Genomic DNA, 58,212 nt, shown 5'->3' with positions numbered 1-58,212 from the left:
GTAAGAGGGAAAACAGATTTATAAGTTATGATCCTAGGCTGGAATGCTCAAAATTATCACCCGTTTTGCTTTAAAATAAAAACAATTATGCATGGTAATTGTGTACCATGTGTAGGTATTTGTCACTCTCACAATATTACATTTACTCAAGTCCATAACAAAGTTTTTAACCCCATTCAACACAGAGAAAAAAGCCCCTTCTCTTGGATTCAAGTATAAGGCAGAGGGGAGGGGCAGGCAGCCTGAGTCAGAGCTACAGCAGCCATCCCTTCCCTCCCCTCCAACCTGGTCTCTGCAGCCTCTGCCCCTTCCCCTTCGGCACACCTCTAGCTTTGGCTAGATTCCTTCCCAGGACAAAGGACTTGCAAGCTCTGTTCCCTGCCCAGCGAGTCAGCCATGGCACAGTTCAAGGCTCCAGGCGCCACTTCACGGTCAGGCAGACTCCATGCTTCCACGTGCTCCATGACTCAGGAGGGAATGAAACTGGAGCTCCAGCTGCCAGTAAAGAGGGGTAGGAGGAGGGGTAGAGACTCTGAGGAGTGGGGAGGTAAAAGAGGAGAGACCCTGTGGAGAGCAGCGGGGGGACAAAGGTTGCAGGGGGAAGAAGTGGTTGGGGACAGAGGCCAACAGGGCCACTTTTTTCCCCTGGCACTGCTTTCTGTACTGCAGGGGGTATGTGTGTGCACGTGTGGGTAGGGGCGTGGGTGTGGAAGGGATGATGGGGGGGGGGGGGGCACAAGAAAATAGATTTAAGACTACCCCCGATAATTAGATTCCATGCCTGGCAAATTGACATATTTATGCATTTTCCATATATAGAATCTAACTACTGGGGGGTCATCTTGGCTTAAGGTAAATATGGTACCTTAGTAAAAATCGCTTTAAGTATACTTGCTCCGTCTGATGTGGGTACAGCAAAAGAATGTTTAAGTTTGATGTTTAAAAGACTGGTATTTCATCTACCTGTGAAATGAATCCTGAGACAAGTTTCTTTTTGCTAACACTTGACAGACATCCATTAAAATGTCTTAAACATGTCTGTGAAGTTCTCTGTAACCAACACACTATATTAAAAAGTAATGTGTCTCTACACTAGCATACATCAGTTTGGAGAAAGAAATAAGGCTTGACTAATTTAAACAGAAAAAGAAGTTAGAAAAGCAGGCAGCCAACTGATACTGAAGTCTGTGCATTTAACTGAAATTTGTTTAAAATCATAACGTTCTTATTTCAGAGTAAAGACAGATGAAGATAAGGAAACCTTCAGGTTCCTGTATATATCCAAACAACATTTTATCACGATGATCTGAGCCTCCGCTGGCCCAACATTACCAAGGAGACAGGGTAGAGATGCACCTTTATCAACTAACTAATATCTATTTTATATATATTACGTTATATAGCTTTAAAGCCTAACTTTAGAAAAAGAGGCAACAAGTGATGGAGAAGGGGAAGAACTCGTACACAAACAGATGTTGCCTCACCTTTAAGCATTATGGAAGAATTAAGCCTTTAAAGAAATAGAAATAAATTAAGTCATATTTTGCAGCTGGAGTTTGGAGGGCATTTTGAACCCAGGGATACTGAAAACACGATACACTATGAGCGCTTTAAACTATAGCTGCCCTTGGAGCCACTTTAATTAAACACCCTTGGTTCCCACCTTTGGAGCACATGTAAAAAACACTCTAACCATGCAACTGACTTACCTTCCCTTACACCTCTCATCATTACTTGGATCCAGATCATTAGTGTTTGCTAGTAAAGGAGAATTAAAAAAACCCTCAGAACTGCAACACTAGAGACAGATACTGGATTTACCAAAGTTAATTTGTGGATAATTTTTTTCCCCTCAGTGACAATAAGCTTTAGTGCTGTAAGCTCAATACTCCTGCCTCCATTGGTACTGAATTAGTGACTGAAAACTGCAGTTTCTATACAAAACCATATATGGAAACAGTCATTTGGAAACAATGAACCCTTTCCCTAAGGCAATACAGAGGAGATATCATACTGCTTTAGATGTAGGAGGAAGACAAGCCCCTTCACAACAATTAGGTGCTATTTTATAGAAATGACTGGAGGTTTCACATGACCACAAAATAATCTATGTATAAATACCAAACACGAGCAATGAGCAGTTTCAGTCTCTCCTGACACTTCCAAGAGTTAGGTTGCAACTGTGGCCCTTTCAGAGCAGTTGTATATACAGTCACAAATATAACTTTGTTAGACAAGTAAAATCTGCTCAAGTATTTCCTCACAATGCAAGTTTTTTATTTTGCCTTGCATCAAGTACTCGCATTAAACTCAAACTGCAGTTCTGTAGCATTATATGCAGCACATATCAAGAATCTTTATATTAGCTATACTACTTACAGGTTCTATGATTATACGTATTACAATAAGACAGACAATACATTTGCACAGGTATTTTATTTTTCCTGTGGATGTTGACAGTGCTTATGGATTGTAATTTAAAACATTCAGAAAGCACAGATCATATCAATCTCACATACTTTACATCACAATTCAACAATGTTTACACCTCTGTATCTACTAAATCAAGTGAACAAAATGGCATAAATGTTTACGCTATCTTTCTCTGTAAACAAGGCTTTTTATGAACAATGGTAAATGGAATTAATACAGATCACCATACGAAAGAGGAATGACCCTTTTCTTTAAATAAATGCCTCTGTTTATATAAATACTTTGATTCTCTCAATATACATTTACAGCCCTGATCAATTAAAAGCAATACCTACACTTTTCTTTAAAAGAAAATGTCAAGAGATGGACCACTATAGGAAATATTCATCTAAGTAAAGGGAGAATGAAGCAAGCATAGGATTAAGAGAGTTAGAAGTATCCTTGTACTTCAATCTCACTTCTGTTTACACCAACACTATGGACAGAATTGTCAGGGTATGGAACCGTTTACTTGAATTCCAACAAATTGCAATCGATCTTGTAGTACACGTATGGGTAGTATTCCTGTTGACTGAGGTTTAAGCCTGGAATATCCATAGTTGCCTGTGGAATATATTTAAAAAAGGGGGAGAGGGAGAGATTACTAAACTTTTACAATATAACTGGTCAGCTTCTCAGAAGATGACATGTTCAAACAAACATTTAAGATGCATTAATCTCATGCAATACCTCAAAATTTTATTCAGGCCTATTTGAATTTTAAAACCTTTGATGAAGTTTAGAGCTAGAAAGCAAAAGGGGGAAAAAGTAATTCAGTTATCATATCAAAGCTTCCTAAAATGGAAAGTCAGCAGGAAAAAAAAATCTCCCTTGGAAATGATGGTAAGTTTGCAAGTAAAGAATACACTATTTCATATGAAGTAACTGTTGTTACCATAATATCACCCGAGGCAAAAACTGCAGTTATTTCCTTTCTCTCTCTGCTGTAGCATTTAAATAATTTCCATGCATTAATACCTACACAATTCTGTACTGAACTATTTTCCCTAAGCTAAAAATATTTAAGCAATACATTTTTTCTTAAATATTTTCAAGTGTTGAAATCTAAAGGAGAATCTGAAAAGGTAGCACAGGAAAGTAAGTAAATGAACAAATCTAACCTTCATTTATTCGACTAAGCTGTTATAGTTTTAAATTTGTGGGAACTTGAAATTGTACTCTGAGGAAAAATTCAACTGTTTCAAAATGCTGGAAGTTTGTTGGAAGATACAGGCTGAGTAAGAAGTATTTTTAACAATTCTACCAGGGATGGGACCATGTTATTGGAGAAGAGCAATTTTTGTCATTTATATGGGGAATAAAGTGATCCTGGAAACAAATGATTTGTTAATCAGACATGAACTGAACAGCATGCAAAAGTTAAGAAAAGGATAAAGACCTAGAGATAGAAAACAAAATGCAATATAAGTTTACCAAAGGTAGATCATGCCACACTAACCCAATAACTTATCAAAGTTTTTTCAGGACAAGGGAAATGTGGTAGATCTCATCCTTTTGAACTTCAATAAAGTACTGAATATGCTGCACGAAAAGTTAGCAGCAGACCTGGAGAAAACGGGGATTGATACAACTGTGAAGTAAGAAACTGGCTAAAAGAAAGCATTGGGTTCCTTAAGGATGTGCATTGGGATCAATCCTGCTCAAGACTTCCATTAATAGTATCAGTACAAACAAAATGTGGATATTATGATATAGTTAACAGATAACCCAACATTGGGAAGCACTGTCAATACAGAGAAAAATCAGGATATCACACAAAGATAACTGGATCACTTAGAAGTGTAGAAGTGGGACAAAATTCAATAGTGCAAGGTCATGCACTTGGGAAACAATAAAAGGAATTTCTGCTATGAACTGGGAGCACGCAGCAGTTGGAAGTGACAGAGTACCAAAAAGCCCTATATAAACTTAATCATCCAGCGATTAATTAATAACCACCAACATAATGCATCTGTCAAATAGCACAGGTGATCCCAAGGGGCATCTGGAAAGATGGAAAGCATTTATGCTAGTGATTCTGAACCAGGGTGCTAGGGCACCTTGAGGTGCTCTGAGATTCTTTGAGACATTTACAAAATAAATCCAGCATATTAAATCAAGGGTTTTTCAGGATCCTGCACATATTAGCACTGTTAGATGGGTAAACACTATTCACAAGATAAATCCAGAGATTTCATGTAGCAATTCATAGTGTTAAAAACTTTCTGCCCTGTTGTGTTCCAAGTTTTTTATAACAAGAATTTCTCCACTATTTTTCTGAAGTCAAACAATGGGTGAATATCAAGAGCTGGCAAACAAAGTTCTTTGAGTAAATGTGATGTCTTTTATTAGACCAACGAAATAGTTGGAAAAGTTGTTCTTTGCAAGCTTTTGGGAACAAAAACCCTTCTTCAGCCACAGGGAAGAGTCTGCTGTTGTGTGTTCTCTACACCCCCAACCAAGAGCTGGCATTTTGTCTAAAGTCTAAAAAAGTTGAGAACCACCAATTTATGCCATTATACAAGGCACTAGTGAGGATACTATGCATACTTCAAAGCATCTATGTTCAAAATGAACTGCAACAGGTGCTAAGAAGGGCTACTAGGATAATCAGAGGACTGGAAAGTCTCTCATGGAGGGGAAACTAAAATGCCTTAACTTAAATTAAGCCTAGCAAAACTCCTTAGCAGTAATATAACTGCTCTCCAGAAAAAGAGCAGAGAAGAAGCAGGAAGAAGAGGTCAAATACTAAGAAAGGGAAAAATCTGTTAAAAAAATAATAATTAAAACACAGCTTAAGGACAATGTTACCATCAAAGCAAATAGGTATAAAATAGCCATGAATAAACTTCATCTTGAAGTTAAACAAAGGTTTGTAACCAAAGGAGTTAAAGTTGTGCAGAGTTTTCCCATGGGTTGTTTGCCTCCAGTACTCCCAAGATGGAACATGCCAGTTTTTATGAAAGGGATGATGTGACATGGTTGCTTACAAGAGCAAGGACTGGATTCTGACCGAAGAGGTTCACTACAGTCCCATTCACCTAATCTGTAGGACTAAATAGGATGTTCTCATCCTGACTGGGTTTTGCTCCCCCACAAAGTTCCTTATTACTGGCAGGACTGCATTTCACTTATGTTTTGCCTCGTAAGACATTTGTTTATTTTCAACTGTTTGTCACAAGCAACAGAGGACAAGACAGAATAAGTTCAATATAGACAGCATCAATGAACGTCTCCCTGCCAAAATACTTCAAGTGTGGCATTTAAGAACCTCCAAAGACAGTGGAAGGGTAATTATAAGCACATCCATCCCACCCATAATTGCAGAAGGGTTTTTGTTTTGTTTTTAACAAAAAGCAATCCCTCAGAGATAGCAAATCCTGCATCTTCTTTTTTTTCCTCAAAAAGTACAAAATGAACAACTAGGAAATTTTAGCTTAAAATTAAGCTAAGGCACTCTTCTACTGACCTGCTGGATTTGGCAAAACATTTCTGCAACTGCTTCCTACTGTGTCATTCTGTAATAGCCCTGAGCAGTTGCTTCACAAACTGTACAAAGTGTATTGGGCCCACAGTACCCCCCAGGTATTGAGCGAGAGCACCCCAGTTGATGTCCTCCTTTGCAAAAACCTAGTCAAAGTGCCTGAAGAATTCCCCTGTACCATGGCTGTCCAACTGGTGGCCTGTAGGCCACATGTGACCTGTGCAGAGTTAAGTTGTGGCCCCTGGGCTCTGCTGCAGTTGGAGTCTCCAGGTTCCCCCACTGTCCTCCAGCTTTTGCCGCTTGCTCCACAGGATGGGGCAGTGCACTAGGGCATGCCTAGTAGAGCCAAAAGTGAACTCAGGGCTATGGGGCTGTGCAGTACAATGCTGGGGTGGGGAAGAGCAGATGTGAAGTACACCAGGGGTAGAAAAGCAAGCGTTCTGTACACTAGTGGAGGGGGCCTTCTTACATGGAGCAGCAAAAGCAGGTGGGACAGGGGCATAACAGGACTCATACAGTGAGGCAAGATGGGAGGGAGGTGTGCATACAGCCCAGGGCGATCCCATGGTTCTCTCTGATGCAGCCTGTGGGTGTGCCGCCTCTGGGGTGTTCAGGTGCTTAGGTGGACAGTCCTGCTCTGCATTAATGCTGTATGACTAAATGGTTCTCTTCCCTGAAGAGCAAAGGAGAGTGGGAGAGTTTAAGAATCTGGCTCTTGCAACAACTTTTATTACTACTCCGAGGAAGCCTCTGGATCCTATTTCATGTGAGGCAGTAGTCAAAAAAAGCCTAGAAATCTCCATTTCCTTAGGGACATTCTAGAGGATTAAACATGTATCCTGTGATAATTACTGTCCTCCCTTGGTTTAAATAAAAAAAGTTTAAGTAACATTAGACTAAATGCGAGTGGCAGATGAACACTGTAAGCACCAGTTACAGAAATACTTACATCAATGATTGCTGCTGCACTGCTATCAAGGTGTTTGTACAAGTCATACAACACCTCTCTCAGTTTCTTCATTGTTTTCTTATTGGGTTGAAGGAGCATTGCCTGGAAATTAACTGGTAAACCATACCTGAGAGATCAAGCAGAAAAAAAAAAAATGCCATAAGGCACAATTAGACTTTAAACTGGCGTAACAGTTTATTCAATCTTAATATGGAAAGTGCATTCCAACAGCCCTCTTGCTGGAGAGCCTCATTGCTAGGAGCTTCTAGTTCCTTAACAAAGCACCCATTCACTTTTAATTTTAAGAAGATGAAATTGCTTCTACTTTTTTCGTCCTTCCAAGCACATTTTTCACTTAAGTCACCTCTCACTGGTCATGCCAGCTAGTCTTCCAATTCAATGGCTACACTTACTGCTCTGGCAGCAAGAAGCTGCACACAAACACATTATAGCAGTTTTGCTCAGAGTTCAGAGGACACTCTGGGAAGACATTACAATGGACAATGGCAGCTGACTGAAAACTGGATAGGTGTCTTCATATGCTTTCAGCAAAATGTCCTGCAACACCAGAAACCTTCCTCCTTTCTGCAGAGGTGGAATAACATTGCTAGCAGAGAGGAGAGTTCCACCATCCCAGAGACACTTTCAGTATGCAGGCATTGGAGTTGTGTCAGTCAAGCCACAGTGTAGACTAGGCCTAAAATAAGAAGTCTGCAGCACCTGTGACGAAGTTCACATTATTTTCTGATTCTGGACTCATTTTGCAGTAAAAACAGTACTAAGACACCTAAAAAAAAATGTTTCTGGAATAAAAGTGGTCAGTCAGAAGACTCCCTCTGCAAATCAAAATGTTTCTACAGTATATTACAAAGTATTCCAGTTTCTTTGCAGAATTTAAAAAAAAAATAAAAAAAAAATCAATCTATAACTAGCTATTTCTTGCCTCCTTCTGATTAAAAGGAAAGCATGATACAAGGAGAAACTGCAGCCACTTGGAAGGGGAAATTAAAAAAAAAAAAAAAGAGAGAGAGAGAGAAAAATGCTGTAAAGTAGGGGTGCACCGATATATCGGCTGCCTATTTGATCAACACTGATAAAAGGAGAAATAATATTATTGGCTACTGGCTTTTCTTGGTTGTTCTAGCTGATAATCACAGCCACGTGCCCGGAGTACCCTGGTCCAATCCCCATGCCCAGCCGCCAGCCTAAGCCCACACCAGACTACAGGTTCTGGCGAGAAGCAGAAGACAGAGGGGGCACTGGGGAGTGGTCACAGGGCACTGCACTCAGCAACAAAGGGGCATTAGCTGCTGCTGCTGCTGTCCCTGCCACGGCAACATCACATGCGCAGCAGGGTAAGAGGTTGCTGCAGAGACACTGGGCTGTGCACAGGCAGGGCAGGTAAAAGTACTGTGCAAGGACATTCTGCTCAGCTGAGCAATGGGTGCCTTTGCAAAAGGGGCTTGTGTCCCTGGCAGCCATGGGAGCTTGGCTGCACAGCACCTCCCAGCGCTGAGGCAGTGGCGTGCTCTGGGGTTCCAAACGTGCCTGGCGTTGCTCCCTGAACGAGGATCCAACCTGCCTGCCCAGGACAGTAGCATGGGCTGCATGGGGAGTGGAATTACAGATAGGAGCCATAGGTGAGGGGATAATGTGCATGGGAATAAGGCGGTCACTGCCTTCCTTATCGAGGCCAGGAGCAGGCAGGAGGCAGGCATGTGTGCATCTGTGAGATAAATGCAAAACAAACAAAAAAGGTTTATGTCAGTGGTTTAAAATGCCTTGCCTTATTACTAGACATCAGTTATTGAATCAGCATCAGGTGATATGGTTGGTTAATCACTGGCTATTGCTATCGGCCAAGAAAATCTTTATTGCTGCACCCCAACACCAATAAAGAAAAGAAGTTCTAGTGGAGCAGGTCGAAAGTCTTGGATTGCACCTCCCAAAATTGAAACAGGTTTTACTACCAAATGAGCCAAGTTCAATGTATCAAACATTAATTTCCTTCTATCTTAAAAAATAAAATATAAATTTTTACTGTTTGCATGGAAGCAGGAATGTCAAACTCATCTGGCCCTGTGCGCTGAATGAGTTGTTGGGCCAGACCAGGGCTGAACCCCCTGTGCAACATCTGTGGCACCAAGTCCAAACTGTGCATTGCATGGAGCCCACCTCAGCCCCAGGGCTTACTGTGCACACAGCACATGGGGCATGCGTAGTCTATGGTGTGTGGGCTGGACCCAGTGCTGCAGGGAACACAGGGGGCAGTCCAGGAGTGCCACATGTAGTCTGTACCCAGATCCCATACTATGTGGTGCTGCTGCATTCAGCTGCAGGCAGTGCATGCACTGCATGCTATACACACCACTACGTGCATCACTAGCCCCTGGACCAATGCATGCTGCACACAGCATGCAGCCCTAAACTAGCTGCATGTGCTGCTCACAGAACAAAGGCCAAACATAGAGCATGTGCTGCATGTCACATCCCACCAGACTGGCCCTTCACATTGGTTTCAACATGGCCCAATCTGAACTGGCCCCAGGGCCAATGCACAAGGCCAGTTCAATGGGGCACTGCATACCTCAGGCTGACTCATGTTACATGTAGGGTGCTTGATGCTGGGTCCAGCCCACATACTACATGCATGTGGGGCTATGTGCTGGATTCTGCCTGTAGACCACAAGTTTGATACCCCTGAATATAAGAATCTTTTGCAAGCCAGCAAGAGTCAGCTAGATACCCTAGATACAGTAGGATGTGGGGAGTGGGGTCCTGCAGGGCTTGGTCCTTGGACTGACACTCTTCAATGTCTTCATAAGCAACTTGGACGAGGGAGTGAAGCGTACTCTGTCCAAGTCTGTGGATGATACAAAACTGTGGGGAGAAGTGGACACACCGGAGGGCAGGGAACGGCTACAGGCAGACATGGACAGGTTGGGCAAATGTGCAGAAAACAATAGAATGCAATTTAACAAGGAGAAATGCAAGGTGCTGCACCTAGGGAGGAAAAAAATGTCCAGCACACCTACTGCCTAGGAAATGACCTGCTCAGTAGCATGGAACCAGAAAGGGATCTCAGAGTCCTAGTGGACTCCAAGATGAACACGAGTCATCAGCATGACAAAAGTCATCAGAAAAGCTAACTGCACTTTATCATGCATCAGCAGGTGCATGACAAACAGAACTACGGAGGTGATGCTTCCCCTCTATTGGGCACTGGTCAGATCGCAGTTGGAATACTGCGTCCAGTTTTGGGTGCCACACTTAAAGAGGGATGTGGATAACCTGGAGAGGGTCCAGAGAAGGGCCACGCATATGGTTAAGGGCTTGCAGGCCAAGCCCTATGAGGAGAGACTAGGGCACCCGGACCACTTCAGCCTCCGCAAGAGAAGGTTGAGAGGCAATCTTGTGGCTGCCTATAAATTCATCATGGTGGTGCAGAAGGGAATTGGTGAAGCTCTGCTCACCAAGGTGTCACAAGAAATAATGGCCATAAGCTAGCAGAGAGCAGGTTTACACTAGACATTAGGAGGAACTTCTTCACAGTTAGAGTGGCCAAAATCTGGAATAGGCTCCCAAGGGAGGTGGTGGTCTCCCCTACCCTGGGGGTCTTCAAGAGGAGGTTAGATAGGCATCTGGCTGGGGTCATCTGAACTGGGCACTCTTTCCTGCCTATGCAGGGGGTCAGACTTTATGATCTACTGAGGTCCCTTCCGACCCCAACATCTATGAATCTATGAGAAACCTACAATTCTTAAAGCACTGGGGAAAGAAAACATCCACAGCTGCTGCAGAATGAGATAAATCACAAGTAAACAGAGTAAAATGCTCCACTGTCTACATGCTGCATCTAGATGTATAAAACCTTGGCAGAACTGCAGGTTTCTTTACCTTAAAACAGATTCAACAAAAACTCTTAATGCTTTCACATGAATCCATGCAATAAAGGCTTCACTGAAATTAACTTTCAGCCACCGAACTAGAGGCCCCTGCAGAGGGAAGGATTGAGAAGAGACAGTTATTCATCATAAGCCTTCAAAAAGAGAGATTCAGCTTTATTAAATTTAAGAAGATATTGTTCTATAATTTTCATTAGGTGTTTAAACAACTTGCCAGTGAACTGAGAAAAAGTCAAACAAGTTCCTCATGATCATTTGATCAGTTCCAATTTCAAGACAATGATGACTATTTGCACTGATATAAGTTTTCCAGAGCAACTTTTCAGCAGTTGTAAATCCAGATAACCTCACATTTCATATGCAAAGCAGCTACATTCACCATGACTCCACATGACCAAGAATACAAAGCATCTAAAAAGAAATTCAGGCTTACTGCATTGTCAGTCTACAGAAAATCACTTAACACTGAAAATTATAGCAGCAATCCTCAGTCACCCCTCATCTACTTCATTTTGCTCCCCTTGAATGAAACAGCCCTAAACTAAACCAATTGCACCTTTAAAGGTGATTCTCTTTGCATGGGAGATTCCTGGGTAGATGGAGATCAGCCAGAGTAGCTTCTGCTGTTTTCCTTCTAGCTGTTGGCGTAGCTGAGATGGTAACAGAATCGCGGTCCTTCAATAACCTCTAACTACTAGGACGGTTCCCTTGGTTTGCTGGAAGCAGCCACAGTTCAGACTGGCCCACCACAGAGGAGCTTCAAAAACACACACCAGGGAGGCACAGCACCCATCTTAACATCTCTTCCACCCTCGTGTCTCAAATACAGCTAAGGATCAGGCCCAGTAGGCAGCATAACTAGGCAAAGGAGAATGGAGCAGGAGCTTCAGATGCCAAATTAGAGGGGGCACCATCAGCATCCCATACACTTATCACCCCAACCCCCCCACTCTCTAGCACTTGTTTTGACAAAAAAAAAAAAAAAAGTTACAGCAACTAATTTTACTTAACAGCCCTAATTCACTATATTTCTTGGATGAGTAGTGAAACAGCTATTAGAGTCCTTTTGGTCTGACATATCATTTTGCTTATTTTATTCAACTTCAACACATTTAATAGTCTACAGGTAATTAAAGTAGATCCTTGCTTTCAACAACTGTTATTGACTATGTTGAATATCAAAATTAGGCTACTGTTAACTCTGTGAACCTTCCTGTTTTACTTCCTTGTCTGAAGAGGAACCCAGTAGTGACCTATCCGGCTAAGTACAGACATTTGGGGGCTATAGGGGGAGGTTAAAGCTATTCAAAATGGCTGCCGAAAAGCAGTTAAGTCAGGATGGGGTGCTAGCCAGGGAGCTGTGGTGCAGGGGCAATGTCCAGCAAGCTTGAGGGAATCAGGTGTCTGCCAGGAAGTCACGACCTATAGGCAGGGTGGGGTTGCCCACAGTGAACCTACAGCCCCATTTCTCCTGCCCTTCCCCCCCACCAGGGGTTGCCTGCTCAGCTCTGGCAGCAGTGGATGCTGATAGAAGTGGCTGCAGCCAGAGCGGCTTGTGGCATGGGGGTTGAGAGGGTTGGCCGGTCAGGGGCCAGGAGGACAAGAGGTGGACAAAAAATAGACCAGTGCAAGGGGAGGCGGGAGTGAAAAGAGCAGCCCTGGGGCTGGGGCCAGTGGACAGAAGTTCCGTGCACTGGTTTGACTTAAATGGATTAAGTCTGATACTACATAGATCCAGGTTTATCTGAAACCAGGTTCTGCAATTTTTAGACTGGTTTGGAATTTTTGTACAGTTACAGGTTTAGACAGACTGCTGGTCACTGAAACCAGGTCTGTGAGAATAAGGTTAGCACTGGGTTATCCAAGTTTAAATCAGGAGGCCATTTTGAACCCAAGTTAACCTCCCCAAATGTCTGTACTTACCCTTGGTGCTTAAATGCTCAGTTCTAGCCATTCCAAAGGAAAATATTTAGTGTATGTAAACTTACAAACTGTTTTTTCTTGTCAGTAGACAGCCTGTTCATTTCTTCTTTGTCTGCTTTCATCTCTTCTTCATTATACTGGAAATCACGGACCATAAACCTACATTTGAAGAGTAAAAATGTCCAGCAACTGTCTAGATGGCTTTTAAAATACAAAAAGCAAGCTAGAGAAAAAAACCCAAACAAACTCTTACTTGCTTTCCCTTGCTTTGTGTTTAAATTCATCCATTGCCTTCTTGAACAAAGTGACATTGCAGAGGTAGCTATCTTGGTCCTCAAACAAAACACTGGATAAAGGGGGGTGGGGTGGGAAAGAAGTGTTAAGCAGTCACAGCTTTGAACCATTATCTCTCTGAAGTACTGTAGTCAAAATTTTCATCTGTGGTTACTTAACTAACAAGATCAAGTTCACTGTCTATTAATAGGTGCAATAATGTTGTTCTGTGGCTAGAGCTTTTAGCATACCAATTTTAGAAACACTTTCATTATCTTTTATCAATAAATGATCTGTTTGCAGTTCACATATTCAACAAATGCTTTCTTGAGTAAACCTAATCTTCTACAATTTAAAACTGTATGTGTTCGCAGATAGTAAACCAGCATTAATTTAACTTTAATTTGTGAAACAAATGCAGCTTTTAGCATCCTCATTTATATTGCCAGTGAAAGGAAATAAATGCTGAAGCACAGGAGTTGCAGAGAGATCAGTGGACTAGGAATATAGTCTTATCTGTGCCAGCAAAGAGCACGCTAAAGCAGTGGTTTTCAAACTTCTGGAAGTCACGAAACCCTTCAACATCACTTCTTCTGCCATGGAATCTCTAGCTGTAGCCTAAAAATTGAAGCAGTGGCAGCACACTGCCTCCCAGCCTGCTCCACCATTGCACACAATCTCTTTGCGGAACCCCAGGGTCCAGTGGAACACAGTTTGAATACCACTGCTCTAAAAGGAGCTCAGTGAGCATCCCAATACAATACGACTTCAGGAGTTAACCGTCTAGCAGCATAAGCATTAAAATGTCTCCAAGCAAGCACTGGTGATTTAGGCTTTTTGCACTGGCCATGTAATCTGTCAGGCAAATGGCTGATTTATGCCACCCTTCCAACTCAAAGCTATGCTTCTAGAATGCGCGAGAATATATGCAGACGTTAGATTAAACAAGTCATAAAAAAGCTACTTACTTGCTGGATCTTGGGACTATCATGTCTGTTAGTGTTTCATATTGCTTAACCCAGTCACTGTAATTTAACCTACACAAAACAAGTTAGAACTCAATTTTGCTGCTGCTACTTAAATTCAAGATAGACATTGAATGGATCATACACACAGAATCGACAAAGAGCATTCACAACTCTGTCTTCCAACAGGAAGGTAGAAGAAATCAAAAGTACATATAGCATAAGGGTATGTAACACCCTCATCCTATTGAGGTAAGAGATTGTGAATGAAATAGAACTAACTTGGTGACATTAAGGATAAATAGTAGCTCGTCTTCAAACACACGATTTGAGATTTTTCTTGAAAGACACAAACATTATCTTTCTCTTTCAATTAAGAGCTATACAGTCAGGTTAATAATTTAAACACCTTTGAGTTATCTGATCGATTGAGGCTTACTAAATCACAGTACAAGACTATACTTCTCTGTAAGAGTGGAGTAAATGAAAAAAATTAAGAATAAGCTTTTGAAGCAGTTTTACACAACTCATAAATGAAAAGGATAGGACTTGTGGAGTCATTGCTCTTTTTAGAGAGCGGTTAGAGTCCATCCCTAAAAAGCAACAAAGCCAAGGTCCAAACAACTCAAATGAAGAAATTTAAATCCAGAAGTCCTTAACTCCTAAATCCCTTGTTACGGCTAATAGATTATATTGCCTTTACTGTGGTTTTCACACTTTTCTCACTTCATAAGGAACACTATTTACTGCAGGAAAATTAGCTGCTATTCATTCATATTGTAAATCAGAAGGTCACCAGCTTCTTTTAAGCTCTACAAAAATTACCTTAGTAATAAAAAAGCAATATAACTAAATATCAGAACAGCAGGGCTGTGGGGCACCTTAGACATTACAGAACTAGCCATATGCATGACTGATGGTTCACACCTTATGGGAAGGAGTGGGGAGCAGAGCAGTTGAGGAAAACTTAAGTGAACAAATTGGATTAATATTAGATTTTACCAATGGAATTACCCTTGGTACCTCAACAGGGAGTTCTTAAATTAAAACAGTATTTGTTTCCTTGCATTCCTGTATCTTACGATGCAGGTGGCCACCATTTGCAACATATTAAAGGGGACCACCACCTGCAGCTATGCAACATGAAATGCCCAATTCAAGTTTTCTCTAGTAGAATTTAGGGCCACGCAGTACCCTTTTTGGGAAGCTGAGTAATAGCTCCCAGTATCCCCAAGGAAAGTAATTTTTGCCTCTTATAGAGATTCAAAAGTTGGTACCAGCTCATCTACAAGTTAAACACTAAACACCTTTCCTCTCAGCAGATTTATACGTTAAATAAAACAAAACAATATTTGGTTGCAGAAAAATGTCTTACTTGGGTACAACCACTAACAATGTGATCAAGTATTCTGAATCAAGTACAAAGTCCTCTTTCTTCACAATATCAGCTAAACTTCTAGTTAGTAAGCTTCCTCTGTAAGGAAACAAAAAGTCAGCCATTGTAAGTGCAGTTTAAATCTTAAACGCAGTCCTGATAAATTTTAGGGCTTGGTTAACATGTTTCAGAAAGAAACCCTAAAGAACAAGTGGCAATTATACAGAAAGCACTTACTCCCTTCTGTAACTATAGTTTTAACATGCATATTGTTTATAAGACATCTTACCAGCATCTTTATTGTCAGTATTAGCTGAAGATCCTGCTCAGTCTGTGTTAGGATGAAAGGTACAATTTTCAAAAGCACCTTGGTGACTAGGGTTCAAAAATGATTTAGGGAAGAAAGGTTAAAAATGGGGGTGGGGGGAAGGGGCAGGGAGATAGACTGAAAAAGATGCTCACCCCATACTATAGACTCTTGCAAAAGACCTCTAGTGCTATTGAATATTCTCCACACAAGCAACTGTACATTGCAAGCTGAAGTCACTGTCTAATAATGTTTTACAATCCTACAACTTTGTATGGATTCAGGTACCATGCATGGGGTCCTGCCTATTCTTACCACAGTATTGTGTGGAAATTTCACAATTATTTTATCTCAGGCTAATGTAGCCTACATGATTACTAGTATGACTTAGACCTTCTCTACATATTACAGCTATTGCACAATTAAACTGAGAACAGCTGCATATGGAAAGAACCTATCACACCATGAAGAGGTCTAGCCTGCTATAAAGTTAGACCTTCAAAAGGCATGCTAGCTTTATAGCTGGCTGCTATCTAGCTTTGATTTTCATGTGTAATAGGGCTAGGAGCCCTATCAGCTGACTGGGCTCCCAGCTGCAGGGATGCACCATGCCCAGCCAGGGCTGGCAGTCCTGTAGCACAGGGGACACTCAGCCCCCACAGTGCCTGTTAGCTGCAGGACTCTGGTTCCTAACAGGTATGAGGTGTGACTGCAGTCTCCCAGACCAGGGGTACATGGCTTGCCCCATGGCTGGGAGACCACAGTCACTACAATCTCCCAACTATAAGAAGCAGTGTGCCCGCATAGCTGGGAGGCCCTTCAGCTGAAGGGGCTGCTAGCCACCAGACCTTGCTTCTTGCCAGTGCAGGGGGAACCTGGGGCTTGCAACAAGATGTGACAGGATCCAATGTATGATCCCACAATCATGCCTCTTGCCATGCACATGTGCAACTGTGTGGGATTGTGCATTAGATTCCATCATGTTTTTACCTGCATGTGTAGAGGAGACCTTAGATGTGTTCGTGTACAACCATGTGCCTACATGTGTAGGGTCCTATATTGTCTTCTAACTCTACAAAGCCATGCAGCAACTATTATTTTAACATTTTCTTGATTGCCGATGAGACTTTGAAGCCTAATTATCCAAGTAGCTTCTGTCTTTAGTCTTATATCCAGATCTATGAACCATAGCTATAGGCCTACATTCCCAAGCACTCTGAAGGAAGGGTTGCATCAGCCTCAAGAGAAAGGGAAGAATGTCACCTTTGCTTAAAGTAAGCATCTCCTTGTTGGCATTAAGAGTTTTATCCCCACCCATCCAAATAGTTGTTTATGCCAGTGATTCCCAAATGGCATGCTGTGATATACCTGGGTGAGGAGGTAAATGCCCCCGCTGCCTGCACCAGCTACTCCAACAGCACCTGCACTTACTCCCTTGGAAACTGCTGCCATTATTGTTGCTTTTCTCCACCACCCCTATGCTAGCCCCACACCCAAGCTCCCAGCTCTGTACGCTGTTGCAAGAGAGTGGGCAAGTAGACATGCTAGTAGAGCCAGGCTTTGCAGCCTAGTTCATCCCCCTCTACTTCTCCACACTCCTGAGGCTGGCAAGAGAGGCCATGGAGATGCTCACCAATTTGTGAGACTCTGTAGGAGCAGCCTCAGCAGTAGGGCCTGCTCTTCCCCACAAGGTATAGAACTAGGGATCAGGAAGAGGTAGACAGTGGAAAGAGCAGAACACACTTGCCCCCACTACCCTTAAGTGGCACCAGCTAGATCACCAATTCTCAATTTTTTTTTTTTTTTTTTTTTTTTAAACCTCAAGGACCCCCTCAATATCTTTTTCTGAATTCAGATCTAAAATCTCAGTGATTTTTAGCTGGGGTACTATGAAGTTCAGAAAAAGTATGAAGGGGCAACTTAAGGCTGAAAAGGTTGAGAACCACTGGTATGGAGACTAAACCTTAGCTAAAAGAAAGATGTATTTGGTGTCTCTTTTTTTTTTTTTTAATAATACATCTCAGCGCACTGGCAGAGGAATGGAATATATGTTTCGGAAGAAAAATATGAATTATACATATACACATACACCTTGCTGGGTGAAAGAGTGAAGTGTGCCACCATTTTTAAACCAGAAAAGGACAGGTATTAAAAGTTTGGGAAACACTGTTTTATGCCTTGCTCAACTCATTTGATTTGCTTGGGCTGGGGGAAGAAGGATACAACAACTTCTCAACATATCATATTAATTACTTCATCACATAATAAAGCAGAAACTTCCTTGAAAAAAGAGGTACTTCAGTTTTAAGAAAACAAATATTTTGATCACAGTATCATGCAACTAGTAGCATAACTAAATTAAGGTGGCTTACGCATTCTTTCTTTCCAAGTTCTGAAGGTTGCCTTTCAGATTATTGTACGCTGAAGCTCTTGCTTTCAGGTCATTGTCAATTTGGGTTACTCCCTTTAAAAAACAAGATGCAAAATAAAAAAAAAAAAACAAACAAAAAAACTTCAATATGCCAGAAATGTTAAATCAGTGATGAGACGTCTTGCTTCACCAAGCCATCCCTCTCATCCACATCTTCGATTAAACTAGTCAAAACTGCTATTGATTATTTCCAGCTAGTGCCAGCTATAACCTGGAGAAACAAATTCTACCAAAGCAGCAATGACCAGGACCTGAACTAGCGATCATATTTCTATAGTCTTATAATCTATATTTTCACTGTTAAGTTGACTGATTTTAAAAAGGTTTTACTTATACAGGTACCTCAAAAGACTTGCTATATAGTAACACTCAGGCTTTGTAAAGCAGTTTAGTCCCTCTCTCTCTACTGCTTCAAAGCAACTCACAGCTGAATTATTTGTTGCACAGATAGTGTTTTTATTTGCCCCAGTTTGCCATCAGTGGGTTTTGCTGTACCCAACAGAATACTAATTCTCAACCAGGGTGTTGGGGTACCCTGGGGTGCCACGAAATCTTTCGAAGGGTGGTGTGAGGATAAGAACAGGCTCAGACGCCTCTACCTGGTTACTGTCCTGCCCCCACTGCCCAGCCCCTCTGCAAAGAGGTAAGAACTGTAATAAATAAGTCAGTCTTGGAAATGGGGTACTGGTCAATTAAAAAAGTTATGGAGGGGTGCCAAATCAGATAGGGTTGAAAACCACTGATATAGAAGTCAGCCTTTAAAAAACACCACTGCATAGATGTAAAAAATTAGCAGTACCCAGCACACACAAAAATATCACCTGCAATTTTAATGCAATAGATTTCTCTTAAGGTATGAAACCAAAACTAAATCCCAGTTGTCTTAGTACAAGATTAATAACTTACTTCTTACCCAAACAGCAATATATCAGCTGCTTGGATAATATAATGTATATTCTTACACATGAAAGAGGCAAAAAGTCATATTTTTTTTTTTTTTTTTAGCCAAAAGGCAAGAAGTCAGAATTTTTAAAATGATAAATATCTGCAATAAATAATGACCTGAGAGACGAGGCTTTAAAATATGAAAATGAAATACCATTTTAACAGACCTAATGCATCTATATTAGTATTTAGAGAAACAAACAAAAATGTGTGTACAGTAGGACCCTATCTTGGAGAATAATGTTTAAGCACTAGCAAGCAATGACTTTTGCTAAGGGGAACAGTCATTAGAAGTAAATCACAGAAAGGCCATGGACAAGCATTAGACTTGTGCTGGGAGAAAAGACTTTTTCCTGGCACAAAATGAGAGCATAGAGCTATTCAAGGGATTTCTTCTCTAGAAATATTCCTGACTGACAGTAGAAGAGATGTTCTCCTGCAGTGGGAACCATCCCAGAGCCCCAGGACAGACAACTGTTGCTAGGGAGAATAGCCTCTCCTACCCCCCACACTCTGCCAGTTTGAACAGGAGAAAGGTGGGGGAGGCGGCAGCCACACTGCAGCATGGCTGGGGAAAGGTAGAACTGGGATTCCAGAAGCTGGACTGCAGAGGCAGTGATTTAAAGCTGGGTTATGGGGTAGTGGGGTGGGGACAGCTTCCCCAAGCCTAGAGCCTTACCTCTGCCAGCTTTTAAAAGTCACAGCCTATGCAGCCCTGTTCAACAGCTCAGCTGGCTGCGTAGGTAGCAATTTAAAACCAAGCATGGAAGCTCTTGGCTCTGCTTTCCTGTGCCCCCCACTGTAAAACTACTTATTGACAGTTTGTTCCCTTCCCAAGCCGGGAAAGAGCAGGCTGTTAAATCAGTAAGCAACCCTAAGGACTCTGGTGATCTAAGCAGCAGCCTTTTAGTGTCCCCTGGCTGGAGAGCTCACCTGTGAAGCTCTCCAGCCAGGAAAGTTGGATGCTTCAACCTCCAGCTTATCTTTCTAGCAGTAGAAATTCCACAGACATGCTCACCAATAGAAGCGAACACCTGTCCATGGGCAGAAATTTAGCAGATCTAGGAAAAATGCAAATGTGCTAAAATTTTCTAGTAAATATAAATCCTTTCCTTTACTCTACACACTCCTTGCGCTTTAATAAAAATAAAAAACCCCACCCACAAACAACAACAAAGAATATATGGCTAAGCATGCATCATTTAAAGAAAAAAGTCTGAAAGAAAGGAAAAAACTAACAGATACCAAACCTGCCTTTTGTTAGTTATGCCAGTTTAATGAAATTTTAGAATTCTAAAACTTCATACCAACAAAGTAAACTCTGACCGATCTGCCACTCCAAGAGGAATGTAAATAATGGAAAATTATCCACTACTGATGATGTATCTACATGTGCAATTTACCATGTAGATGACGAATTAGCTCTGCAGTAAAGTGTCACCATCTACACGTGCCCATATTAGGGTGCAGTAAATTAACTAGCTTCGCTGTAGGATAATACAGTCCAGGACAAGTATTATCCTACAGTGGAGTAGTTACATGCACTGAAATGCATGTGTAGACAGTGACCGAGGCTGGCCTGGGCATGAGGGTGCTACAGTGCAAGGGATTCCTGCCAGCTAGCCCTGCACTGCAGCACCATCCTGCCCCAGCAGGCCACTCCACAGCATGTTGAACTGGGGTGTAGCAGCCCTGGGCTGTGAGGCTGACCCCCCCAGGCTCTCTGCCAGCTGCAGCTGCTCCACCCCAGTTCAATGTGTCACGGTCCCAGGTATACATATAAATGCTGTGCCTGGGAGCAATACACTATGGTATGAACTGCACCAGAGTTTATTACTACATACTAATTGCACATGTAGATGTATTAGGAGTTGATAATTGGGGACAGGATGATATAGAATCAGAATAGAAGCAATTTAAACAATGGTGATGAATTTTCCCACAGGCAAGTTAACCAACATTTACTGTGTAATCATCTCTCTGTGGGTGCTTTGTATGTGCAAAGACTCCAAACAATACTGCATTTAGGGTTTTGTCAATTGCCATCTAGAATTTACAGAAGTGACTAACAATTTTCATTCTAGTTAAAAGTATTATAAAAATATTACCGAAATTGCAAACACTGGCCTTTCAAGCTACAGTTTTTAAATAAAAAAAGGCATGCATAAATAAGTCTCAAGTTAAATCCTAACACTGGTGTGAAAATCTTATTTGATGGATAGGTAACTTCCAGATAACAAAACAGAGTCATGAGATAATGGTCATCCATTTTTACATAAAGGTAGAGGAAGACTCCCAATATTTCTGGAAGATACTGATCTTGTAATAGTTATATTAATATGGCTCTATTTCCAAAGAGCACAGAAATAATGCTGTTAGTATAAGAGAACGCAAGTCGCATCTGACAACCTGCTTGGGACCTACTGCATCTTAAATGGATCAAACACTAGACTTTAGGTTGCCATGGCTACAATTAGTTTGACAGACATATCAACAGTGGCAATCTACTGGCACGCGTGCCTATTTTATGCCAAATATAGAGTGTATAGATTGAAATGGCTGCTACCACCTTGCAGCTGGCATGTTAGTAAAGCTGTGACTCAGTGGGAACTAAGCTCAAAATCTCTTCAGTATTTACACCCGATTTGTGCTGCAACTTCTGGAAGTCAGAAAGCGACAGCCAGTAGTTCACTCCCCTGAGTTCCATGAGCTCAGTCGCATGTCCAGCACCCCACTTATTTATTCTACAAACTCTCCACAACAATTGGGCTTAGTCCTTCCAAGGCAACTGTATTGTTTTTTGTGAAATATTAGAATCAAATTCAGCACTTGGATGCCACGGTGACAAAGATAAAATATCGACGTGCACAATGAGAGAATTTTCCTTCTTATTTGGCAAACCTTATAAATCATCTGACATCTAACAAGAAAAGGACTAAAAGCTATGAACTCTCTTAATTTCTTGAATATCAAGTCAGTCACACCTGAGCAGCAAGAGATGTTACTTAGGTTCAGGGTCTTATCCACCCTATACTGTTCTCTAGGTGGACTACTTCATCAGTCTACGTTTCTGACTCAATGGAGTTTTTCTGTTCCCTGTCTGTGGGCTAGCTCCAGCTTTTGCCTCAAGTCTGATACCCGACCCCATGAAGAACAGCAGGGCTTGCACCAGTTGAACTAAATTTCTATTATGGGGAAAGCTTTACAGCTATACAAGATGCTTATATGCTTAACTACTAAATCCTCAATATTCTGTTAATGTTAAAAAAAAATAAAAAAGTTCTCAGAGGAACATAAACCTTGAAGCTTGAGGTTCTTAAATTAATCTAATGACGGAGTAGTACGAGACCCTCTTATGAGAAAGATTATCTTCCTACCTCCCCATTTGCTTACTGAGGGGGTTTCCTGACACTTTCCTCAAAAATACATAGTGCTGGCACAGAGATGGGATAATGACTAAATGAACTGGGCATCTAGCCCAGATCACAGAGGAGTTGCCATAAGAGACAGCTGCAGGCAGAGCCAAGCAGGACAAGAGACAGCACCAGTTGTAGCAAAATGGTAAATTGTAAAACAACTTGTGTCAGATTATGCAGCTACAGAATCATGGAATCCATAATGGAGATAAACCTTGCTGATCAGCCTCAACATTAGTGGCTCAGGCTCTGTACAGGTGCAAGCAGTACTCAACCTACTATTCTCCCCCGAGATTCTCCCTAGAACACCATGGAAACAAGACACTGGCTTTGGGGGTTTAAAGGAACGGTCAAGGTTCTGAAGCACTCTTATGCCAAGCAGGTGAGCTTTTGGCCAACTACAAGACTGCAATATTGGAAAATACACAGGGGACTATGTCAAACCTACACGAAACATGATCAACTCACAAACAAGTCAGTTACTTTAGTGTTTTGATATTTTTGTTGCATTAAATGCTGTCTGCATGTGCGCAGCCGCACTATGCACGCAGTCAATAATCCAGCCTGGCAGCTTGAAGAGCAGTGTGTGACTGGTAAGACCGTGGAGCTTGGGGGCAGGGGGTAGGAAAGCGGCACTGGGGGAGGGCAGATCGAGGTTCCCACTGTGAGGGAGGGAGTTGGGGCAGGAGTAGGCACTGCCTAGCCAGGGTGGTAACTGTGAGCCTGATGCTGCCAGGAATGGGACAGAGCTGCAGGGAGAGGGACAGGAATGGGCCAGGCACTGCCCAGCCAGGACAGTGAATGCAACCCCAGGGCTGCTGGGAGTGGGATGGAGCTGCAGGCAGCTCATGTGGGGCTATGTTCATAGGGTGAGGGCAGGCTACATCAGCCTCTTCCCAGTGCAGGCCTGGGCCAGGCTCAGCTGTGTGGGGTGGGTGGCAGAAGCGGTGGCACTGGGAGTGGTGGCTACGGGGAATTTTGGAGCGGTCATAGCCCCCCAAGCAGGGGCAGCACCAGGGAAGGCTGTGACCTCCCCAAAATTTCCCATAGTCCCCCACCCCCATAGCCACCCCTCCCAGCACTGCTGCTACCTGCCCCACACAGCTGAGTCCACCCCACCCCACACCTGCCCACTCTGAGCACAGCCATGGCCCAGCCCCCCTGCCAGGAAAAGGCTGGTGCAGCCCCTGGCCCCAAGCCTGCAGCAGCAGCCTGCCCTCACCCCATGCACAAATCCGGAGAGGGCCACATGCACCCCATGCCTCCTCCCAGGGTCCGTGCAGTAGCAGAGAGCCACTCCACTCTTCAACCCTCCACGCTCCCTGGATGAACTGCTCGCAGCTGTCTCACTACTGGCGGCCCCAGAGTTGTATGCATTGGTCTGGCTGGGCAGTGTTGCCCCTGCCCTGCTCCCTCCCTCACCACTAGGGCCTCAATCTGCCCCCCACAGACATACAGACAGGATGTTGCTCTGCAAGCTGCTGGGCTACATTCCTGTAAACTGGCTGGTTAAAAATTAGCTACCAGTATTGGCCAAGAAAATCTTTAATCTGTGCATCCTATCCAAAATCATTCTTTGAAATACATGAAATCTCCCCAAAAAAGTTTAAGTTACTTAGGTTATGAACATGCAAGAACTGATTTTAAACAAATTAGCTAATTTAAGAAATGGAAGTTATCACGTCATGAATTTACAGAACACTAAAGAATTTACATTCTTATTACACATTAAACTCCAATTATATTCCAGGTCAGAATATATACTATCTACTGGTGTAATATACATTTGGTAAGAAATTCAAACCAGTAGTTGGTATGATGTGACATGCCAGGAATGGCTCACAATTCTCTAACCCAAGGGTTTTCAACCTCTTTTCTTTGTGTTCCTGGCGGTCAGACATGGAGCGGGGGAGGGGAGGCGTGGTGGAGTGGGGGCAGCACAGGGAAGTGGGTGGCAGCAGCGACCACCATGTGCAAGCATGTGCAAATCCAGCTGACTGGGTGATGCTTGCGTGGCTGGCAGGAGGGCACTGCTCCCTTCACCCCACCCAGCCCTGCTCCTGGGAGGCACCAGCACAGGGTGGTAGGTGGCAGCAATCCATCCCCACCCACCTGCACTCCCTAGGGCCTTCCCAAATACCCCTAGGGATACATGTACCCCTGTTTAACAACCCTGTTCTAACCAGTCTGGCTGCAAACCAAAATCTTGAGGCAGCCAGGAATCACAGGACACAGAACTTGAGATGAACATATCCCAAAGCCAAGGAGCTGCATGCAACATGTCAAGTCAAATAATATATTTGTTGTTAAATGACTGCTTGTTTATTATTTTTTTCTCAGAACTGAAGAAAATCAGAAACAGAAAATGGACAGAAGAAAATAAAGCTTTATTAATCATTTCCATTCCTTCAGGAGCATCTTTATACTTCCTGAAAGCTGTACATTGTTTGGCCACCCATGTAATCAGGGGTGGATCCAGAAGGGGTGCAGTAGCATCCCTTTTCTGACCATAAAGCAGGAGCAGCAACCAGGGACTTAGGACCCTGAAGAAGTAGTAAGAATTTCACCCTGCCTTCCCCTCCATGCTCAGAGGCATATCCCCTCTCAGGTCCTCCCTCTCCTGCCTGCTCCTGTCCAGCCTCAGCTGGGCTCAGCCTGAGACAACAGCAGTAGCAGCAGTGGTGAAGGGCAAGTTCACCCTCCCTGCCTGATGCCTCAGGTGTTTTTAGCCAATTTTTAAAAGAGGCATATTGGCCAATACGAATCCAATTTACAATACACAGCCTGGCAGCTTGAAGAGCTGCTGTTGTGGAAGGGGAGGATGAAGGAAAGAGGTGTGAAGATCAAGACACCTGGGAGGGAATGAGGCTGGAGCTGGGGCAAGGTCTGGGGCAGGCACTGTCCAGCCAGGGCAGGCTGCCACTGTGGGCTGAGGCTGGCTGCACTTGGGATCGGTGGCGGCAGCTCTGGAAGGAGGGTTACGGGAGGGGGAACTGCAGCTACCCCAAGATTTGCCGTAGCCTCCCCCAGCCCCACTCTCTCCCTCAATACAGGGGCCTTGATCTGCCACTCCCTATTTTCCACCACAGATTTACCAGCTGCACAGCTCTCCTTACTGACAGGCTGTGCTCCTCGCCACCTATGTGCTGCGCTGCAGCTAAGTGCACACACAGGGCATTTATCGGCCACATTATCAGTCACATCAGGCCAGTTTCTGACAGTCAATTTTCTTTATATTGGTGCCGACCCAGTATCGGACCGATGCATCTGTGGCACCTCTACTGTTAAGTCTTCCAGCCACAGCCTACTGCACGATACAATTCACTGAAGAATCCTTAAAAGTAACCAAGTAAGCAACAAGTATCTCTGTGTACTCAATACACATGCTAACCAACTAAAATTAGTACCAATACACTAGCACATGCCACAGTATTACTTTCATTTTACTTTGTAAAAAAATACAACAAGTTTCTGTAAACAGGATTAATGAAACAAGATATACCTATTTCTTTAAGTGACATATAGTCTTACCTTTGCAATAATTTCTGAAATATTCTTCAGGGACTGCTTGATTGGATACTTGGCCATATCCCACTGGAATCTTGTTATATAGGTGACCAAGTCAACTAAAAAAGGTGGAAGAATAACAGCGTTACACACAACAGTGAAAAGCATGGACTTTGATAAGTTGCTTGTTTTCTGCATTGTTTCTCATGTCACAGAGTAATGGTCTACAAATTTTCAAACACTGACCCTATTGCACACACTACTGTGGTAGAAGAATTTTGGATATTATAAACTCAGGGATACTTTGGTTTCTTATATTCAGATACCGGCTCCTGTACATCTGCAAACTCTTAAGATGGATCGTGAAATGTGCCAATAACAATTTCAGAAGCAGCAGAGTAATGACAAAAATAGTACTTCTGTAAAACATCAACAGCGCAAGTCTTGCTCTGAACAGAAGCATTTTTCCCCCAATTTCAAAGTTTATTTGGTGCTCAGCTAAAGCAGCAGTTACATACATCTCTAGCTGGATGTGTAGGTGGCTCAAGCATGAATTGGATATTTTTCAATTAGTATCCAGCAGACATGTTCATTTTAAGTGCCTTTAGTATTTACCTTTGGCATCACTATTAGATATTAATAATTAATTAAAATTTCAGATTAGTTACTTCTGGAGAAAGAATGCCAATTCAAGGAACTATTGCACTATTCCAGTATGGACCAGTATTCAGTTTCTAAAAGCTTTCTACAAAAGCCTACTTGAGAGTTAGGAAACACTTACTACCCTCTACCTTACATAAAGAACTTCTGAGCAAGCATCAAATAAATAGACACATTTTAATACAAGGTATAGTTAATATCACAATAAAAGGTGCAGTATTAAAATAAAGGAGAAACAAAACTAAACTGGTGATGACCTGAACATACAAAACTTTAAAAAGAAAAAAAAGGAAAAGCTTTTTTAGGAGTGGATGTTTAACAGGTATCTGAAAGCAGTTCTCACTTTTGGAGTTTTTTTCCTCTTTTGGGATAAATGACTTGGGAGCCAGCCAAAGCATTGCCATGTTTACCTTGAATTCTCAATATTTTACTTTAAGAAGTAGAATTAGGTCTGCAGAAAAAGCAAAAGCAAATCCTGAAACATTGTCCAGAATAAAGGTAACACTTCTTACCTCCATTAGCCAAGAGATTTTCCTGAACTTTATCTTTACTGTCTTCCAAAACATCAGCCATATATTGTGCCACCTTCTTGACTACGCTGGAGAAACAAGACAGAGTAATAAAACATTAGGAATAGCTTTGAGAATGAAAAAAGCACTTTTGTCTCATTCAAATGTCAGAAAACTAATTCCATGGAGTCAAAGCAATGTGATATAATTATTCTGATAAAACTATATTTAAAGGTTAGATCAAATTATAAAAGGTTTGTGCTCAAAGAAAGCTCAGAGTAGAAGATATAAAGTTTTGCATAGGAAGTATGTATTTTTTCTAAATGGTTCTAGACATGTATTTGTTTTGATTATAGGGTTTTTATCATGCTTGCCAGCAGATTTAACAAAAATAATGAAAAGTTTTTACTTCAGAGTAACAGTGTAAGGTGCCAAATCATACCGAAGTTCAATACAATTTGGATGCCGAACTCCCTTAAGGTCTTCTCTTTTTTCAAGGGAAAGTAGGGAATATATATATGTATATACATTTGTATTTAATACAGAAACTCAAGGCACAGAGAAAAGTAATGAATTACTGCTGCCCACAGAAGTCCATCTTCACAACACAAATTTCTCAAGTAATAGTTCAGTGCTTTAAATTATTCATCTTCTCCAAGAAGGCAGAGTACTACTTTAACAACACTTCAACTGTCTATGCACATCAACATCTACAAGAACACTTTGCCTACTTTGAGTGTTAACCAAGAAGTTCTCCCATTATTGAAGTCATTTCTCCTTCCCTTCAAAACACAGATTGCTAGAAATCCTGCCCTGTTAATTACCAAAATTAAAATTGAATGCATTCAACACCTCACATGCTTATGTATATCTTTCAGCAACATACGCACACTCTGATTTGGCAAAATAATTGTGAACAAAATGCTCTAAGAGGAAAAGGAGTTATTTATTTCTCTCTAATGCTTTTAAAGAACAGTTACGTTTGTCAGACTGTACAAGTATTTCTTCCATAGGTACATAAGCTTGTTCACTGGCGTATGGGGTATGTGTCATGCATTTTTAAATAAGCCACAAGCAACCGGCAGCTGACTTGTTTAAGAAACCACAATCACCACTACTTGTCAGTTGGTTGATTTAATTAAGCTATGCCCTGCTAGTGTCCTAAAAGCATGCATTAAACCTTGAAGCGAATCAAATTTCACTCTTGGCCTCTCCCCCCAACCCCCAATTCACCTTAAATTCAGCACATGAATTACAGAAACTTCAGTTCAAAAAGAAGAGAAGCAGAAAGTCTTACTCAGTAAACAGAGAAATGGTAGTAATAGTTGCACATTTTCTTGGCTAGCATATAAAAATTTGTTGACTGAAATCAACAGCAAGCAAGGGGGCTTCACAGTATCAGAGCCATAAAAACAGTAGCAGAACAGCAGCTGTTAAAAATTTGATAAATCCATATATTTTAAGATCAGCACAAGCAAGGAATGTTTGTTAGGTCCTTTTCAGAAAAGGACAATTTACCAGAAGTGGGAAAGCAACTGATTTTCAGGCCTGGGAACAAAACCCAGAAGCACAGTTCTGCACACTCAAGACTGGTCCCCCCCACCCCAAATAAATCTCTTCCAACCCTGATCCCAAATATTTCTTCCACCTATACTCTTCCTTCTTTGTTTTCTTTTACGCATTCCCTTTCCAACAACTTGTATTATGTACGTACCACAGGGTTGTCTGTTGTGGAGTTTATTAATTCCAAAAAATACTAACTGTTTCTAAGAACATGGATTGGTTTCTCCGAGTGAGGTTGGGGAAAGAAGAGAGAAGTTCTTGCCATAATACTGTATGTTCTACTTTTGGTTTTAAGAACCTCCACGTTTAAACATTTTCAAGCCAGCAAAGATTGGCTACAAAGTAGCAGCAGGCTGGTTACTTTTAAACATCAAATATTACTATCAAATATAAATGCTCATTATTCTTTACTGATATAGAAGAGAAATCAAATCCATGTTCTTATAAGTAATTAGTCTTTTTTTCTGATTAATTATCTCCACAACAGACAACCCTATGGTACACAGAAAAATGTCAAAATCCCTAAGAAATTAAAATAGCGTGACAATAAGATTTTCTTTACCCTTATAAATTCTTCAATAGTTGCCTACACTCAGACCAAAGGACTGTCAGTCTCCTTGGAAACTCCAGTTTTTGTATTAAAAGAAAGCTTAAGAAAAGCAAAATAGGTGAAATTTAGCTTTTCCACTAGAGATGTAGCTCAAAGAATTATTTTTATTAAAAAAAAAATTGACAGCAAATTCCACAATTTCATAAATGCATATGTTTACGAGTAGCAGAGGGATGTAGATATAATATAATGTTTCGGTCAACCTGCTATAAAACTTGGCTACTAAGACATTAGGAAGCCCCCATAGGTAAAACATGGACCGTGGGGAAAAAAGATCTCCATTATTGTAATATTTTATGTACTATTAAAAATTGTTACCCCTCCACAAATGCATCCAATTTAGCCAGCTCATCTGACAAACCAACTAACACATCCAGTGTGCCAACCTAGAATAAAAAAGAAAAGAACTATTACTATTAGACTTTAGATGCAAGTCTAGAAAGGCAAAAGGGCTGGAGGACACACTAAAAAAGAGCACCCCATAAAAACCCATGTCTTAAGTTTTCAAAACAAAGCATGTATTAAAATCAATGGCAAATCAAAGAGGCATAATAAATCAAGAGCAATTTATTCATTTCAGTAACCTAGAAATCAATGTTCTGGATCTGATTTCATATACCATTCTTCACTCCACCTACCCACGGTTCCATGTTAACACTCAGTTATCGCAAAGGATTTCCTGAATAAACCACGTATCTGTCCAGTCCAATATGCCAACTCCTGCAGTAGTCAGCATTTAGGAGAAGTGAATGAGTTATTTGGCAGCTAGATATCAGCTAGTCTACCCCTCATGTTAGGTCTCATCCAGACATGCTTGCTGACAAACTGGTTTCAACTCCAAAGCATGATGTTTAACATGTTTAAAAAAAAAAGGCAGTCATTAATTTACGTACTGTATATAAAACAAAAATATCCAAGATGTTTTTTTTGTCATCACTACTTTCTTCTGCCACCTTCCAAAAGCACTCATCTGCCTTTGCGATCCCATGGAAAATATCTGCATCTATTTTAGCATATTTATTTCCATGAAGCTAAAAGTCTCATCGTTCTAGATACAAATATTATACAATGATTCACATATTGATTAGGCCAACACTTGTGATGTCTAGTTGTTTAATAGTTAAATCTTAAGAGGGACACAACAAACATGAATAAAACTTATTATGGCTAGTCTCACTCAAATCTACAACTGAAAACTGAAGATTTTTAAGCATCGAGTAAATATTTTTTTTTGATTCTCTTACATGCTGAACTGTATGTATCAGCATATGTCAAACAGAAGCAAGAGCAGACTTAGCACTTAACCTTTAAGTAGGAAACAACTTATAAATCAACCTGTTTGCATGCAGAAAGAATACAAAATCTGTTATTAAAGCTGACAACAAAACTAACGTATTTATTTTACCCATGCATATAAGAACATATATTACGCAACAGCCTGTGCTCTATCTTTAAACTCTAGGACTAGGGAGGAAAGAATGCTTTACATGCTAATCCCAAGTAATGGCCTACTTTCTGGTTACTATCCACAGCCAAAATCTGACAAATCACAAACTTTAACCTAATCTAGAATTTACTTGGTCAACAGAACAAATTAGAATGAAAGAACATTACTTTTAGCATGTAAAGGCCATGAAAGACTAGCAAGAATTAAAAGCAGAAGATTTGGGTCACAAGAAGGCAAATTGGAACAGTCTTGGTCACTAAGCACAGAACCCTGCCTTGATCCAGTTTTAACCCATGGGACTAATCCAGAAAACAGTTTTCAGCCAATTTATGCCAGGTATACAGCAGTTAGGCAAACTAGCGTACAACATGTGCACTGTAAGTACATTTATCTTAATCCCCATTTGGAAACAGCCTCATCTTACAGAGACTAGCAAGGAAAAAAGAATAGCCACGTCAAAACAAAATGGGGAATAACAGAAAAATTCAAAAGGAGCTATTTCAGGTAGGTGTGAGTACCCCTACCGTAGGCAGACCAAGGTCTTGAGGCCACATGCATATACATGCTTATCATAACTACAGAAGAATGCAAGGATGCTTTCCCCTGCATCCTGGAACTGAAACAAGTATTCCCTCAAAGGTAGGGCTAATCCAAAGGGTACTTTAAGTTACAGCAAGTAGAGAAGTTGTTGTTTGTTGGGTTAGTTTTGTTGTTTTTTTGAGGGGGTTGGGGGGTGTGTTATAAATCACACTGTATCTGGGAAACAACTGGAGAGCTGTGCAATCTGGCATCACTTGCAGATAAGTAAGTAGCCTCTGGCTGAACAGGAAACATTCTGACAGATATTCTTCTCCCTGCTTCCTTTTTTCTACTTTTCTCTTCTAATAGGTTCTCTCCTCTTATAACAGTGATTCAAGCTCATGATTGTTTTTTATTCTAGAAAGATCCTAACTCCATTATATGCCTTCTTTAAATTTAAAGGGTAAGTTCCCAAAGCTACAGTTGCTGAAAAGAAACAAATGCAGGCCAAAACAAACTGCTTTCAACTTTCTCTTCCTTGCCCTTACTATCAATTTAACAATGTACCCACTGTCTCTATTTTTCCATGCCATACCTTGGCAGGCTGCACTGAGACAGCTCAGCTGCCATCTACTCTGAACAAGGCAGTGCTGTGTCTGATTGAAAGATTCTGATCTTAACCAGGCCATTTCATATCATCACAGATGGGAAAGGATCAGCAGGTAATTCAGAAGTGGACCATAAAAAGCTTATATTGCAAGTCTTAGTGATCATGCAACATTTATCCATCTTAAATTGAAGTAAAAGAAATACCTTCTTCAATTTATCTACTGACTCTGTTTCAGGATCCCTTATTTCCATGGCAGTAGTTGTGACCATATGAAAGAAATGGGCCTTTTTCAGATTTTATAGACTAAAAAGGAATTTGATTCAAAATGTTTAAATAGTAACTGAAAAATTAGTTTTTTCTATGTGCATTTGCTTCTAATTTTCAGGTCTAGATATATTTCTATAATGTAGAATTGCCCTCAGAAAATTCCAACATTTACAAGCAAAGTACCAACCAGAAATGAAAATTCACTTGGGTATCTTGTTCAGAAGAAACCTAATTAAGATATGGAAAACAGGAACATTTTAGGGATTTACATACCTTTAAGTCAGGGATATTAAACTTTGAATTGATAGACAAATTATTATTTTTTGTAGTAGCAGCATGTAGTTTCTCCCATGTCTGTTGACAGGTTTTCTCCCCAGGAGCAGAAATCAGCCAGAACTCTGTCATTTTTGTCACTTTATCTTGACACGTGGTATTTCTGAAGATAGACACAAGATGCTGCAACTGTGGGGGGAGGAAGAGAAGTGAGAGGGAGAATCTGTGATTAGCTATGTTTTAGGTTCCATTAAAACAAAGCTATCAAAAAAAAAAAAAAGGAACTAGTACTGGGTTCTCAGAGTGTAATTGTGTAATCCTGCACATCACGAGCTGCTACTTAAAAAAAATTAAAATCATGTGTTTTCAGGACTTCCAGATGATTTATGCAGTTAAGTGATTTTACTTCTAGACTGCCAATCCTGCAAATTCAAAAATTATAATTTATGGCAGGTTCTCTTAACAGCAGAGATCCAACCAGTCTACTGACTGTGTACAGGCTAGGATAGAATCCAACTCAAACCCACAGCTGCACACACTTAACAGCATCAGTATGGTAATGGATAATATTATTAAGCCAGGACCATTGGCAAATGTGCCTGAATACACAAGAAGAGAAAATTAACTAAGTAAAATACTATAATTTTTTCGTGATTACTTTTCAAAGCAGAATATATATGGAGAGAGAGCAGTTGAGTGCCTGAAACACTCACTATATCTTTGATTTCCTTGCAGCATTTTTGTAGGCTGTTACAGCATGAAAAGAACAATGCCCAAAAGAGTAACAGGATTTTGGAATTAGTAAGTGAATGATAATTAGTCAAGTTAACACACAGAAGTGAGTTTTGTCCATTTGCAATTACAATTTTAATGTTATTAACTTCTAGTTTCTCTTTGTGACAGAGGGCACCCTCTCAGGGCTGGGTCTCATGCTGGCCCTCCCACCTGTCTCTATGGGGCAGTTTACTCAGTCACGCCTGCCATAATTTTGCTGTTCTCAGAAACTGGTGGTATCATGTGTGAAGATGCCCAGTCTCAGCCCCAACGCCAAGAAATTTAACAGATTTCTAGGGTCAGAAGGAACCTATTACATCATCAAGTCTGACCCCTTGCTCTAGGCAGGAAAGAGCACTGGGGTCAAGTAACCCCAGACAGATGCCTGTCTAATCGCTTCTTGATCACCTCCAAGGTAGGGGAAAGCACCACCTCCCTTGGAAGCCCATTCCATATTTTGGCAACCCTCACCGTAAAGAATTTCTTCCTCATGTCCAATCTAAATCTACCCTCCTTCAGTTTATGGTCATTGTTTCTAGAAACCCTGAGGGGGGCCCTGGTAAACAGAGTATCCCCGATCCCTTACTGACTCCCGCTAATGAGTTTGTAGGCTAGCCACAAGTGCTATCTGCGACTCCAAACCTTCCCTACACCGCAGCCCACGCCTCACAGATGGCATCACAGTTCTTAGCATTTACAGCCCCACACTGGGCTTCATAATCCTGCAGTCTGAACCCCAACTGGATCCCTCCTATCAGGCAGCCTGGTCTACCCTCATTCTGGGCTGCCTCGCTCCCTGCACTCTTCCCCTTCTCGGGTGTGCCCCCACCCCACCCCGGGACCTTTGGCCACACAGGCCCTGGCCTCACCTTCAAGGCAAGTCAGAACCCCTGGTCCTCAGCTCTGGGCATCCCTCGCGGTGGGCCCCTAGCCCTTTTGACCCTTCTGGTGCTGACTCCAGCACTGACCCGTTGAGGGTGCCTCAAGTCAGGCTTCCAAGCATCTAGCCCAATCTCTCTTACAGGTCCACCTTCTCGGCTCTACTACAGGGTTACCCACTCGGTTGTGGGAGCTGGGGTTATTAAGGTGCCCTAACCCACCTTTTACTGGGGTGGTAATTGGCCTAGCATTTCCTGGGGGTTTCCATGCCACTAGGAGCCCCACCAGGCCACCCATCCCTGGCAGGATGTAGTTTTAGGTCATGCCAAGGACAAAGAGTTTCCTAGCCATCCCCATAAGCTCTTGGCCTTACCTCCTGGTTGTTCCTGCTGCAGCTCAGCTAGGTGATGTTTCTGCCTGGGCTGGCAGCAGCAGACTGCAGCTTTTATACACAGGCAACCCATGCTTAATGTTCTTAACTGGTTCCGGGAAAATTGAGCATTAAGCAGAACCACGCGAAGTGAAACCCATATTGCCATAGGGTATAAAGTAAATAGAAATAATTGGTTCCTTTTGTTGCTGTAGCTTCTCATCATCGCCGATGCCTCTCCCCATGCCTCCGCCTGCCTGCTGGCCACTCTGGCCCCACCTGCCAGCCCATGCCCTGAGCTCCTCCCAGCTCCGGCACCATAGGGCCCCACACTCATGATTCTCCCTGCTGCCGTTTCTCCCCACCACCCTGCCCGACAGTCACTGTGGCACCATGTGCCAGCCCAGGCCCCCCATGCTCCTGCTGCCCTGCCCTGGGACCCTGACAGCACTGGCAGGGGCCCTGCACCCATGTTTCTTGCTGCTGCCACTTCTCCCCACCTCCCCCACCCTCCAGCACCATGTGCCTCCCTGGGTCCCCCTCTCCTGCTGTCCCACCCTGGGCTCCTGTTGGCCCTGGCCCTGCAGCACCAGTGTACGCCCCGAGCTCATGCCCACCCACCCATTCGCTGCCACTCACCGCTTCTTGCCGCTGCTGCTTCGCTGAGTGCTATAGCAAAACTGGCTCACCGCTAAATGAAATGAGGTATGAATTTTAAATGAGCGCTATAGCAAAATAGCGCTAAGTGAAACCATATTAAGTGGAGGCTGCCTGTACTAAGTTCTCAAAATGGCTGCTGCCATCAGGCACTTGCTGGATGTCTGACCTAGCCCTTAAAGGGGCAGTGCTCTGCCATACCAAAGTTTGCAAACATTAAAACATTTTTAGTAATAGGATACCTGACTACATTACTTAAATATTTGCTGAAGAGGTTCTGCATTTTTGGCAAAGGTGTGTAGATGCTATTGTTTTTTTTAAAAACAACGCCCCCCTCCCTAACTTTATGCTAAAGCTTTCCAAGTCAGATTCCAAAGGGTTGCCTAGTTTAAGCCCTTGCACAGATGCAGTATTCAAGTCAAGCCACGTAGTCAAGACTCTTCCAATTTCTAGGAGGAAACAACTTATGTTGTTGGATTCTATATCCCCTTGCTTACGTAAATATCCTGAGATTTCAACTACCAACTTACAGGACTCATGGTAGAGGTGATATATCTTATTAGACCAACTAGATTTTTGCAAAAAAAAAAAAAATTGCTGGCAGAGCCCATCTGGGGCTCTCAGCACCTATTTTCCCCTGCAAGGCAGTAGCAGCTTTGGCTCCTTGCAAACTTCTTGCCTGGGCCCTCCTCCACTGTGCCCTCTACAACATTCCTTTGCACCCCTCACCCCAAGGGGGTATGCCCCACAATTTGAAAACCCGTACTGTAGAAGGATATTAAAGCCTTTTTATTTGGGGAAATTCCAGCACTTCTCACAGCATTTGTCATCCATTGTTTCATCTGCTGAATGTCCCAGGGTGGGAAGCACCTATATTTTTCTGCCTTTCTCCCGACTTTAAAAACATTCTCCACCTTAACACATGCCAAAAATTCACTGGCACCCTGGCAGGCCCAAAGCTTCATTTTAGGGCTGTCAATTAATCATGGTTAACACATGTGATAATCAGTGTTCATGTTAATCAGCGTTCATATTTTTTTTAAATGCATTAATCATACATGTGGCTTTGGAGACTGGGTTCTACTCTGCTCCTGTCACCACTGCCTCCAGGCTACCCAGCAAGGAAGCAGTGGTAGCTCAGAGGACCACAGGACAGCCTAGGAACCAGTGGGGGAGAGGCACAGGGGGCCCACACAGACGCACATGAACATCCACAGCCTGCCTCCACCCTCCGCACAAATTTGGGGCACAAACTCAAGACTACTATGAATTTAAGATGACCCTCCAATAATTAGATTTTATACGTGGAAAAATATATCAATTGGTTATAATTAAATATAAGCTTATATTGGAGGATCATCTTCAATTTCATTCCTGCTACTCCCACTGCTGTAGCAGGGAAAGCAGTGAGAGGCAAGGGGGAAGTAAAAGGGGTCAAGCATCCTGACCCCGTGTCTCATGCACCCCACACCTTACCCTTGCCACCAACCCCCCCTCCCCCACCTGCCACCAGCCCCCTCTATCCCTTTACTACTTCCCTCCCATACCTATACCCCTGGCACCTGCCCCTCCACCCCCCTCTTATTTGCCCTCCCCATGCCTATACCCCTGGCATCTGTTCTGCCCCTGGTACCTACCAGCTGTTACCACACTGGGCTGGAGCAACCACAAGCTCCAGGACTTGATCCCTGATAGAGCCAAGGGTAAGCAGGGGTGGGGGAGAATTGGGGGCTGCAAGAGTGTAGATGGGTTGGGCAGGAAGCAGCTACAACTACAACCCCAACCTGTATTGGGATCAAAAGCCAGAGTCACTGCAGCCACATACCTCCCAGCCACCTTGTACTCAAATCCAAAATGAGGGGCTTTTTTCTCCCTCCTCCATGTTAAAATAGGGAAATAAACTTTGTCTTAGATTCAAGTAAATGCAGTACATCACATTTCTCATCAACTATAGGAAGAGACTGGCTTCTCACCCGAAGATTTTCTAGACAGCTAAATCAAACTTCAGCTCATCAGTTTAGTACTACTTTTAAGCATCTAACAGGATTTCCAAATACTGGGAAAGAAAAAGCAGTGTTATTAGGGTGATGCTCTTTAAATACATTTAAGAGGTGATCCCATGATCACCTCTTGGCCAAACTGCCCAGTTGTGGCCTTGGTTCCACCACGATCCGCTGGCTGGGAAATTGGCTTTGTGGTCGGACCCAGAGGGTTGTGATTGATGGCAGTCACTCATCATGGTGCCCTGTGACCAGTGGGGTCCCTCAAGGCTCTGTCCTGGGACCCATACTGTTCAACATCTTCATTAACGATGTGGACATTGGAGTCAGGAGTGGACTGGCCAAGTTCGCCGATGACACCAAACTTTGAGGCAAAGCATCCACATCAGAAGATAGGCGGGTGATCCAGGCTGACCTGGACAAGCTCAGCAAATGGCCAGACGAGAACCTCATGGTGTTTAACACCGAAAAATGTAAGGTTCTCCACCTTGGGAGGAAAAACCTGCAACACCCTTATAGGCTCAGCAGTGCTACGTTGGTTAGCACTACAGAAGAAAGAGACTTGGGGGTCATCATTGACCACAAGATGAACATGAGCCTGCAATGCGATGCTGCGGCTAGTAAAGCGACCAAAATGCTGGCGTGCATCCATAGATGCTTCTCGAGCAAATCCCGGGACTTCATTCTCCCCTTGTACTCAGCCTTGGTGAAGCCGCAGCTGGAGTACTGCATCCAGTTTTGGGCTCCACAATTCAAAAAGGATGTGGAGAAGCTTGAGAGAGTCCAAAGGAGAGCCACGTGCATGATCAGAGGTCAGGAAAACAGATTTTACGATGACAGGCTGAGAGCCACAGGACTCTTTAGCCTGGAAAAGCGTAGGCTCAGGGGTGATCTGATGGCCACCTATAAGTTTATCAGGGGTGAACATCAGGATCTGGGGGAACGTTGTTCACCAAAGCGCCCCAAGGGATGACGAGGTCGAACGGTCACAAACTCCTGCAAGACCGTTTCAGGCTGGACACAAGGAAGAATTTCTTTACTGTCCGAGCCCCCAAGGTCTGGAACAGTCTGCCAGCGGAGGTGGTTCAAGCACCTACACTGAACACCTTCAAGAGTAAATTGGATGCTTATCTTGCTGGGATCCTATGACCCCAGTTGACTTCCTGCCCTTTGGGCAGGGGGCTGGACTTGATGATCTCCCGAGGTCCCTTTCAGCCCTATTGTCTATGAAATCTATGAAATAATCAGCGTTTATCAAATTAGCCATCTAATTCTCACCACTGTCTAAGAAAGTACCTCTGAAAGAACTGCAGTCAGAAGTACCTGTAATGGAATGAAATTCTGCCCGTAGTAGGGGTGTAGGTTGTAGCCGTGTTGGTCTAAGAACATAGGCAGACAAGGTTCTTTGGGTGAATCTGATATCTTTTATTAGACCAACTTAAATAGTTGCCAAACAATTATTAAGCAAGTTTCAGGTTCAAAAACCCTTCATCAACCTAAGTAAGTTTCAGCAGTTGATGTGTGCTCTTCCTGGATGGAATGAAAAGTAAAGAAGCCAGAGGCTAGGCTGGTCTGCATGCAAGACAGGTAGTCAGTGAAAATGCAGTCAATGGGTGAGAGAGGGGCTGGCGGGGTGGCGAAAGAGAAGGGGGATGAATAGCAAAGAGATACTGACTCCCTAGGTAGCTCTTCACTACTGGCCCCCCTTCTCTCTCTTCCCCACCCACCCAGCCTGTCTCTCACCTGCTGATTCCTTAGTCTCTCACCCATTGATTCCTCAATCTAAATTTTCACTGACTACCTGTCTTGTATACAGACAAGCCCAGCCTCTGGCTGCTTTACTTTTCATTCCATTCAGGAAGAACACACACCAACTATTGAAACTTCCTTAGCCTGATGAAGGGTTTTTGAACCCGAAAGCTTGCTTAATAATTGTTTTCCAACTATTTAAGTTGGTCTAATAAAGATATCAGATTCACCCAAAGAACCTTGTCTGCCAGTCCCTGTAGTAGATGCACACACCAACTTCCTCCAAACCACTGCTGTGATACATTAGTACTGCACTGCAATACCAATTTAGTTGTAACACTGACTTTACAAAATAAAGAAAAGGCAGAATTTCAAAAGGAATTTGGTAGTATAACTTGCTTGGTAGCATAACTTTCTGAAGGAGCTAAGTGTCATAATGTAACTCAATCAGAATAACTCGCTCTACAGTTGCTACCCACTTGTGCAAAACTAGACACTGTGATGAACTCTGAAAAAAGAAGTCAAACGTAGAAATATACTCAGAGTTTGTTTCCTTCTCTCACTGATATTACCATTATATTCCATGCCATTTACAGTTTCTACTCCTTCACCAGAACAATAGCTTCAAACCCACGGAGTATAGGCAAAGTATACAGTATGTTTAGGGAAACCAGTACAACAAATATTTCAACAGTGGGACCAATAATTTGTTATTCTTCTGAAATATCATTAAGACATTTATTTTTAACCAGGTTGCACAGCAAAAAAATTCTGTAGAAGTAAAAAACCAAGGGGGAGGGGTATCTTTTCATAGACAAGTCTATGAGCATGTCTGGGATATTTAAGATAATTTCTTAAATTCTATTTTCATCCAACTAGAGGATTCTTAATCATAGAATCTAAAAATATTAATGCAACTATGACCAATTTTTAAGTGGCATAAGTTGCTATAGGTTTATAGGCAATTCCTTATATGACAGAGCAAAGGAAAGTTAGTATTTCATACAAATAATTTCTTCTAATTTTCCAAGGAAGTGGAAAGTAGAGCCAATATTCACTTGGCACAGTTGTAAAACAATTCATCATGAAACTCTCTAGAATAAGGGTGGGCAAAATGTGGCCCGGGGGCCGGATACAGCCTGCCAGGCCATTCTATCTGGCCTGCGGGGCACCTAAAAAAATTTAGAAAATTAATATTTATCTGCCCCTGGCTGCCTATCATGTGGCCCTCAATGGCTTGCCAAAACTCAGTAAGTGGCCCTCTGCTCAAAATAATTACCCGCCCCTGCTCTACTACCACTGCAAGATGACACTAATTCTATCTTGAAACAACAAGGTAACAGGAAAGTTTACTGGAATGCGCCAGCAGTTCTCAACCAGGGTAACAAGACACCTTTGGGTCCCTCAACATCCTTCCAGGGGTGCCCCTCTAGCACTATTGGATGCACAAACACAATTCACAAGACAAACCAAAAGATTCTGAATGGTAATCTATAGTGTCTAAAACTACCTGCCCTGTTGTGGTTTTCCCAAGTTCTTTACAGCAGAAGAATTTCCCTATTACTCTTCTGTAGTCACAAGTTGAATGAAAACAAAAGTCTCACATTTTCCAAGGGGTACCTGTGGTCTAAGAAAGGTGGAGAACCACTGCACTAGAACGCAGTGCCTGCATGTTAAATAGGAAGCAAGACCAAGAAATGAAGACATTAAAAATTGCCACCAAACTGGACCTAAAACTCCTGTCATTCGCACGCATATAAAACACTGCCTACGTTAATAGGGAAAGAAGCCACATTGTTAACAACCCAAATAACCAATCTGGGCACCAGGACAACTTAGGAAATCTATTTCAATGCACCAGGTGCAAGGAGGTGGGACTGGCGTGTTTCTCAGAGGCTAAACTTGCTTGATTCCTCCAGAAACCATCACTCCCTGGCAACATCTCATGGCTGAGAACAGGCCAGCCGCCAATCCATACCACCACTGGCCCATCTGCAAGGGAGCACTAGAAGGGAAGCAGGTGGCTCAGCTGTGGGGCAGGACGGGGGATGACAACCCGGCTCCCGACGGGCAGGGCCCCGGGGGCGGGGACTTGGAGCCGTCCCTTCCATAGTTCCCTCCTCCTCGACACAGCTGCTTCTCCGGGGAACTTGCCGCAACGGGGAAGTGAGGCCTGCGGCCTATTTTGCAAGTGAAGAAAATGCCCGTTTGTAAGGGGAGGGAGGGGGAGACGTTCTCCTGCGCACAGGCCGCAGCGCGGCCCCGGCCCTGCGCCAGCTCAAGCGGGTGCGGACGAGTCTGGCGGGTCGGAGGCCCGCGCCCAATGGTGCTGGAGCCGCGCCGCGCGCCGCGCTCCCCGCCCCGCACTCACCGGGCTGCAGGCGCGGGCGGGTGGGCAGCGCCGGGGCTATTTACCACTCACTGCTCCATCGCCGCCGCGCAGCAGCATGCGCCGCCCGCTCCAGCCAGCGAGTCACGTGAGCCCGGTCAGCTGACTCGCACCGGAACACCCGGAAGGCGGCGGGACTCGCGTGGTGGCTGCTGGGAGTGGCGGGGGGAGCGCGTATAGTTCCCCGGCGGCCGCCAGAGGCGCTAGAGTGCCGGGCCTGCGCTCGTCTTAGACCCGCCCGGCCCCGCCTCAGAGCGGGCTGCCGGCCCAGCGCCCCGCCCCTTGGGGGAGCTCCTGGGTCCTAGAGCACGAAGGGCACCGCAAGGCAGGGGGATAAAAATCAACCATTTAAAATAAAGAAATAAATATAATAAGGATTTTTTTAATTTATTTCAATCAGCTTTTTTATTTAATGGGTTTTTTTTATTTTTGTAAATGCTTTTAAAAAAAACAAAAAAACCAACTTATATGTAGTTTTAATTTAAGATACGTTGGAGTGCAAAGATACCATCATGGAGTAGGGATTATAAATTCTAATGATATACTATTTGAGATTGTATATTCATGTAATCTTTTTAGAAAAGTTTTATGAATAGGTCACAAGAGGCCGTGGACTGTATTGGGAGCCCAATCTTATGGGGATCCCAGAGGCTTCTCTACAGATTAGTAAAGATTAAAGAAAACTGCTCTAGCCAATGGGATTCGGTGCTCAGTCTGGAACCGATAGGGTATGTTGGGGGGTGCAGATGTAGGGGACAGGGTGTGGGTGTGTGGCATTTGTGGGGTGTGAGGGAGGGTAGGGGGGACTCCCCCACACTTCCCCCACGGTGTGCAGCCCTGCAGGTGGCATCAGCAGGCAGGGGCACTCAGGGTGCCTGTGCCTGGTGCTGGTGCCTGGTGGCAGGCAGCTATGCCCAATGCTGAAGATCGTGGTGAGGAGCGCAGCCCCTGCCGGGCTGCCTCTATCATGGGGGTTCCCCGCTGCACATGGGCAGCCCCCACACTCGTGCCAGTGGAGGGAAGCTCCATGTGCCGGATCTGGAAGCCTTCTCCACCCCCTCCCACAAAGGTCCCAGGACTCAGCTGGACGGAGCCCCCCCACAGAGTTCCGAGACCTGTGGGCCGCATCTGTCCCCCAAGCACTTTCATCTGGCCTGTGACTTCCCCGTGGAGTCCCCGTGAGTTAGAGGCTGGATTTCAGGTCCCAAGATGGTGACCAGGGGGTGGGGTAACTGTCAAGGGGCAGGGCCACAGGAAAGCTCACCAAACCTTATTAAGCAGCTCTCCAGCCAAAATAATTGTCTGTCCCCGGTTTAGTCCTTCCTGTGAGCAGACATGGTGTTTAAAAAGTATTAGGTGATGGTAACCACAGCACCAAGCAGCACATGGATGGCTGTCCATACTGCCAACAAAGTGGCATATAATCCTTTTGAAACGCAACCCATTTTCCTGCAAAGGCAGCATCTTTGGTCCATCCTCAGGAGTTGCCTACAGGGGCAGGGGCAACTCCTGGCGGGGGGGGGGGGGCGCTGTCTGAGCCAAAAATCAGAAGGTGCTGATGACACAGAGCTAAGAGGGACAAGTACGAACATGCAGGTGGAAAGCACCTAAGGCAAGTGCGCATGTCCGAACACGCGCCACACACATGGCCAGTGTGTGATTGAGTGAGGTATTCAATTTGGCAGAGCACGCATGCCCAGTCATGCACTAAGCAAGTAGCCATTACGTAATCAGCCTAGAATATTCCACAGAAGGAATCGTATGATTGGCTACTTGAGAAGTATTTAAGTCAACACAGTTTCTGCCCAGACAGCCCAGCCCAAACAGAGACCAGTTCAGAGATACCTTGGGCTAGTTCACAGGCCGGCCACCTGTGAACACTGTCTCTCCGCCACCGTTATTTCCCGGCGTACCCTGTCCCTGCATGCTTGTGACCAGTCGACTCGTTTTCATCAGCTGTCGTTCCGCTCCGTTTCGCTCCATTCTACTTTGTTTTGTTTTGTTAGTTCAGTTTGTAGTTTTCAACTTAGGGTTCAATCGTTCTAAATAACTAAAAGTTTACATCTGAAACCTACGCTCCCTACAAGCGTAAGTAATAAAACTATGTTGAAACCATTATGTGTCAGTGCCGTCTCTGCCCCGCTAGCCCCCGCCTGTTTGTCCGAGCTTGTCTTCTAGCACCAGCGCTCAGCTCTGGATTGCTGACCGCCACATGCACGTGTATGTGCACGCATGCACAATGTGGGGGTTGCTTGGGCAGCAGGGCTGAGGTGACAGGGTGCTATGGGTTGGGGGTGAGGAACACCGGCAGGGCTGGGGGGCAGGGGGTTGCAGGTCCAAAGTATGGGGTACCAGCAGGGTTGGGGGCAGGGGGATGTGGGTTGGGAGTGAGACACTGGCAGGGTGGGGGGGCAGGGGGCTGTAGGTTGGAAGTGAGGCAGGGCTGGTAGGGTTGGGTGGGGCAGGGGCTTAGGAGTGAGGGGCAGAGGCAGAGCATGGGCATATCACTGCCCCCCCTACAAACATATGCCCCTCCCCCTCTCCTCCCCTGCTTTCCCATCCCTCTCACAGGTGTCCTTTTTTTTTTATAGTGGAAATACGGTAACTCTCTAAATTGTTGGTGGGGTGGGTGGGGAGAGTGTATATGTGGACACCTCACTCCCACCCTGGTGGGCAGAAGGGCTGGGCAGGTACAATTTGTTGGTGGGCGCATGTCCAGTCTATAGCATTTACAAACCTTAAACGTTTGCAGATCCCTCTTCCCAAATTTTCCTGTAGTTATGTTAAAAAAGTTTTTAATCCCAGTAAACCACACCCTAATCATTTTTGTTTTCTGGATTGCCTCTGGTTTAAGATTTTTCTGGTACTGCGATGGCCAGACATGTTTGTAGCACTGTAAAAATGATCCCACCGGTTTAACTGTATAGTGATATCTTCTATAGGCAGGGTTTTATTTAGTATATCCATTTTATATTTTTATTACATATAGTCCAGTCTTGAACCATAGCAAGCACAGAAACATACTTGTACACATACACATACACTTTCTTTTTTTTAAATTGGTCTAAAATAAAAATGGACAAAATCACTTTTTATATACTTAGTTGTTATGTTCCCCTGTGAATCACATTTTTATGGTTTTAATTATTAACCCTTGATCAGTGAGGGCAGTGAAAGCTCTAATAAAATGTAATAACAGAAACATTTTTGAGATGTTGCTATAAACAATTCCTTGAAAACAAAGCACTATACAGCAGGTATCAATGCATTATCAGATGGGTGTCATTACAAGTGTATCATGTTGGTTATGATACACAGTAAGATACTTTGATGTGATCCCTAGTTCCCAGCTATCAGACAGAAGCCCAGTATCTTTAAATAAACCCAGCAGTAGCAAACAGTACTTTTGGAACAGTGCTTACAGAGGAATAACAGGCATGTTTAATCTGTATGAGAACCATGCACTTCTGAAATACAAGTATAGGACTGTGGGGGCACATATAGAAAATGACCTGCCAATTACAGTCTGTTTTTATTATCATAATTAACCAAATTACTGTGATAATGATGAAAATAAAGATTAAAATAGAAAACTAAAAGTACAGAAGCAGCAGCAGAGCAAATTATCTTGATCCCAACAACCTCAAAGTATCTCCAGGTTGGTGATATCCAATGGGCACAGTGTCCCAAGGCCAACTGGAGTAGTACTGATACTCCTATCCCATTGATAAAGAAACCCTAGGCAGGCTACCATCACAGAACTAGGCTCTGAAACCTGATCCCTCCCCAGTGAAGTCAATGAATGGTCATATTGATGTAGATATTAAAGATAAGCACACACAGAAGTGATGGCAGGATTAAAGCTCCTTGAGAAGGTGCCCAGTGGTAGCAATGGATGTCCCTCATCTTTGTATGGAAATTCCAGTCTGAACTGCTGCCACAAGTCAGATGACTCCATCTTCTACTTGTTTAATTATCTGAGGTTTCTGTTTTGTTTCCCCTCAGTGAATGGTGCTAGTAATTATTTTAGTTTTCTGTCTTAGGTCTTAGTGTAAAAATTTTTGATCCTCCTCAACATTTCTTACGGAGATCTAGCTTGATTTGTGATTATTCCATCATTTTCATCATTATATTTGTTTTGGTTACGGACGTTATTTTGATACAGTTTCTTTGAAGATAATTTTTCTTCTTTCATTCTATGGTGCCAGGGAAATATAAATCACACAAGAAGTCAAAGCTCCAGCTGCTGCAAGAATAATTTATGAAACCTAAGTTAAAAGAGATGGAAGAGATTCCTTGCTCTAAGGTTGTACTCCACACTCCCTCCCCAGATATGGGTGAAACACTAGCCCCACTGAGGTCAAGGGAAGAATGCCCATTGACTTCAATAAGATCAGAATTTCATCCACAGTTTATTGGTAGGGACCTACCAAATTCATGATGGCACTAGTCTGTGGCTCCTTTAATCTTGCGGGTTTCTCTGTACCCTCCCCCCACTTCTGCTGATTGGTGGAGGGGCCCCACTTGCAGCTCTCTCCTGATCAGCAGGAAACCAAAAACTGTGGTTTTAAATATGACACCATTTTTGCCTCCTGTTGCTGATTGGCTGAGTGGCCCTGGATGGCCCTCCTGTTTCCTGCTGACTGGCAGGGAGGCAAAAATGAAGCCATGTTTAAAACGGTGTGGTTTTAGCTTCCCTGCTGATCAGGAGGGAGCAGCAGAGTCCTCCGCTAATCAGCACCGGAGACAGGGGCAAGGTGCACATGGGGGAACATGCAAAATTAAAGAAGCCTCTGCACACACTATTTCTGAAGTGAATTTCATAGTTTCTAGGGTCGGAAGGGACCTGAGCAGATCATCTAGTTTGACCCCCTGCCACGGCAGGAAAGAGTACTGGGGTCAAATGACCCCAGCAAGATGTTCATTCAGCCTCCTTGTAAAGACCCCCAGGATAGGAGCCAGCACCACTTCTCTTGGAAGTTGGTTCCAGATCCTAGCCGCCCTGACCGTGAAGTAGCACCTCCTGATATCTAGCCTAAATCTACCCTCTACCAGCTTGTGACCATTATTCCTGGTCACTCCTGGCAGTGCTCGAGGGAACAGGGACTTCCCCAGTGCCTGCTGATCCCCCCTGACTAGTTTGTAACAGGCCACGAGGTCCCCCCTCAGCCTTCTCTTGTGGAGGCTGAACAGGTTCAGGTCCCATAGCCTCTCCTCATAAGGCCTGCCCTGCTGCCCCCTGATCATACGAGTGGCCCTCCAATGGTCCCTCTCCATGCTGTCCACATCCCTCTTGAAGTGCGGTGCCCAGAACTGGACGCAGTACTCCAGCTGCGGCCTGACCAGTGCTGCGTAGAGGGGGAGTATCACCTCCTTGGACCTGCTCGAGATGCATCTGTGGATGTATGACAAGGTACGGTTCGCCTTCCTGACTGCTTCCCCACACTGCTGACCTATGTTCATCTTGGAGTCAGTGATGACTCCAAGATCCTTTTCTGCCTCTGTACTGACAAGAAGGGAGTTCCCCAACCTGTAGGTATGGTGCTGGTTGTTCCTCTCCAGGTGCATCACTTTGCACTTGTCAGTGTTGAATCCCATCCTGTTCTCATCCGCCCACCCTTGTAACCTGTCTAGGTCGGACTGTAGCCTATTGCTCCCTTCTAGAGTGCCCACATCCCCCCACATCTTAGTGTCATCAGCAAATTTGAACAGGGTGCTTTTTACCCCCTCGTCCAAGTCGCTGATGAAGATGTTGAACAGTGCGGGCCCAAGGACTGAGCCTTGGGGGACCCGACTGCCCACATCCTTCCAGGTTGAGAAGGACCCATCCACCACCACTCTCTGGGTGTGGCCGTCCAGCCAGTTGGCAACCGAATTGACTGTGTGGGTGTCTACACCACAGCCCCCCAGTTTCTTAATGAGAATGGGGTGAGAGATAGTGTCAAAGGCCTTCTGAAAGTCCAGGAAGACTATGTCCACTGCTACCCCTGCATCTAATGATTTGGTTATCTGATCATAGAAGGCCACCAGGTTGGTCTGACAGGACCTGCCACTGATGAACCTGTGTTGGTTGCCCCTAAGCATGAAATCCCCTGCTGGCCCCTCCTGGATGTGTGCCAGCATAATTTTCTCGAACAGCTTGCCTAGGATTGAAGTAAGACTAACTGGCCTATAGTTTCCCGGGTCCTCCTCCTTCCCCTTTTTGAAGATGGGAACCACGTTGGCCCTCTTCCAGTCCTCTGGCACCACACCAGAGCACCACAAGTGCTCGTAAAGCCATGCCGGAATCCTACAATGACCTCAGCCAATTCCTTTAGGGTGGAGATCGTCTGGACTGGCTGACTTGAATACATCCAATCCCTCCAGAAGCTCCCTAACTAGTTCCTCACTAACCCTTGGCTTAGGTGTGCCTCCTCTGGGTCCTGAGGGGGGCCCAGCGGGGGGGTGGCTGTTTCGGTCCCTGCTTAGGAAGATGGAGGCAAAGAAATTGTTAAATATGTTGGCTCTATCATCTGGTGTGACGACCAAGTTTCCTAACGTGCCCTGCAGGGGCCCCACATTACCTGGAAACTTCTTTTTACCCCCTATGTATTTAAAGAAGGACTTCTTATTGTCCTTAATCTGGGAAGCTAGTCCCAGTTCCATCTCTGCCTTGGCCTTCCTGACTGCCCCCCTACATCCCCAAGTGACTGCAGTATAGTCATCCCTGGTGATGGCCCCTCTTTTCCACTGGGTGTACGCCTCCCTTTTAGCTAGGAGATATTCCTGGATGCTTTTTGTGAGCCATGGGGCTTGTGTGCCCTCCTGCTCCCTTTTATCCTCTTTGAGTTTACCTTTCTTTGGGCTTGGAGGATTGTCTTCTTGAGGAGCGACCACTCTCCTTGGACAACTGGCTCCCCTCCCCTATGGGACCTCAGTGCATCCCTGACTATTCTCCTTAGCTTACTGAAGTCCGCCCTTCTGAAATCTAGGGCTGCTGCCTTGCTGCAGGCCTTTGCCAAATTGTGCTGGATGGTGAATTCCAGCAGGCAATGATCACTGTTGCCCAGGTGGTCGTGCACCTGCAGCCCCTTCACCAGGTCATCTCCCGTGGCAAGCACCAGGCCCAACAAGGCGTCTCCCCTGGTGGGGCTGTGCACCTCCTGGGTCAGATGGAGGTCCTGCATTCTGGCTTAGAACATACGTGAGCGGTCAGACCTGGCTGACTGCTCTTCCCAGCAGATGTCTGGGAAATTCAGGTCCCCCATGACTACCACATCCACAATTTGGTAGGTCCCTATCTACTGGGTTTGTTCTTTTTAGAATCTAATGAGAAAAACATTATAATTATATTTAACTGCATTCTACCAGTTTGAGTGCTGTGTTGGGGAGTATGAGATGTTGTTCCAAGTACCTTCTGAGTAAGGGGGCTACAGCAGCAGTGGGCAAAATGCAGCCCACAGGCTGGACTACCAAGGGATTTTATCTGGCCTGCAATGGGTCCCTGGGCCCCACCTGGCCCAGGTATGTGGGCCAGCCCAAGCCATGGCGTATGCAACCAGTTCCACTGCCCTGGGTGCATTGTGGAGCTGGGACAGCATGGGTGCTGGACTCAGCTTTCTGGCAGCCCTGGTGGTGGTGGCTCATTCCAGCTGCTGTTGCCAGAGTCGTTGCCAGCCCCAGCCCCGGCCCCGGCCCCAGCCCCTCTACTTGGGCACCCTGACCCATCTGTCCCACCCTCACTGCAGGGGATGCTGGATGGAGTGTGCAGGTGGGGTCTGCATGGTGACCAGCCCAGGACCGCCATGGACAGGACACACTTGGCTATGCAGATGGGATGGTGCTGTGGGTGGGCAAGGAGTGCTGTCTGGGAGTGGGACAAGCAGGCAGGGTCAGGATCACAGGACAGTGACAATATAGGGCCAGGCCCAGGGGAAAAGCCACAATCTGCTCCCACCATGTCCCTGCAACAAGCACCAGTTCCACAGGCAGGGACACACAGGGAGCAGATCTCAGCTCTGACCTGGGCCCCAGCCGTGGCTTGTGCTGTCACTGCTCCAAGATCCTAGCCCTGGCCCTGACTGCCTGTCCTGCTCCTAGATCCAAAGCCCCATCCCATCTGCCCAGCCAAGCATTCCCTACCTGTGGGATTCCTGGAGACCCTGCCCTCCCACTCTGTCTGGGGCCTCTGGCAGTAGGTGCAGGGCGGATGGGTCCAGGCTGGATAGAATCAGTTGCCCTCCCCCGCCTCCTGCACTCACAGGCCATGCCGGGTCAGCACCACCCTCCTGCCATGCCATGTTTGGTCACCACTGCCCTTCTCCCCCTCCTCCAGCCCACAACATCTTACCGAATCTCCCCACATGGAGCTCAGGCCCAAATAATTGCCCATTCCTGAGCTAGTGCCTGCATCTCTTGCTTCCTGGATGAGTGCTCCCCTCCCCCCCACCCCGCCATTTAAAGCCTGCTAGTCATGGGTTTCTGTCAGACTACAATTTCACAAATTACCTGGCATATACCTGAGTGAGCATATGCATGTGATCCATGTACCTGCACAGCTCTGCTGAGTATGTGGTTTTTTGGGTGCCCAGAGGTCAATTGCAAACTTGTCTGCAAGTGCCAAAACTGGTATTTATGAGGCTGAGTAACTGCTATTTAGGCACATAAAGTACATTCTTATTCTGCCCTAAAGGCCTAGTTTTAAAGCTGTGGAGCTCTCCAGTTAGAATTATTCATTCTTCTCGCTTCTGAAAATCTGGCTGTAAGTACTTGCCTTGCCTAAGAGTATAACTGTACAGTGAACCAGTGACAAAGGTGAGAACAGAACCCAGGAGGCCTGGCTAGCAGTATGCTACTATATCCACCCACTAGTTATACCTACCCCACCTATCAGGCTATCAGTCAGGAACTAAATTCCAGATAACAACAGCATATAATTGTTTAACCTTTTGACATAATATGATAGTTAATAATATAATGCTTAACATTTCCTTTTCTGAGTGCTAATTATTCTAGATATTTTTAAATGACTGTGGCTGGCTCCATCATGGTATTGGGGTCAACATATAAGTATGGCAGTTCATATAAGTGTTGTCATATACTAGATATTTTAAAATTGTGTTTACTTCTTTGTATTCTTTCATATCTTTTGCTGCTGTGTTTTAGGATACTGTGATCAGTTCCTATGTCTGGAACATCACAACCACGTGATACTCTCTTAGGATTTCTGGTGACATCACAATAGCTGGTCTGAGTCTGACAATAGCATTTAATGCAAAGCCAGTCAGTGCACACTATAAGGATGATAGAAGGAAGAAGATGAGCTATTCTCTTGATGAATCAATTGCTGTCCCACTGATTTCCTAAGCAAAGGAACTTTTTCCTGTTATCTGAATGAAAAATTGCAGGCTCTGGTCCAATGGCTATCTTACATTGACCAATACAACCCAATATTATGACCTAACATCACCGGGGTCTACTGCTTTGTCCCAGAACTATTTGCTGCATCTCTAATTTAACATGTGGATCTTGGACTGGCCTCCCCAGCCATCTACAGTAGACTCACTGATGACTTTCCTATTTACTGGAAGACTGCCATCCTCATATCAAGGGACTGACATCACCTCTGATGAACTGGTTCTCTACAAAGAAGAAAGCCCAATGCATCACCCTAAGAGATGATATCATGAACACTGGAAAATTTCTGGAACACAGCTTGAAGCACAGAATCTCCTGGACCTTCCTCTAGATCCAGTTTTGTAATGTCCCAACTCAGAGCTGTGCATAATTAGCATAGCATTTGGAAAACCATGAGTAGTCTCCTAAGTGTAATGTAGGGTTTGCTTACTTCTTTTTTTTTTTAAACCCATTAAATTATTTTCTTTTATTGTGCTCAAATAAATCAGAAGACAATGTAAACTATGTACACAAGAATGTTTCCTCTTTGATGGTGAGCAGTAACTAAGTAGGCCTAAGGGAAAGAGGTGCCTCTGCCATTTCATTTTTTAAACTCTAATATTCAGTTTTCATATGCAGTTTCATCTGCAGTATTGTCCACTCCCAAGCATTAAATAATAATGACTTAGCTCCCCAAAATCTTGATATTCAACATTAAAATGTTGATGCATTTTTTAAAACATAAGTATTCTTTTTATTTGCTTATTTTCTTTCATTTAGCCTTTACGGTTTATGGTTTCAACATTTTCCCCTACAAACATGAGAACTAGAGACTTTTAATGACAGTGGGTATTTTAAAGCCATCTCTTCACAACATGAGCTGGGGCTTTAAGAAAAACATCAGATATTGCAGGACTCAAAATAAATTTGCAAGAGATGGTAGCATTGCAACTGGCCTACTATGTACACAGATAGGAAGGTATTTGTATACCTAACACTATTGAAATATCTTTTAAATAGTAATATATATATATAAATTGATTTTTCTTAGTGGCATTTGATTCTAAAAATTCTCAGATTGATTGGAAGCTTTTTAAAGAGCTTATATTAAACATATTTTTATTCAGGTCATTGGAAAGACTCCAGTTGATTTCAGTGGCAGTGGGGTCAAGTCATTAGGGCAATGCTTAAAAGAGTGAGGTCAGCTAGTAAGGTGTTCTGTAATATATAACTAGATTAGGAGGAAAAGTCTGTTTTTATAATGTAATAGCTAACCCACTGTGAGACAATATTCTGGTAGTGGACATGGCAAGTTATAGATTCACCTTGCATTCACTCCAATCAATCATCATTCTATGCTAAAACAAAACTCCCACTTACCCTGTCTACATTAGGAATTTACAGTGTGGCAGCAATCATGTGTTAGAATCTCATGTACTTCTACAGGAAGGAAAATACATATGTGACTTTAATCCTGCTGTTAAAAGCATAACACTATTGCTAAACTAATAAACATTACAAAGACCGTTTAATTTTACTGTGTGTTGTTACATGCCTGTATGAAATTGCCATACTAGATTAGACCTAGTATCTGTCCTTTCTTTCTCTGACTGGCCAACATTATATGTTTCAGAAGAGGGGCAAAGAAACATCCTAATCTGTATTACTTAGAAATTGTCTTAATTCTAAAGTGTAAGGTTTAAATTCTCTTTCAATATTGTTTTATGTTACCATTGACCAAGACAGCTCTAGGTACCCTAGTTAAATGCTCTGTCCCTTTTTGAATCATGCAGTTTTTGACCTAACTATAACCTGTGGCAGTGAGTTCCATAGCAGAATTATGCACAGTATAAGAAAACATGTCTTTGTCTGTTACGAAATTGCCATCTCTTAATTTCATTGCAAGTGCCTTTGTTCTTGTGTTATGACAGAGAGAACAGAAGTTCGCAGTATACTTTCTATACTGTCACTATTTTATATATATTTTTATGTGTCCAGAGTCCACAAAGAAGCTAAAATAAACCAAGCATAGGAAGTTAGTGGCTCTAGAGGGAGAGAAGAGATACAGCTACTGGTGACCCAGCTTAAAGAGGGGCTAAAGATAAGACCTATTTGATAGGATGCAGTACTCTCTATAATTGTGTTTCTGTGTGGCATTCTGCTGTACCTTTCTGAACATAGTGGAGTTTGAACATGAGCAACTTTGAAAGACTATAAAGAGAAATGGTTATAGGTCTCAGGTGGAGTTGCTTGCAGAGCTGGCAGTTACAAGATAAGCACATAAGCTGTTGAAATTATCTGCTCTGGAACAGAGTGTCTATATGGGAACCTACTCTGGAATAGGTTTTTGCAAAATAGTTCGTTTAGCAATAGCTATTCTACTAGCTTCCTGTTGTAGATAAACTCACACACAGAGTAAAGTGTTTGCTGTGTGCTTGGTATTAGTTTCTGAATGACGAGCAAAGCATATTCTTACAGCAGTACTTCCACAATGATGGCATAATGACAGTCGATTCAATTAGAGATGTAGTAGATAAGGCTGCGTTTTGCCAAAACACTAAACTCAAACTACATGTGAATTAAGTTTGCTGCTCTTTTTGCTATTTCATCTATCTTTGCTTAAAGCTATGGTAAGAACTATGTGCATATTGCAAATAAACTAGGACAGAGATCTGAGATATTTTCTTTCTTATCTAAGCATTACTCCACTTCAAATTCCAAAAGCTGAAATAGTCTGAACAGCGTAGAAAGACCTGTATAGTCTTAGTTGAAAAGACAGTCATTCAATCATTAATCATTTAGAACTAAAAACATGTCTGGGGGAATGGGAGGGAGGAGAGAAACTCCCTAAAAATGATACTATTTCAGTCTTGCTGTAGCAAGTGGTTAGAGAAAATGAATGCTAAAATAACAGCCATGGATTTAGGTGCCTTTTCAACAGCAGCCAGCAGGTTTCAAATGACTTGAGCAGACAGACTAAAGTTTCAAGCAACACATGCCTGGAAGGACATTCCATTCTACCTAGATAATTCCCAAAATATGATCTGAAGCCAACAGCTGATCAGATGGAGTCTCACACGTGCACTGTGCTTTACTCAGTGGGCTGAATTAATTGTAAACACAGAAATTCACAAACAATAAAAGACTGTTAGGTGACTAGATTGCTTTACAGGCACATCATAAAAAAAAAGCCAAGGAAGTTTCAGACTTCTTGGCTGGAGTTTACTATATATATATTTGCTTGTGTCCCATGCTCCTGTGTACTTTGCGAAGATTTAGTGTTATGTAGTGATCTATTCAAGATCTTGGAGCATGATTGTACAATAAAAAGAGCTACAAGCAGATCATTTACATGTCTGTTTGTAAATGATTTCCATATTCTGTAAGGACTATTAGCGTTCATCAGTCTCTTATTAGACATGTCACTGTTTACATGTGATGTCATCATTAAAAGCAGGTGAAGCTGGCCGTGGAAGAGCCGGGGAGAGGCTCTCCGGCTCTTTTTTATGCATGGCTTTGGGGAACGGGTCATGAACCAGTCACAGATTTGGAGAAATAAAGATTTTATTATTTTCACTAGGTAAGGGTAAGGTCCACTGGGTCATGAGGTTCAGGTCCACTCCCTTGCTTTCAAGGCTACCGATTGGGCGCCTTGGGGCGGCTGAGTGGAGCCTTAGTCGCAGACCTGGTCAGCAGCTCATTTAACAGACTACAGGATAAACATATATCTGATTATAAACATGCAATATTGCCTGTTAACTATTTATAAAGCTAGCAGTTAAAAAACGGATATAACTAATAAAAGGCAGATATAACTAATTTACCAACAGGGTCACGCACAATACATTACCAAGCAAGCTAGCCAGAAGATTGACATTTCCGAGCGTTTTCCGCAGAGGCCTCTGAGACGTCCTCTCGAGAGAAGGGGAGAGTGGCTATTCAGGTGATCAGTCCGATTGCCCTTGTGGCACTGTTTCTGTATTTCATGTTCATTCTCTCTCTGACGTGGAGTGCTTGTGTCGGTTTTTTATACTTTGTTTTAGCCAATTACCTTTTGAACTTGCATTCGCTCCTTGTATGGTTGTGTATATTTTGTATTTCCGAGCACGACCGCGAATGTCCACTTTCGCCTCAGTTTCCCCGTGCAGAAGTTGACTCAGAAGCTGATGCATGTTGCGCGCAGCTTAGCATGGACATGCCGGAGCAGCCTGGCCATTCATTCGGGCTTTTTCGTGCAACACAGTCGACCAGATTCAAGTTGACAGAGGCCTGGTCTCAAACTCCCACTTCCATCAGAACTGTCCAATCAGGGTTGAGAACAGTGTTTAGACATGGCTAGGCTGCAACCTTACTCCCTAGCCAACCAACTTAGAGAAACCAGCAGCTTAGAGAAACTGCTGGGAGGGCAACCCAGGCTTGTGGTTACCAGTGCACTTCTACTGGATGATTAGCTGTGCTACCCTGCCAGCCACAAAAGTATGAAAGAAATCCAGCTGAGAAATCCACATTGTAAAAGTGGAGAAAAACAAGGCAAGAGGCCATGGACAACTTATTGTGAACAGGCAAAGAGGGCAGAACCCCAAGCATTGCTTACAGAGCCCTTATTGGACAGCAATGGGTCCACTCCTGGGTACCACTGAGGTGACTAAACTGGAATTTGGGGGGAATTTTGTTTTTCTGGAACTGTGACAGATATGCTAATCACAACCTCTCCACAGGTGAGTAGTGCCTTTAGCGTGCTTCTCAAATGCACATATCACTAGTCCCATGATAGTAGCCAAATGGTGCTTTAATTAGTTTAGTTCAAACTGGCAAGAGCCAAGACATAAAATAAGAAGAGATTGAAGATTACATAGCTTTGACCATCTAGGTTACAGTCTCTATGCTATAAACAGGTATCCTGGTTTTCTCTGTTTAAAAATCCAAAATTCTCCAATTTAAAAAAAAATCCAAAATTCCCCAATTAAAACCCCCAAATCCATGTTTTTCCACAATTAAAACAAAATGCCACTATATGTATATGTCACTGGTAGGTGTTGTAGGGCTTAGGCCCCTTCTTGGTTGATGCCTTGTTCCCCAGTGACATCAGGGTGAGATCTGGGTTTGGCACCACTGCAGTGGTTCAGGTCCTGCTCCTACTCTCCTGCCATGTCTTTGATGTTGCTTTTGATCTTCTCTTGGGGGCAGTTCCCTATAGGTGGTATGAGAAGATCAAGGATACCTGTCCAGAGAAATTCCCCAGCCAGAGGGGCATGTCCAGTAGCAGCAGGGTGACCATGCTCCATAGGAAGCTTCTGATCTGCCCAGGCTCAGCCTTATCAACTTGCCAGGTGAGCCAGATTGGTTCAATCAAGGCTCTTGGAGCTATTTCTGGCCCTATACACCAGCACGAAGAAGGAAGGTAAAGAGGAGAAGAAGGGGCCAGCAGAGAGGACAATTGCCTCCTCACCGGTCTGGACTGAAGCCCCCAGGAACAGGGCAGCAGACCCACAGGGTCTATAGAGGTTGGAGGAGCTTGGAAAAAGCGTGACACATTAATTGGCTGCAGCGGGTGGTTAATGGAGCTGGCAAGATGCTAATTATCGAAGGAAAATAAAAATGCAGTGATCAGGAACTTGTGGACCGAATGAGAAGAGGAGGGATAGCTGCCACTATGAACCCCGGCACCATGGGGAAACGTGGATAACCAGGCACACCAGGTCTTTTTGGTTTTTTTCTTTTTTTTCAAGGAGGCTTTTTCTTTCCTTTTGCTCGTCCTTACATTCTGATGGGTGGTAGTCAGCTCCCGGTTGGGGAGTCATCACCCCACCCCAATTCAATCAATTAATCAAGTCATGGCAGGCAAGAAGTGACAGGAGCACTGACCTAATTGACTGACTGGCATCCGTCCAGCAAAAGAATGGCAAGTGAATGTCAACAGGATGCAGAGGTCTGCATCTGTACACAGTGATATCCTGACAGGTGGCCCTAGGGGACCTCAACCCTGGGTTTCTTTGTGGGGCTCCAACCTCCCCTTTACCTCACCCTTACCACGTCCATGGCCTGGGCAGACACTGCTCACCACAGGTTTTCCCCTGGATGATCTTGCCTCATCCACACCACCCAACTCAAAGGATCAGGCCTTCCTGGCTGTCAGTATTCCTGAGTCCATCCCTCGTCTGGGCCGGCTCCCAGGCAACTAAACCTGTCCTGTCCAGGGTTAACTGGAACTGAGGAAACTTAACTGAAAATGGTCAGCATCTGTCAGTGGGATCCTGGGATTCCATCTCCCAGGATCCTTGGTCACTTGGGGGACTCAGCTGTCCCTTCTATCCTAGTAGGTGTGGGAACGGGCAGCCGCCCTATGCCAAGTCTCTGTCGGCCCTCTCAGCACAACCTTCTTGGGGCCTGGCTGACCTGTGGCTAGGCTATCCTGTCCCACCAGCCAGCATTGTTTGCTCCCCCCTCCCAGGGGTCTGTGCTCTTCTGTGCCTCTCTCACTGTGGTGCTGCCTAGGGGTGTCTGTGGGCCCTTGGGGCCATCCACCGCCACAGTGCCTGAGTTCCCAGTCAGAGTCTCGCTGTTCTGGCATCCTGTGGGGCTGCTGCTCCCTGGTGGGGCTCCCTCACCCCTGTTTGCTCTCGGGGCTTAAGTTCTCCGCCCTGCCTGTCTGGGTCCTCTGGCAGGCACCCGGCCTCTTCCCCCAGTGTCCAGAATTCATGCTCCCTGGCTCCGCAGCCCGCACCTCTCTGCTGGCGTTCCCCTTTTCTTTCTCTGAGGTGGGCTCAGCTGTGTCCCCAGCTGTTTCTTGAAGAGCCCGCACTTTGCTGAGGCCACGCCCCCTTCCTCCACCAATTTACAGGCTCAGGCAGCTCTGGTATTGTGAAGCCTGCCCCAGCATCTCTCCCCAGCTACCACTCTTCGTTGCCTCTGTGGTGAATATTGGGGCGCATTGGGGGAGTGTCTGGGGTGAGTCAGGGGGGTCTTCACCTCCCCTCTCACAGTATAGTTATCAGCTGAACACAATATTTTATTGATACTGTGCCCATCTGGTCTTGAACATCCGGTCACGCACTGCATGGCCCCAGATGCCCAGGGCTGTTTGCCTGTCTGTCCCTGCTGTCCTGCCGAGTGGATGTCTCTCTCCCGAGTAGTCTTGCCCCAATCTCACCTGTCATGACTTTGTATCTTATTCCAGTGGTGGGGTGTCTGACTGCTGGGGTTCTCGAGTATGGGACAGCTGGATGATGATCTTCTGCGAGGCTCCACCTCCCCTCTACCTCACCCTTACACCCTGCCTTGATGGGTTCATGATGTCCTTCAGCCAGTTTCTCCGACTGTTGGGGTTCTGCAGATGCTCACTGGGGATGGTAGTATCAGCCTGAGGGGCCTAACCCTACCTCCGCACACAGCGCCTTACTACTGCCTGTCCTCCCAGGGGATAGCAACCCCTCCTGGTCTTAAGCAACACCTGGTCCCTAGATACCTCGCACCACAACCCCTCCAAAGGTGGGAAACAAAATAAACGTTATCAACAACAAAGAAAATATGAAGATGTGCACAAAAAGGGGAAGGTCTCTGCCCTCTTGCCTTCTATACTCACAGCTAGCTCAACAATGCCAGGCCTCAG

At 44.0% G+C, this 58,212-nt stretch overlaps 1 protein-coding gene across 1 annotated transcript; it reads right to left on the bottom strand.

Moving 5' to 3' along the window:
- Window positions 1-2,417: 2,417 nt before the first annotated feature.
- Window positions 2,418-41,362, bottom strand: ATP6V1C1 (ATPase H+ transporting V1 subunit C1). Its single transcript, XM_090040470.1, has 13 exons — window positions 41,211-41,362; window positions 32,411-32,599; window positions 29,613-29,680; window positions 27,125-27,210; window positions 25,977-26,071; window positions 18,026-18,117; window positions 15,347-15,445; window positions 13,975-14,043; window positions 12,987-13,079; window positions 12,799-12,892; window positions 10,803-10,900; window positions 6,906-7,032; window positions 2,418-3,036 (listed from the first exon to the last, which is right to left on the bottom strand). The coding sequence occupies exons 2-13, from the start codon at window positions 32,540-32,542 to the stop codon at window positions 2,941-2,943; spliced, it is 1,149 nt and encodes a 382-aa protein (XP_089896596.1). The 5' UTR covers window positions 32,543-32,599; window positions 41,211-41,362; the 3' UTR covers window positions 2,418-2,940.
- Between the last annotated feature and the right edge of the window lie 16,850 nt (window positions 41,363-58,212).

Source organism: Crocodylus siamensis, chromosome 3 (genome assembly GCF_052110815.1).
Source record: "Crocodylus siamensis isolate JL-2025a chromosome 3, ASM5211081v1, whole genome shotgun sequence".
NCBI lineage: Eukaryota > Metazoa > Chordata > Crocodylia > Crocodylidae > Crocodylus > Crocodylus siamensis.
This window is presented reverse-complemented; position numbering and strand designations above follow the sequence as displayed.

Coding starts and splice junctions, on each gene's coding strand:
- ATP6V1C1 (XM_090040470.1), bottom strand. CDS start 32,542: ATGACAGAGTTCTGGCTGATTTCTGCTCCTGGGGAGAAAACCTGTCAA. Junction 7,033..10,802: donor TTTGTTGAATCTGTTTTAAG/GTAAAGAAACCT, acceptor TTGATCTCTCAG/GTATGGTTTACCAGTTAATT. Junction 3,037..6,905: donor GTGCAGCAGCAATCATTGAT/GTAAGTATTTCT, acceptor TATATTCCACAG/GCAACTATGGATATTCCAGG.